Source organism: Quercus lobata, chromosome 4 (genome assembly GCF_001633185.2).
Source record: "Quercus lobata isolate SW786 chromosome 4, ValleyOak3.0 Primary Assembly, whole genome shotgun sequence".
Classification (NCBI taxonomy): Eukaryota; Viridiplantae; Streptophyta; class Magnoliopsida; order Fagales; family Fagaceae; genus Quercus; species Quercus lobata.
The window spans coordinates 64424368-64487888 of record NC_044907.1 but is presented as its reverse complement, the minus strand read 5'-3'; the positions used below and the strand labels follow the sequence as shown (position 1 = coordinate 64487888).

The window sequence follows — 63521 nt, the reverse complement described above, 5'->3', positions numbered from 1 at the left end:
AGTGACCAAAAAATCCCTTACTAAAGATGTCACTACCACCGCATACCCTTAGTATGATGATCACTTTACAAATATAAATACTTGTGAGGTGTGGGGTGTAAGGATCAAAATTTAAGTTTTCAGGAGGAAGTTTTACACATATACACTTAGATTAGACTGGAGTAAAATTTCTATCTTGTATTAAAAAAAAAAATGAAGGACGTTGTCACTAAAGCCAGCCACTTAAACTTTTAGTCTTAGGTTTATTTTTCTTATTTTTCACTTTCAACCACCCCTCACTCTCTCTTCCTTTGCTCTCCCACTCCGCCACTACCACCGCCGCCGCCGCCGTCCCGGCCTCCTCCCCTCTCCCTTTGCCGCGCCTCACCTCCTCTCCCCTTCGCCTAACCTTCTTTTATTTTCTCCTTCACCTCACCATCAAACCTCCTCTCATCTCCTCCTCTGACGTCTCTGCCATGCCTCCATAAAATTGTTCGCTAAAATACCGAAACATTTCATTTGAATAGACAAATCGATGGGCTCCGAAACAGTATTTAAAACATTCCTATGCACATTTCTTTGTCAAATTCAAAATTTAAAATAAAACAACTATTTTTAATATAAAAAAAATAAAACAACTTTTTAAAGATAATTCCAAATCCTCACCTTTTAGTCAAGCTTAATTATCATGAAAAAAAAAAAGTTCTACATTTTATTGTTCATCATTTGGAAATTATGGTAGGTTGGTAGTGCATTCTGGGAATGATTTAAAAAATATATGAATATATTTTAGTAACAGTTCCAAAAATATAATAATAATAGCAACTAAATTTTATGAAGCTTTATTTTTACTAAATAACATCAATAAAAAATTATTACAAACCATATTAAATAGCAAAAAAGTTTCCAGGATGAGTATATGGGTGATATGTGGAAGGATGGTTCAATAGGTATAAGAAGCCACGCATATTGTGGGAGAGAGATTTCATAAGAATTTCTAATAAGATAATTTTTTTTTTTTTTCTAATCACATTATAGATATTAAAATTTTATGATGTATTTACAACCATCCAATTGATCATTATCAAATATTTGTATCAAATCAATTTTTAATTGGTGATATGTCAACAATGGACCATCAACAAATAAAATCAAGTCACATGTTAAGTCTTTAAATTATTATGACTCACATAGAAATGACACATGTCCAAGCTTAATCCATGTGGCAACGTCAGATAAAAATAAAGAAAGTCCTACAATAACATTGGAAGAAAAAATGCACATGGAATATTCTTATAAGATGCACATGGTATATTCTTATTAAAGCCCTAATGCTAAAAAATATTACAAAGATGTATCTTTTTTTTTCTTTTCTTTTCTTTTTCTTTTCTCTATATGTGTACTTGGTTTCCAAAATTAGTTTTTGAATGACCACCCAAATGAAATTTTTAGCTCAAAAACCAGAAATATCACAAAGAGATTTTCAATAAGTTGGTGCCACAACTTTTGTCATAAATCATCCACGTGGAGAGTTGTGAGTGATGGAGAAAAAGTAATGAATCAATGTGGGCAAGTTGTGGAAATTGTTGTAGTAGTAGACTTTTTGTGATGTTTCTCATTTTCTTCTTCTTCTTCTTCTTTTTTTTTTTTTTTTTTTTTTTTTTTTTTTTTTGAGAGTGAGACCCGCGGTAAAAGTTATTCACACAGAATAAAGGAAGCTAAATAATGTTGTAACTTGTAAAGTCTATAACTAGTAGTTAGGGGTGTGCATAGGTTGAGTGAGGTCAAGTTGATGAACTTTTTTAATCCAACCCACTAAGGTGGAGTTGGAAAAATCACAACCCATCATAGGGATCCAACCCAACTCACGTAGATCAAGTTGAATGAGGCTAGACCCACAAATTGGATAGTATTTTCACCAAAAAAAAAAAAAAAAAGCATTATAATAGCAAATTAAATTTATAAGATTATCAACACAAGTAACAACAGATTTATAATATTATTTGTGTTGGTTTAATGCACTAATCAAACCTAAGAAAATTTATAACCTTACAAACCTGAGCATTGTGTCAAATCAATACAAACTATTTGATTAGTGCTTCAAACAAAAACAAAAAAATTTGATATTGAAATGAAATGAGAAAATAGGTTAGATATATTTTTTTTTAATACAAGGAGAGGTTCAAAAGATATATTAATTATAGGTGGGTTGAGTAGGGTTAGAAAAATTAGTCAAATTCTCACGGTTTAATATGACTAATTTACTTTGAGTGATGCTAAAGACATTACAAATTCAACTGCATAGGCTTTACTAATTGACATATCACCAATAAAAAAATTGATTCAAACATCATATCTTGTTTAAGTGTTACCAATCATATTCTTACCACATTAGTTTATAAGTTTTTTAAAAAAATAAAATTTGTTGTAACTTCAGCATTTTTCATTTACTTAATAATGATTTGGTTAAATTACTATTAATATAAATATACATACACATTTGTTTTGTATTTTGGAAGATGCTAAAACTAGCACAAGAAGCTTACAAACTAACGTGGAAAAGAATGTGTTTGGTGGCACTTCAACAACTACAAAATAATAACTAAGTAATTGAATTACTTATCTTAATTGGTGACAACAATTTGTTAGACTAAGAGCAACCACATTAGTCATTGCAAACTTTCCATTATCTATTTTGCACACAAAAAAAAACTACTTTTTCTATTTTACACACTCATTTTAACAAAACACCTACATCAGTCTATCCATTCTACACATCTATTCAATAAAATATTCATTTTTTTTACAATTTTTTTATTATTTCCTCACTCACTACCCCTCTCTCTCATAGACCCAACACTACCAAAAAATTACTAAAATATTAAATGCACGAGTTATAGTAACCGTGCATATATGCACAGTTACTGTAGCAATTGTGCATTTATACACAATTTTACATCCACTGATGTGGGTGTCTTTTTTCTCAAAATGTGTAAAATGGACTATTTTTTGTATTTTGTAAGATTTTGCATGAGCTGATGCAGTTAGTCTTATACTACAAAATTAGAATTTTTAGCATCACTCAATTTTTTAGACGCTCTTTAACAACAAAGGCACCTCTTAACATATAAATATATATATATATATATATATATATATCACTTTTTCAACCCTTTGAGAGCCTTCCTTTATAAGGGGATCCTAGATAATGACCTAGGCCTAGGACTGTCCTTGATTACCGTGCAAGGAAAAACAGACCCTAATCAAAACTTAGTAAGGCTCCTGAATGGCAAAATTTGGTATTTAGACTGTTTTCCGAAATTTTTTTTGTGAATAGCATGCCCGTCAAACTATTTAGTTAGTTGGATTAATTTTGGAACTCGAGTTTGGCAAACTCGAGTTCCAGCTCAAAATTCAAACTATAGTGGCGTTTTTTTTAGTGGCATTTTCTATAAACGCTGCTATAGGCACTAAAAAAATGCCACTATAGTGTTTTCTTTCCAGCCCAAACTCGAGTTTCGCAAACTCGAGTTCCAAAATCAGTCCAACTTACTAAATAGTTTGACGCCCATGCTATTCACAAAAAAAAAATTTCTAAAAACAGTCTAAATACCAAATTTTGCCCTCCCGAATTTTTAAAAAGTATACTTTGCACAGTCTAAAATCTAAATGCACCAATATAAATTGATGATAGAGAGACAATAAGAGAGATGTTTTTTGAGGAGTGTTATCTACAACGCCATTAAAAATGGTATATAAAAAGATAACGATACTTTGCCTTCTTAAATTTATACATTTTCAAACGGTTATTTGTTGGAAATCAAGAAAACGTAGTAATAGACCGGATTGGCTCTAGTAGTCTACTGCTTTAAGTGGACTTGTCCCCCACCTAAACTTCTGATAGCCACCTGAAAACTAAACAAAGAAAAATATGCCTAGAGTTAATGTCTTTGGCTAGAAACTGTGTGACGACTCAAGGTCTGCGTCAAACATATGAAAACTCACTACCGGAGCTGGCATTGCTCTTATAACAAGTTGATGCTTGAACAAGCTCTGGTGACCTTGCTTGTGAGTAGCATGGATATTTTAACTTTTAAGTCTACTCATCTTGTTTTCCTGCAGATGCTATTAGTATTATGCCCCTTCTTTCACTCCTCTCATGCTGCCAGAGATACTATATCGCAAGGACAATCTATTACAATTACGGAAACTATAGTATCAGCTGATGCAAAATTGGAACTAGGATTCTTTCGTCCTGGAAACTCCACATATCAATACGTGGGAATATGGTTCAAAAAGGTATCCCAGCAAACTGTCACACGGGTAGCCAACCGAAGGAGGTATTGCACGGTGTGCAATTGCTTTAATCCTAGCCATTCAATTGATCTAATGCTCAAGAATTGGACAGCTCAATTAGACACGTCAGATCCGTGTGAGCTCTCATTTTCCTCTGCCCTTTCAATTTCTCCTCTCTCTCTCTTCTTCACGCTTGCCCCTATTCAAAAATTTCAGAAACTCTCTCTGACTCTCTCTTCCAACCGAACATGCCTCAGAATCTCTCTCTCTCATGCCTAAAAAAAAAGCCACCAGTGATGCTCCGGTTACCTCTCCACCGAAGAATGAATGTGAACCAACAGTGTTTCAGCTACCCACCCAAATGTGATTAGATTTGGTAATCAAATTTATGATTTTTTTTCTTTGTGTGATTTCTTTGCCAAAGATCATCCCTTTGATTCATTTATATCACTAAAAATTATCTATTTCTTTCATTGCTTTTTTTATTTTTAAATCTGATTCATTTATTGTTGAATGTTTTTGAGATTTTTATAATGGGTATGAAGCCCAGTACCAGTAGAGTGTGCATGTGTGTGACACACAGTGTGTCAATGGCCAAGGACTGGCTGGTGGAGATTTTGTTAGGTTGTATCCTCTGATGCCGATGTTTGGTTACTGGGTTTATCGGTTCCTTGTGTTATGTTTTGGTTTTCATTTCATGAGTTTCAAAGGGGGAAAAATTAGTGTTTACTGTGCTATCTTGTTCATAGCCAGGGATTTAGTTGTTACAGATCAATTCTCAAACATCAGTTGAACCTTGGTGTCTCTGAATTTTATGACACTGTTACTTTTGTCCATAACAAATTGTGAAAATTCAAAAATAAAAAGCATCAGGTTGCTGGATTTACAAAAGAAAAAAGGGTGATGGCATTTACAGACATTTTGTATGCATGCTATTCTTGTAAAACACCCATTGAAGTAGAAAATATTTGAAATATATACATCATCTGAATTCAAATTAATATATTGGGGCCAGCTGACAATAGTGCCAATTGTAGTAGGGATGTCCATATGGTTCTCATTTCTCAGTAGATTGATAATGTTATAAATAAAAAACGATCGTAATGATCTCTATGCTTGGTTATTTTTCAACTACAGGTTTAAACTTTTGCTATAAAATCTTGAATGAACTATATCTAAGTTTGTTGATACCCATTGAGATCTCTATCTGCATGGTTTCTTTGTCTGGAAATTTATGAGCTAAAACATGAAATCCCTCTTGAGCTTCCATTTTATTGAATGTAAACATCAATGTCTATTGTGGCACACACCAATGCTAGCATCTGGATATGCATATAACAAATTTCTATTATGTTAGTGTGTGTGTGTGTGTGTTCTATTCTTACCCTAAAAAAATGATGAGAAAATTTATATTTGTGTATCAGCTTTGATCTTAAGCAAGTATAATATTGTAAATTTCAACTGCTGCAGGGCATGCCAAAGAACATTGTTATTGGCTCTCACGTTTGGGTTGGAGATCCAGAATTAATTTGGATTGATGGACAAATAATAAATGTAAATGGAGAGGAAGCTAAGATTCAAACTGGTAATGGGAAGACGGTAAGTTGAGTTCATAAGATGTTAAATAATCTAATCTTCCAAATCTAACAGGCATTCAATCTTATGATCATCTAGTTCAGTTTTCTATGATTACAATGTTCTTCCAATCTGTTATTCGCCACGTTCAAGAATTTTTGAGATTTGAACTTCCTTTGCATTTTTAATTTTAGAGTGGTCATTTTCTGTTTTCAAATATTTCCTAAAAAAAAAAGGGAACGTAGAGCAAAGGAGGAATTAAAAATAGTAGAAAAGCCTTGTCACATTCCCAGTGAATAGGCTGTTCGGGAAACGTTTTCTTGCAAATATGTTCCTGCAATATGTTTATTTATATGTCAAGAGAGTAGGCTATAGTATATGAGAAGGACCAGGCATGTCCTTATCTTCCTGGAATTGTGTGCTTTAAATTGTTTGCAAATATCATGAACTTATGTGAAGGATCTTTCCTTGAAATGGCTTTTAAGTTTTTATTACCTTTTACAATTCCTTGACGTCACTATTGGTGTTATTACTTTTTAGTTTACTTAAATTGTTGGCCTGGATATCTTAATTTTTTCTTAAATTTTTATTTATTTATTTATTTATTTATTTCTTATTTCATAGATACTGTTCATTGGATCACATTCCATACTTGGGAGGGCAGTTGTTGTGAATGCTAATCCTAATATGATTTGGAAGCATGAAAGGCCATTGTTTTAAAGCTACGTGTATCTCTATTGGATCTAGCTAACTTTTCCTTTTTGCTTGGAGAGGTGTGCGTGCAAAAGAAGACTCAAAAAAAATTTGGAAACCAACTTTGGCATATTAACTACCGTTGAAATGAAGATACAAGTCCAGAGTACAAAACGCAAAAGAAGACTAAGTAAGATTGAAGAAGAAACAAGGTCGTTTTGTGTAAATGAGGACCTGATGACACTTAGTGACACAACTGTGTTTTGCAATCTCTTTAGTAATTGTTTTAGTGAAACACTTAGACAAATTAGTTCTAATTTCTGTTATGAATTAAGTCCACGTGTTAGCTTGTAATTAGTAGTTAGATTAAAATAGTTTTCCTGCCTAATCAAGGAAGTTAGTTTTGCTTATTTCTTTTCCAGATTTTGTATATAAGGGATTAGATTTTTTTCTATCTATTCTCAGTTGCTTGTAATCACTTTTACTCATCAATAAGAAAACTAAGTTCTATTTAGTTTTCTTCATCTTTAAAAGCTTTGAGTTTTTACAACTCCTGAATAAGCAAAGTGTTATAGCAAATTCAATTTGTAAAAGAGGCTCTACCTCTCTCTTTGGGCTGTGGTTAATAAAATTAGAGAGGTGCTGTGGTTTGATTCTTTGATATATGTGAGTTCTAGCATTCATATTTGTGAGATTTCTTCGGTAGTGCTGTAGCTTTTGTAGCCTTTGCATTTGGTTAGAATTTGTGAGAATTTTTGGTAGTGCTGTAGCTTTTGTAGCTTTTGCGTTTGGTTAGAATTTGCCTTGTAAATCTCTTTGATATATGTGGCTGGAACCTGGCATGAGATACCATAGAAGATGTGGTGCTTAATAATGAGAGAAATGCCGCTAATCATGTAAAAAATAGCATTCAAGTGAAGAGTAAAGTCAAGATCATGTGGACATTAATATAATTTGTGTTTTTATGTCATTCTCAATTTTATTATTTGCTACATGCAAATTCATACACAAAGAACAACGCCATTTCGAAGGATAAAATTTTTGAAATACATTTAAGGCCTAAAAAGCTAGTAACAGAACTCCTTCACTACAGGTTATTCGCAAAACAGAGTTGTATACATTACATATATTCATCAAAATAAAGCCATCAACTGATTCTTGCATTCCCTAGAACCAAAATTGCTTTTGGAATTAGCCAATTGAAAATTTGAAATTGAAAAAAAAGTTATTAACTACAATGGTATTCCATTGTGATGGTTTGTGTTAAACTACACAAAGACCTCCTTGACTGTCATTCCAGGGGGTCAAAAATCTAATCCCTCCTTGATGGCATGGTAAACATGAGAGATTTCCTGCACCTTGTTCCTTGCCTCAATTCACATCTCTTTTGTGAGCAGAAAGTTATTGGAATTAACCCATTTGGAGAGTAGCTCAGAACATTTATCAACTTGATGAATCTCCCTGGAAATTGCAAATCTTGCATATAAAATGGCTTTTAGCATTAAGCTTCAACTTATTTTCACAAACAATTTTTGTGCATTTCCAAAAAAAATTAAAATTAAACAAAATAAGGAACAAATACCAATCCCAAACCACAATACAAAAGGGATTATATTAAACCCAAACCAGGTAACGGGTGAATCTTAGAAAACCAAACAAAATTGTTAAATTCATGTCTTCCTAAGCTTCCCTACGTTGTTTTCTATAATCTTAAACTCAAACCAAATTGTTAAATTCCAATGACTTAGATTTTTTGTAAAGAAATCAAGCAAAAAAATTCCAATGAAACTTCTTTGAAGTGGATGACCTTTGGCAGAGAAATCAAGGATAGGGGAAAAAAGATCATAATACCAGTTCTATAATCACCTCTTTTTTTTTTTGGATGAGCAGCTGAAATCCAGATGAATTTATATGCTAGATAGACAATCTCAAGAAACAAGATATTTTTTTCCCCTTGAAACTCATGAAATGAAAAAAAAAAACATAACACAGGGAACCGATAAACCCAACAACCAAAAAATCAGCATCAGATGACACAACCTAACAAAATCTCCACCAGCCAGTCCTTGGCCATGACACACATGCACACTCTACTAGTACTGGGGCTTCATACCCATTATAAAAATCTCAAAAACATTCAACAATAAATGAATCAGATTTAAAAATAAAAAAAAAAAAGCAATGAAAGAAATAGATAATTTTTAGTGCTATAAATGAATCAAAGGGATGATCTTTGGCAAAGAAATCACACAAAGAAAAAAAATTCATATATTTGGTTACCAGATCTAATCACATTTGGGTGGGTAGCTGAAACACTGTTGGTTCACATTCATTCTTCAGTGGAGAGGTAACCGGAGCATCACTGGTGGCTTTTTTTTGAGGCATGAGAGAGAGAGATTCTGAGGCATGTTCGGCTGGAAGAGAGAGTCGGAGAGAGTTTCTGAAATTTTTGAATAGGGGCAAGCGTGAAGAAGAGAGAGAGGAGAAATTGAAAGAGTAGAGAAAAATGAGGGCTCACACGGATCGCTGACGTGTCTAATTGAGCTGTCCAATTCTTGAGCATTAGATCAATTGAATGGCTAGGATTAAAGCAATTGCACACCGTGCAATACCTAGGGTATTGCAACCGAAATTACCCAGTTGTCAGTTCTTCTGCAGTTCTCACTATTAGCAATGATGGGAACCTCGTGATTGTGGACGGTCAGTTGTCTTACTAGGTATCCAACATGTCATCTAATGGCAATGCAAGTGCCACGCTATTCGATTCGGGAAACCTTGTTTTAAGAGATGAAAACTCAAATATCTTGTGGCAGAGCTTCGATCTTCCTTCCCATACCTTTCTAACTGGAATGAAGCTTGGGTATAAAAAAAATAGCAGAAAGACTTGGTCATTGGTACCTTGGAGAAATCTTCATGACCATAGTCCTGGAGTTTTTTCATTGGAGCTCGGTCCTAAGGGAATAACTCAGTTTTTTACCACGCGGAAGCCTGACAGGTTGTATTGGACAAGCGGGCCTTGGGTTGGGAAGTTGTTCAGCTTTATTCCTGAAATGAGAGCTAATTATATATATATATATATATATATATATATAATTTTAGCTATACTTCCAATCAGGAAGAGACTTATTTTACATATATCTATATGATCCTAGTATCACTAGTATATTTGTAATGGACGTATTGGGGCAAATACAGCAACTGTCTTGGCTGGAATCCACCCAGCGGTGGAATTTATTCTGGTCACAACTGCATATCCTATGTGAAGTTTATGCTTTTTGTGGGGCTTTTGGATGCTGTAACCAGCAAGCTTTGCCACTTTGTTCATGTATTTGAGGATTTGACCCCGATCTTCTGGAAATTGGGAACTGAATGATTACTCTGCAGGATGTGCAAGGAAAACCCCTTTGCAATGTGAGAACCATAACCAGACTACAGGTGACCCAGATGAGTTTGTTATGTTGTCTATAATTTAATTATTTTTTTAGGCATGGTTGCTGTGGAAGGAGGGCAGGGCCTTGGAACTATTGTATACATGTTTGGTGGATTCACATTTAAGATCTCAAGTACTAAAATGTATTCATGTTGGTTTACTATGTGTTCAAAAGTTCGCTGAAGACAGGCCGATAATGTCTTGTGTGCTTTCTATGTTAACAAATGAGGAAGCCATTCTGCCTCAGCCTAAACAGCCTGGTTTTTTCATAGAAAGAAGTTTCGGCAATGCAGGTGCATTATCAAGAAATGAAGAATCCAGCACAGAAAATGCAGTAACTATAACTATGCCAGAAGTTAGTTAGGGAATTCATAAATAGCTTGCATGAGAGGTTATATGTGAGAGTTTTGAAGTATTTAGGGGTGCATTTGGGACTAGATTCTTTGGCATCCTTTTGTTTTCAGATTTAAATTCTATCATTTGGGGGTTCATAGTTGCTACTTGCTTGGGTGTGTAAAACTAGTGAACTTTTCTTTATTTTCTTTAATTGAATGGATGGACTATTATCTAAAATCTAAATAATTAAAACGTTTACTTATGGGCTTCTCTGGCGTTTTATTGATATATTAACCATGGATCCTATTTAAAGTGCACAGAGATTTTGAATCACAAAAGCAGTAAGTGCAGAACCAGAAGAAGCAGAAAACAAAGATAAAAATGAATGGAGGATTAACTGCAGAAGAATGATTCTATTCACACAAGCATGTGATCTGCACACTATTGGTATATAAACACATTTTAATAAAACACATGGAAGTAAAAGCCATAACTAATTGTTAGTTCCATGCAACTAATTTAACTGAGCATGTGCTACAATCTTGACTGAGTTTTAAGTGTCAACTGGCTGAGTGGTGCAAGAATCATCAATAATATTAACATCTCCACTCAAACTAATGGGCATATTAACTATTAAGTAAGCATTAGTTTGTTCTTTAATTGAAAAAAACGCGGAGAAAATAAGCCCTTGGGGAAAAATATCAGATATGATCAGTACAAGGATGATATTAACTTTTCATATTTCTTGTATGACAATTTTAAATTGGTTCGAATTTTTATACATGTACCACCCCTGGACATGATTTGTGGCAATGGCAAGTGCTGAAACATTGTCATACCAAATCCAAGGAATATGATGAATGAAAACGCCCAAAGCCCTATAAAATCGTACAAACCCAACATAAGTAAAGTAGCAGTGGAAGCAATGATTGGTATTCAACTTCAGTGGAGGAGTGAAATACAATGGATTTTTTCTTGACAGACCAATAAGTGGGATTAATGCCAAGACAAGACAAACAACTTTGTGAAGAGAATACTACTCTAAAAGAGAATGACATGAAGCATGCTTGAACTTTACATCACAAGGACTCATAAGAATTAAAAGAAAGAAAATAAAAAAGGATGGATTACATTATCCTAATTTTTCTTGTTCAAATAACTTTGTGAAGAAATCGTGTGTCTAATTAACATTTTATAGACAGGAAAAAGGAAAAATACTGAAAAGAAGGACAGAGTGTTTTAAACTGGTTCAGTTCAGCATAAAAAAGAAGTTGAATAGTTTTAAAAGTTGATTTTTATTTTGGGATTAAAAGATAGATAGATAAGATGCATACCTGAAGAAATTGTTTCTTCGTACTGTTTCTGCCAATCCACACATACCCGTGGGACATGGGCAATGAAGGGCCAATCTTCACCTATTTGCCTCTTGCATCTTTGTCGTAACAGGGGCCAATCAGCACCATCCAACCATCCAATGTACGGAGGCGGAGGAGGAGGAGGAGGCTCATCCTAATATCCCCGGGTGGGTCAACCCGGCCCCAACATGATCCCTCCGCCAACCCGCACCTCTTCCCACCACCAGCACCACCACTCCTCCCCTTCTTGTAATTTCACTCTCTCTCTCTTCATTTACCTCCTCTTCTTTTTTAATTTTGTTAATAATTATGTCTAAATTTGTTGCAGCTGGATTGGGCATTAGGGTTGTCATCAAACCCCAGTATCGGATCACTCCTCCGGTAACTTTCTATTCCTAATTTATTTATTTATTTATTTATTTTTTTGGTTGAAAGGCTATTCATATAAAAACCAACACAACAACTACACAGAAACGGCTGCCATACTAGCAGCAACTAGTCTAGCATAATACAAGCCATTAATATCCTTAGCAACTAAAGTTTCCAGTTCAGTAGTAAAAGGAAACTCAAAAACAACAAAATCTTCCTTCATAACACTGCCCCATTTTGCCAACCAATCCGCACACTTGTTGGCTTCTCTAAACACGTGGGACACCCTTACTTGAGGAAGCTTGGCCAGCAACTTTCTATTCCTAATTTAATTTACGCTTCGTTCATTTGCTATTAGACAATATGCTTTGTGCTCACAAAATAAATATGCTGCTGTTGATGATGTTTTGGTTCTAATCCTAACGTTGTTTGATTGTTACTTCAGAAAAGTTAATGGATTACGCCTGATTTTTTTTTCAACTTTTTATATTCTTCTTGAAAGTTGTATAAATTTTTTTTTTTTTTAAAATGGTTCATTAACAAATGAATTAAGAACATCCATTAACAGAACGTTGGTTATTTTATATTATCTATTATTTGGGGATGCGACTTAGGTTCTTGTAATGATTAGTTGTTCGACTCTGGTGTCTATGATTGAGTGAGCTTATATGCTATCCTTTTTTAGGAACTTATATAGAATTTTAGGGGGGGGGGGGGGGGGGGGAGGAATGAGCTCTGAAGACTAGCCATCTAATTAGTGGGTCTACATTAAGATTATAAAAACATGTTAATATCACAGTGGGCCTTCATGGGTCTCAGGATCAGGCTATTAACTATTTTTAACTTTGTACTGGACCGGTCTGATTAATTGAAAATTCTTGAAGTGTTTATGAATTTTGACTATCCTAAATTCTTAATTATAGATAGAAATGCTACTCGCATGAGCAAGTGTTTGAATTGTCTACTTTGCATTAGTTACATTGTTTATAGCTGAGAAAGTGTGGAAAAATGAGAAGGGGAAGAGTTACTTCATATGCTTTCTAATTTTTTTTGCTTATCTTGTAGCCTCAATTGTCAACACAAATAGGAGATATTCCCCGGAGCAATTTCCAGTTTGACTTTGAATTTGAGAGAAAAATTTTAGCTGAAGCAGAGAAGGACAGCCAGAATTGGAGCAGGTTTGGGCCGGAAAACCTTCCATCTAGAAATACAGAGTCTACATCTTCAATGGTAGGCTCATTTTCTATAGAGATTTTTGAATTTTTCTTTCAATGCTATACTAGCTTGTGATATTTGCTTTTTATAATTCAATTGCATAGGTTTTACTAATTGACATATCACCAATTAAAAAAAAAAATTGATTCAAACACCATATATTGTTTAAGTGTCACCAATCATATTCTTGCCACATTAGTTTGTAAGTTTTTTTTAAAAAATTAAAATTTGTTGTAACTTCAGCATTTTTCATTCACTTAATAATGATTTGGTTAAATTACTATTAATATAAATATACATACATATTTATTTTTATTTTGGAAAATGCTAAAACTACTACAAGAAGTTTACAAACTAATGTGGAAAATAATGTGTTTGATGGCGCTTCAACAACCAAAAAATAATAAATAAGTAATTGAATTATTGTGATTGGTGACAACAATTTGTAAAACTTTTGCTACAAAATTATAATTTTTAGCATCACTCAATTTTTTAGACGCTTTTTAACAACAAAGACATCTGTTAACATAACTCATATATATATATATATATATATATATCACCTGTTCAACCCTTTGAGGGCCTTCCTCTGTTAAGGGGTCCTAGATAATGGCCAAAATGGCCTAGGTCGGCTGGCCTTGATTACCGTGCAAGGCAAAACGGACCCTAATCAAAACTTAGAAATGCTCCTGAATTTTTAAAAAGTATACTTTAAGAGTTGCACAATCTAAATGCACTAATATAAATTGATGGTAAAGAGACAATAAGAGAGATGTTTTCTGAGGAGTGTTCTCTACAACACCAATGAAAATGGTCTATGAAAAGATAATGATACTTTCCCAGGGGTTGGCCGAATTGGTTGGATACTCGGATTCAAGGTGCTTGTATTGGGTTTGATTGGGTGTGCTTCCTAGTTCGAGCCCGGCTACCTACACTTAGAAAAAATTTCCTGAACCAGCGATTTACCCCACTATGGGCTCACTTGTCGTGAACAGTAATTAGTCTCTGGTTGAAAGATTTAAGGATACACAGTGCGAATGCAGGAAAAAAAAAAAAAAAAATGATACTTTGCCTCCTTAAATTTATACATTTTCAAACGAATCTGTAGGAAATCAAGAAAACGTAGTAATAGACCGGATTGGCTCTAGTAGTCTGTTGTATTAAATGGACTGGTCCCCCACCGAAACTTCTGATGGCCACGTGAAAACTAATCAAACAAAGAAAAATATGCCTAGAGTTAGTCTTTGGCTAGAAACCGTGTGACGACTCAAGGTCTGAGTCAAACGTTTGAAAAATCACAACCGGAGCTGGAATTGTTCTTATAACAAGTTGAAGCTTGAACAAGCTCTGGTGACCTTACATGGATTGCTTGTGAGTAGCGTGGATATTTTAACTTGCAAGTCTACTCATCTTGTTTTCCTGCTGATGCTATTAATATTATGCTCCTTCTTTCACTCCTCTCATGCTGCCAGAGATACTATATCGCAAGGACAATCTATTACAATTACGGAAACTATAGTATCAGCTGACGCAAAATTTGAACTCGGATTCTTTCGTCCTGGAAACTCCACATATCAATACGTGGGAATATGGTTCAAAAAGGTATCACAGCAAACTGTCACATGGGTAGCCAACCGAAATTACCAAATTGTCAGTTCTTCTGCAGTTCTCACTATTAGTAATAGCGGGAACCTCGTGATTGTGGACGATCAGGTATCTTACTCGGTATCCAACATCTCATCTAATGGCAATGCAAGTGCCACGCTATTGGATTCGGGAAACCTTGTTTTAAGAGATGAAAACTCAAATATCTTGTGGCAGAGCTTCGATTTACCTTCCCATATCTTTTTACCTGGAATGAAGCTTGGGCATAAAAACAATAGCGCAAAGACTTGGTCATTGGTGTCTTGGAGAAATCATCATGACCCTAGTCCTGGAGATTTTTCACTGGAGCTCGATCCTAAGGACATAACTCAGTTTTTAATCACACGGAAGCCTGACAGGTTGTATTGGACAAGCGGGCCTTGGAATGGGAAGATCTTCAGCTTTGTTCCTGAAATGAGAGCTGATTATATATATAATTTTAGCTATACTTCCAATCAGGAAGAGACTTATTTTACATATAATCTATATGATCCTAGTATATCTAGTATGCTTGTAATGGACGAATCGGGGCAGATACAGCAACTGACTTGGCTGGAATCCACCCAGCAGTGGAACTTATTCTGGGCACAACCGAGCATCCAATGTGAAGTTTATGCTTTTTGTGGGGCTTTTGGACTCTGTAACGAGCATGCGTCGACATTATGTTCCTGCATTCAAGGATTTGAACCCCGATCTTCTGGAAACTGGGAAATGAATGATTACTCTGCAGGATGTGCAAGGAAAACCCCTTTGCAATGTGAGAACCATAACCAGACTACAGGTGACCCAGATGAGTTTGTTATGTTGTCTAATGTACAAGTACCAGTGAATCCAGTAAGTTTTTTTGTAAGTGGGAGTGGGAGCATTGAAGAGTGCAAATCAGCTTGCTTGAATAGCTGCTCCTGCTCTGGTTATGCTCTCTATGATTCTAGATGTTCAATATGGAATGGCGATCTCATGAATTTGCGACAGCTTGCTGATTATAACCAAACTGCAAGAGATATCTATGTCAAAGTTGCTGCCTGTGTTAAACCCTAAAAGTGAGCAAATTTAAGTCTCCAGCAATCATTACATCTTTATGATCTTGTTTCCATGTTATTTTATTTCAATCTTTCCTAACTGAATCTTTTTCATTTATTAGTGGTTAAAAAAATACTGGACTCAATATATGTATCTTTTATTTCTCTCATGCTTGCTTCAGGAAGTAAGAGACAGCTGTGGATTATTTTAGTACTGGCTGTTTCTCTGACAGCCATTTCTTCGGCGGCCTTCATCCGGTGGATGTGGGTGAGAAAACTCAAAAGAAAAGGTATGAATTTTCATTAGCAACATAAAACTGACTAGTGGCAGGGCATCTATGTTAGTGACACCAAAAAAAAAAAAAAAAAAAAAACTTCCCCGCACGCAGAGATTAATAAGATGGAAAGAAGAGGGGGAGGGGGGTGATTAAGATATTTTGAACTTTGTTTACAAAAAATAGTTGTGAGTCCATTGTAGGCATAATTGCCACTATTGCATTTGTTTTAGTTAAAGAGATCTTTCTTGCAAATTCACATAAAATTATCGTTTCTTTCTTTATTATTATTAAAATAAAAAAAAATTACCCAACTCTTGTCAGGTGCCAAATTTACAGTCCAATTCCGCATTTTCTAAAATTATTTTCCTGAATTTCAATAGGGTCTAAATTGCTAGTTTTGAACCTAAGCTATATTGATTAAAATATAGAACCGTCTAAACTTTCCATACATTTCCTCGTTTGATTATTTATTTGAGTTAAAATTTCAATTTTAACCAAACATTTAAACTTGATCTGCTCCAACAAAAACCAGTCCTCTTTCCTGAAACAGCATCTTAGATTTTCTCATAGATAAAACTCTTCCAGGATTTCAATTAAACAATCAAAAGCTTTTGAAATTATATGCATAAAAATTCCTCAGATACCATGTGACAGAACTTAGTTATCTGCTGAGCCATGGCTGTTTTTCTGAATCTTTTAGGATTAGATTATAGGAACCGTCTTCTTGATCAAGTAGAGGAGGACTTTTTGTCATTCGATTCAGAAATAGAACTACCCAACATGAACTAATCAAAACTATCTTTTTGATCAAGCAGGGGAGGACTTGATATCGTTTGATTTCAACAACAGGTCTACACAACAAGGATTAGTCCTCAAGAAGGGGGCTGAGAAAGGCAGGAATAAGGAAATGGAGCTTCCTCTCTTTAGTTTTTCTAGTGTATCTGCCGCTACTAATAACTTCACAGCCTCGAATAAACTTGGAGAGGGTGGTTTTGGACCTGTTTACAAAGTAAGTTTCAATAACTAAGCACATTAATCTTAGAATAGAAATTCTGAAGTAATATATGATATTCCACAATCTAACCTTTAACATAAATATTGAAGTCTCAATATTTGTATAAAAGTTCTGCTAGGATACAACTTATAAAAATTATTTGATGTGGATTCTTCTCAAGAATTAATCAGAAACTAAGTTAAAAGAATTATTTTCAGGGATCCTTGCTTAATGGACAGTTAGTAGCAGTAAAAAGACTTTCAAGAAAATCTGGACAGGGATGGGAGGAGCTAAAAAATGAGGCTGTGCTTATAGCCAAACTCCAACACAAGAATCTTGTGAAACTTCTTGGATGCTGCATTGAAAGAGATGAAAAGATTTTGATCTATGAGTATTTACCCAATAAAAGCTTAGATAATTTCCTTTTCGGTATGTAGTTCCACACTATCTCAATAACTTACAAAGTACTCTGCCTATATTATGCTTGTTCATAGCTCAATATCTGGTTGTAACTAAAGGTTTCGCACACATAATTCCCGCCAATTCTTTCCTACCTTCTATCTTATTATCTGTATGTGGTATTGAGACAGATCCAAGTGCACATGGGTTGATAGACTGGACAACTCGCATTCACATCATTGAAGGGATTGTTCAAGGGCTTCTTTACCTCCATCAGTATTCTAGGTTACAAATTATTCACAGAGATTTGAAGGCCAGCAATATCTTGTTGGATAAAGACATGAATCCAAAAATATCAGATTTTGGAATGGCAAGAATTTTTGGTGGGAATGGGTCACAAGCAACCAACCGAATAGTTGGGACTTAGTAAGTGTAATCCATAAGTACTTATGCTCTATAGCAAATATCAGTAATATACAAATTATCAACCATAAAGCTACTGAACAATTTGTTTTACAATGAAATACAGTGGTTATATGTCTCCAGAATATGCTTTGGAAGGCCTCTTCTCGATTAAATCTGACATCTTTAGTTTTGGAGTATTGTTGTTAGAGATATTGAGTGGCAAGAAGAATACTGGTTTCTATCATAGCGACTCTCTCAATCTTATTGGATATGTGAGTAATGGACCATCTTAATTTAATGTTAACAAGAACTTAGAAACTCTGTGTGTGTGTGTGTGTGTGTTTGGATTTGAGCGCTTGTGTGTTTATTCTTATTACACCATGTGATTGACTTTTCAAAGGATTAATCTTCTTTGTCAATTTTGTTGATTTCAAATTATATATTCAGAGTCAAATTGAGTTTTATTCATACTTACATAGCCACCAAGAATTTAGAAAGTGTTACACTAGATCATTTTTAATGGTACTTTAGGTATCTTTGCATTTCTATTAATTTTATTCGTGACTTATACCTCAATAAAATATGAGGGACTTAACCGGAATTTGCGATTGATTTTTATCATAAATTTTCTTCAGGCATGGGATTTGTGGAAAAGCAATAGGGCCTTAGAATTGATGGATTCAATCCTTGGAGATACTCCTCCTGCCAATGTCCTATTGGGATACATAAACATAGCACTCCTCTGTGTCCAAGAAAGTGCAGCTGATAGGCCTACTACGTCCGACGTGGTCTCAATGTTCAACAAGGAAATTGCACTTCTGCCTTCACCAAAACAACCAGCATTTTCATTTGTTAATGGAGAATTTGGATTCATCTAATAGAAGACCAGAAATTTTTTCTGTATATGACATGACAGTCTCGATTTTGGAAGCTCGGTAAAAATTTAGATTTTGGTGATCATTACTCAATCGTTCATCTTATTATCTAAGTATGTTTTAAATGAACAACAATAATATTGAAACTAGTCGCGGCCTTACGCATTGCGCGTGATAATTTTTTTTAGGGTGGTCTTCTAATTATTAATATTTGTAATGTTATTAACTTATTATGACTCAAGTTGTATTATATACATATCACCAATATATAGTAGGATTCATGCTAATAGGAGCTTTTGCTCATGGAACTGTAATTTTTTTTAGAATTTCCATTTGGAACAAAATGAGGATAATTTATAGTAGAATTGAATTTTTTTTTTTTGTAATATTTATTCTAATATACTCGATTGATTAATTTATACATTTTCAAGTCAATTGAACACATTTTGCGTGTTACATGTAATTCCTTGTTTCCCTAAGGGCAAGGACATTCAAAATCCCAACAATCCACTCCAATATTTTTGCATGCTTGGTTTTTTGGAATGCGAAATGTATTTGTTCCAAAAGTTGTATGTCAAAGGAATTTCGATAGTTTTGGAGTAATTGTATTCCATTTGGTTGATTTAGAATCAATAATAGTAGTTGTATTTTCTCGTCATTTAATTTTACATAACAGCGCAATTGCTAGTCCATATCTTGCATTTTTGTCCCCTTCTATGTTGGCTTGAAGAAGGATTTCTTTTTCACTTGTAGTTTGATCTTGTACAAAATATTTGCAATCATGTTGTATGCCCATTTTGTGATTGTGTAGTTGTGTGATGTTTTAAGTTTGTAATTTTCAAGTTGTTTAGGATTGTAATTTATAGTGTTGTGTGTGTTTTATGGATTAGTGGTTACTCTAGTTATTAGCAATAATTTTTCATTGTCGATTAAGAGAACAAAAGTTTTTCATATACCCTCCACTATAAAGCCCAAGCTTTATAGTATTTAATATATATTTCAATTATAGCTAACATTTAATATTTTCCTCAATAAAGCCCAAGTCAAATAGTCTTTTGCGCTATATAATACCTGTTCAATTGCCACTTTCCTTAAAAAATCAAAAGACAATGTATAAGAACTATCAAAAGTCTCTTACGCTCTATTTGTTTTAGCATTAACTTTTTCTGGAAAATGGTTTATTTTCTAGAAAGCATTTTTAGAAAACTATCTCATTTTTTGGTGTTTGGTAACAACCTTAAAAATGGGCTTGAGAACGTTTTTTGGTGTTTGGTATCCACAATTTTTATAACATTTCTTGTATAATTTAAAACATGTATAATATGTGTATTGTGTAAACCCACTTAATGTAATCAATATAAATAAATAATAAATCAAGAATGAATTTGGTTTTCAAACTAAAATTTTGACAATGGATACAATCAAAATTAGCTGTCCATTTTTCATGATCTGAAATACTCATCTTGTTCATGTATATGAACAGTATTTTTGATAAGTAACATAAGAAATTTTATTAGAAAAAAACCAACCAAGTACACTGGAAGTGTACTATAGTGGCACAAATCAAGAGCAATATATATATATATATATATATATATATTAACCATACTTCTCATAATTCAAAATAACCATTTTACCCATAAGTTCCATTTTAAATAGTTCAAAATGCCACATAGGCCAAATAATTTGATAAATACCAAAAATTGTTGTACAATTGTTGACGGATTTATGAGGAGAAAAAAAAAAACATTATAAAAACAGTGTTATAGAGGGGAGAAGAAATAGGGAGAAAAAAGAAGAGAGGTAGATAGAGAGAGAAATCTGTGGGAAGAGAAGAGGCTAGAGGGGGTGATAGTGATGGCGTGAGAAGAGAGAAAAAAAAAAGAGAAGAAATAAGAGATTTTATTGTGAGAAATGCTGAATGAGCGAAAGAAAATATTGTTTCCTGAGTCAAAAGAAGATAATATTTATAGGAATTATGCGCCGCATGAGAGAGAGATTGTTTTCCAATTTTTTTTAATTTTTTTGGAAAACAACCTATAGAAAATAAGCTTTATTTTTATAAGAGTTTTGCGTTGACCAAAGATAGTTTTCCGTTGACCATTTTTTTTTTTTTAATTTTATGTTACCAAACACTGAAAAATGTGGAAAATTATTTTTATAGAAGGTTTTCCAGCGAAACAAACAGAGCGTTATAATTAAATTATTAATAATATTGAAACAACTGAGACAATCAGTAATATCCAGTTCTTCAGCTCTTCCTCTCTCTATTTAAACTGAATTACTTCTTCATACCTATTCAATTGCCACTTTCCTTAAAAGAAATCAAAAGACAATATATCTTAACTATCAAAACTCCTATATAAATTAATTATTAATAATTTTGAAGTAGTTGAAAAGTTATTAATATCCACATCAATTATTTTACCTTTACATAATTAAAGGTGAAATAAAATGTTGGAAAATGGGATTTTTAAATTGGTAACTTTATTTTTTATGCAATTTATGTTATTACCGGAGGACATATCCTTGGTAGCTATTTAATAGATTTGGAGGATATAGTTGAATTTAAATATTGAATAATATGAGCCGAGGTTATATTTTGACTGTTAAATAAAAAAGTTTTTATTTCTGCTTAAATTAGTAAATTTTATGGAATAGCAGTAGCCATAGTTGTCGGTTGGTATTGGTGTGATTCATTATTTTTCTATTTTTTACTGTTTATTTTTATCAGTGTTAGTGTTTAATTGGATACCCTTGATTCATATACCTCATTGGGTCAAAAATTTTGCTGCTTTATTTATTTATTTGTTATTTTAATGATAATCAAAGTAGGTAGAAGTTAAGAACATAGGTAGTATAACTTGGAGGTAATGTGCAAAACAACAATGCAAAAGAATTGTATATAGTTAGTTAGGCAACGTTTGAAATAATATAGGAAAGTAGCATCTCGAGTTTTAGAAACTCGAGATCCATAATAGTAAAAAACGACATAAATCTCGAGTCTTTAAGACTCGAGTTTTATGCGAAAAATATTTCACCTATAGTGGCGTTTTTAAGTCTTTCAGTGACGTTTTAAAACACTATAGCGGCGTTTTCCTGGGAAAATTTTTTTCTTACGTACAGATTTATGGAGTCCTATAGTGGCGTTTTTAAGCCCTATAGTGACGTTTTATAGACCTATAGCGGCGTTTTTATTCAATTTATGGAAATCGAGTCTTTAAAACTCGATTTTCAGCTTAATTTTTTTCCACTTTAAAGTAATCCGCTTACAAATCGAGACTTAAAAACTCGATTTTGATCTTGGAACTCGAGTTTTAGACACTCGAGATGCTAGTTTTCAATATTGTTTTGAAATGTGACAATTAACTAAATTTTTTAATATTTATTGTTATTTAGAAAAAAAATTCGTATAACTTGCATAAGTTTTGATTTTCCAAAAAGGTTTTATTATTAATGGAGCAAAGACTTTTATTTGATTGTTTTGACACAATATGAATTCCTATATCTGAATTCTCTTCCTTCCTTCCAATTATAGCCGTTAAGCTTTAGATGAAACACAAATGTTTTTCCAATGAGCTTTTCTGTTTTCATTCAATAGGTTAAAATTTGCATTCATCTGAAAAGATATTGAATATAATTTAGCATAATCTTGTCAAAGTAAATGAAGGATCATATATGCTAATTGTATGGTCTTACAGTTGCACATTTGTTTGATAGTTCTCTTGTTGTTGTTTGAAGTAATTTTTCAGCTTCCTTATCAGACAAAATAAATACAATGCACTCTATTGCATCATCAACATTGAGTTGAATTCTAAACCTGCATGTATAAATATTCAATTTGATTAAATTTTTTAATTAAAAAATTTACTTTTATGTTTACATATATTGTATGATTGTAAAATTCATAATTTATATTTTACCTTGGAATTGGAAAATCAGAGTTCTTTTGCAACGGTTGCATCAAATTAAAATAATTTTTAGATTTAACTTTTTTGTTGCACTTTGTGCTCCGATATAGTACCATCCAAAGTTTGTTTCAAAATTTTTTGTTGTTGCAAGGCATGTGAATATAGTTTCCTACAATATAAAAGAAAAAGAAAATTACTTTTTTGTTAAGTTTATTGAAAAAAAAAAAAGGAAAGAAGAAGTAGAGTACCTAATTATCTGACTCTCATTCCAAGGATATTATTTGTTTGATTTTCCCTCTATCTTTTGTGATCTTTTTTCAAGTGGTATTTCCTCCTTGAATTGTAGAGGAATTCCTTTAATTTGAGTATTTTCCACATTTCTTTTATGACAGAATATTAGATTTAAAATATAGTTAACAATTATTGAATATGAAGGTTGTTATTGTACTTAATTAACATATTAAGATTATTTTTTTAAATAATCGATTAGAGTAAATCGACAATCAAAGAGAACAAAAAATAAACATCCTAAAATACAAATTTTAATCGCATCAACCAAAAGTAGAGTTCTAAAGTATACAAAAATTTATCAACCTAAAACAAAGATGCAAGAAAAAAAAATCAACCAAAAAATTGAGAGAGAGAGAGAGAGAGAGAGAGAGAGAGAGAGAGAACTATGCAAAGAATGGAAGAAAGAATGACAAATTTATAGTAAATGGTGTGGATAAGAAGATACAAAATAAGGGAAGATAGAGGGAAAGATAAAGAGTGATATTAAAGTAGAGGGTAGTAGGGAGATGAAAAGGTAGTGGAGAGATTGTTGAGGGTCATTCGTGAGAATCCAAGTAGAAAGAAGAAAGCCTAACGACAAGGGCAACAAAGAATTGGCAAATAGATGGAAAAACCATTAGGTCCAAGCGGTAGAAATAATGGATCACGGTCCCATGAAATAAACAAATGGGCCTTGAAGAGGCAAGTGGGCTTAAAGAAACTCGGAAAGAGAAAAATAGCATACCCATGGGCAGTATATGATATAGAAAAGTGAGAAAGGGCCACCCCAGGCCCAAAGTAATGCAAACAAAGAAAGTAAAGGGTTAATGACATGCCCATGAATCCCAATGATGAGAATAAGGTAATTGGGACAGGGAAGCCCAATGAAGTTAGTAAAAACCCATGAGAATGCAAAGTTAGTAAAAGGGTCAAGGAAGCCCAAAGAAAGCGAGTGGGCCAAAAATGTCAAGAGAAAGACAAAAGGGACACAGGAGCCTATAAGTAGGAAAACCAATGGTCATACCAAACCACTGGGGGAAAGAGTAAACGGTTGGCCTAAAGAGGCCTAGTAGGATTGAGTCATTACAGCATGAATAACAAAGTAATATGGCAAGAAATGAGGGCAATCAAGAAGTGGGCCAAAGAAATATAAGGTTCATTATCAAATAAGGCCTAGCTCCAAAGAGGAGCGGGAAATCGAAAAGCAGCCCACATAAAAGGTCAAAGAAAACGGACGGCATGCTATGCAGGCAAACCTCCAGACCACGGCAGACAAATGAGCAGCATGCAGATTTTGGACACATATGGAAAGAAGGCACGCGTAAGGCCCAGGCACCACCAGCCTGTACCTAGCCAATATAGAGCATGGTGAGGTTGTGGGTCAGAGATTCAGAGGGCATGGTTTGGTGGTGGGGAGGGGGGAAAAATCCATTTTTGAGGTTTCGGCTTAAGTTCTTTCGGGGAAGTGTCCTGCTAAGATGACTTACTACTCAAAAGAAGCAAGTTGAGTTGAAACCGCTAGGTGCTTGCCATGAGGGATAGGGAGAGAGAAAGAACTCAAACCGTAGCAGGAAAGGGGTGCCACGGTAGACAAACAAACAAAACACCCTTCTTTGTCTGGTGATGAGGGAGTGGCACACAAACGGACTAGTGGTGGTCAGCAAGTACACCCAGACCAGACAAAGAAGGTTAAGGGCTAAAATAGTAAAATCCAGTCATGGCAGGCACTATAAAAAGAGAACCTTGCCGTGAACAAAAACAGAGGAACAACGGGAACCATAACTAAAAAATAGGAATTCAAAGAGAGAGACCAGAAAATAGAAAAGAAACGAGTAGGAGGAAAAGAAAGAAAACAATCAGAAAGAAAATAAAGTGAGAATTAGAACGGCAGGCATGCACCCGTAGATTGATTCCCTCTCTCCCTCACGAAATCCTGCTTTATGTTAAAACCAAAAGGGGCCTCTGTGCATCAACCATTCAGGTTCGTTTCCCTCAGGGTAGTTAATCTCCATGGTAGGACTTTTCTTGAGAGATTAATTGCGTTGAGAAGGAACGTTCTTTCCTCTTTGGTTTTGCTCTTGTGGACCAGATTTAAGTTGATTTCTTCATCTTCGGATTAACCCATACATATTACTATTTGCTTATTTTTGTTCTATTCTTTTTTTTTTTCCTGTAAAGTGATTATTAATATCGTGATTGTGTTTAGGGATCATTTGGTCATTTCCTACTAAGTAGCTAGAGATATATATATATATATATATATTTTATTATTATGTCTGTCTGCCACAACTTGTCTGAAACAACTCTGCCTGTCGCAAGCACGTTCCTAGCAAACCAGTCATAGTTTGCACACAAGTTGGACCAAATTGAGTTGTAGCTAGACCGGTTCCAACTCCCTTATCTAGAAAACTTGGGCCTACTACAGCAAGAAGCAGCCCATTACTACTAGCACAGCTCACTACTTTACAATTGGCAACTCCACTGGGGAGTTAGGAAACATATAGGGGTGAAAAAATAGAACTCGTCACAAACAATGCCACTAAAGTCCAGAATGACACGAAATATGAGTGCCGTGTCCTTGCAAGTAGAGTCCAGGCCAACAATGCCTCACCAATAGCAGCCTAACCAAACGGAAGGTGCCAATAGAACGGGAGCTGATCTTCAGCCACAGCCAAGAATTCCCACGGACAATGTCAGTACTTTTATTGAAGTATTGCAATCACTGCAGCACTCGCAGTAACAAATGATGGAAGAAATTCGCCAACTAAAAGCAGAGAAGACGAAGGAGAAAGGGAGCCAGCATGACCTAGAGCATGCGACAGATAGAGAAGAGACACTAGCAGGAGGTGTCCCACGGAATGCAGAACAACGTTTCATTACTATGGCTAAAGTAGCGGCTCTCCTGGAACAAGAAAGAGCCAGAACACCTAAGGAGAGGTTTTACGCATGAAGGCCTCCTTACCCACTAAAGGTACTTAGCAAACCATACCCCGAGAGGTACGAGCTGAGGGCCTTTGCACAATACGATTGCAGGAAGGGAAGTGTAGTTGAGCACGTGAGCAAGTTTATTGATACCTTTGGCCCTTACGCCGCAGACGAAGACTTATGTCTTCGAGAATTTTCAAAGTCATTGTGTAACCAAGCATACACCTGGTACATCGGCTTAAAACCAGGATCGATCCCAACTTGGGATGACATGGTGGATGTATTTTGCACTAAGTACTTCCATGGAGGGGAAACAGTAACACTTGCAACTCTGCAAGTGACCAAGCAAAGGAATGGCAAAGATTTGATGGAATGCATCAAGAGGTTCAGGGACATAGCACTTGACTGCTATGACCATTGTGAAGAAAGAACCTTAGTAGAAATGTGTATGACTAACATGATTCAGGAATTCAGAGCAGTTCTGGAAAATCTAAAAATTTCCCAGTTTGCACAGCTGTTGTAGAAAGCCAGGAAGACGGCCCAGTCCATAAAACTAAGCTCAAACAAAAGAAACGCCCCGCAGGCTATGGCAGTGTCCACTAGGGAAAGGAGAAGGAAAACCGAAGGGAGGGAATATGATACGCCCTCACCCATACCGTGTACTCCTAAGGAACTGGATGTGCTGCTAGATAAATGGATAGCAGACGAAATCTTTAAACCCAACCAGGTTTCCAGAGAGCCCATGGAGGAAGAAGAAGAGACCCTTGCTTTTGCTGCCTGTACAACTATATACAACATCCCACCATAGAATGCTGGGCGCTCCGTAGGATTAAAGAAGGGATGCTGGAGTTAACCCAGTAGGAGGTCCAAAGAAACCCACTCCCGAATCACAAGTGAAGGGTGTAGCAGCAGTGGTAATATGCGTAGACCCGGGGGAGGACGAGGAGGAGAACCCAGCCCTGCCTGCCGCAACAATTACCACCCTACAACAAAGCACCAAATTCAAAAATTTGTTTGAGTAGTTGGGACTCACAGCAAAGGAAAGAAAGGTAGCCACAAAGGCTTTGGTAAGTATCGCCTCCGAGGCAGGAGTAGAATGGTCATCAGCAGAAATCCTAGATGACGGAGCCCTCTTACAGGAATTAACAGAGATCACTTTTAACAATGAGGATATGGAGGTGGGGCACCCAGATCACAGGAGGCCTCTCTATTTGGCAGCATCCATAAACCAAATCCCCATCAAGAGGGCCTTGGTAGATACAGGTGCTTCCGTAAATCTCATTCCATTGAGCATCTTGCAAGTGGCAGGAATTTCAGTAAGAAAGATCCAAGGATGCCCAAAGGAAGTAACAGGGTTCGGCGAAAGGGGCGAGTACATCGCAGGCCACATCCAGTTATGGTTGAAAGTAGGCACTATAGCTTCTTTAGCTCGTTTCCATGTGGTCAGAAGAAGTATCCTATCATGTGCTTTTGGGAAGGCCCTGGTTGCACAAACACCGATTGGTCCCGTCCACTTATCACCAGTGTGTGAAAGGGAGGTTGAATGACAGAATGATATGTATAGTTGCAAACCCTTCGCCATTCGAGCAAGCAGAAGCTGACCTAGTGGAAACCATGTTTTACAACCAATAGGCTCCATCTGGGGAAAGCTCAGTTTCAAAGCCACGAGGTACCTTTGTACCTAAGTGGGAAGACGTCCAAAGTGACCCAGAACCTGATCTAAGAGAGTTGCTGGCACGAAAGAAGAAAAGAAAAGAAGCGCCTGCCGTAGAATCAAATAACACACCCCAATGCATCAGGGTTCGAGGCCTTGATGGTAGGATTGTGTATAAGTTATGAAGGCGCGCGGGGCCCACGAGTGAGATGCAAGCGGGCCCCACCCAAGAATAGCAGCACAGGAGTTTGACGTGTTGTGTTACTCAAGAAATTTTGGGAAAAGAAGAAGAAAAGGATGGGGAAGTTGTGGCAGAAAAAGATGTGCAGGTTGTCGCAGAAGAAGAATTGGAAGAAGTTGACCTAGGGTCTGGTTCACAAGAACCAAGGCCTATCTCAATCTGTGCTAGTCTAACAATAAAGGAAAAGTCAGAACTAATACTACTGTTGAAAGAGTTCAAAGATGTTTTCGCATGGGACTACAGTGAAATGCCAGGATTAGACCCTAGGCTAGTTGCACATACATTAAATGTAGACCTAGAGGCCAAGCCAGTGGCCCAGCCTGCCAGGATATTTCACACAGAAATAGAAGGGCAAATAGTCAAAGAAGTACAGAAATTGCTAGCCGTAGGATTCATCAAGCCTATTCAACACCCTCGCTAGCTATCCAACATAGTATCAGTAAAGAAGAAGAACGGCCAGATAAGATGTTGTGTAGATTTCAGAAATCTCAACAAAGCCTGTCCAAAGGACAAGTTCCCACTACCAAACATGGATTTACTAATAGATTCTATGGCAGGAAGCGCCATATTTTCGTTCATGGATGGGTTCAGCGGATACAATTAGATCAGGATGGCACCAAAGGATGCGGAGAAAACTGCTTTCAGAACACCTATGGGCAATTTCTACTACACTGTGATGCCCTTCAGGTTAAAAAATTTATCATTACTAGCACAACCCACCACTTTACAGAGATGAAAAGGTAATGGAAGAAGAAAGGTATAGTACAATGGTGTGAATAAGAAAGGACAAAATAAGGGAAGATGAAGAGTGATATTAAAGTAGTGGGGAGATGAAAATGTAAGGAGGGAGAAAGGTTGGAGAAAGTGTAAATACTAAACAAATGAGTAAATGTTAAAAAAATTATAAAAAATTTGGAAAAAAAAATTAGATAATGATGTGGACACTGATGTGGCTCAACTAGAATGTAGCAACAATAAATACTATATTTTAGCTATTAGATATATATAGATTAGAAGCCAAAATGTACCATTAGTCATTGCCATTTTGATGGCTGTCAAGTCCTGTATAAAAAGCTTCTTCCTTCTTTTTCTAGTTTTGCTTTCAATATTCCTCCTTTTACAACATCATGGATACTCATGTATTGATATGATGGAGGGCCTTAGGGTCACAATTGATAGTTTACACCCAAAAGAGGCCCAAGGCCCAAGGCCCAGGCAAATGCCATTTTTATGGAGTGGAAAAAAAATTAGCATGAAAAGGTGAAATTACTAGATATTGTACTTTAATTAAATTCAAGCATAAACAATCCTTTTATGGAGAATTAAATTTAATGAATTAGTTAGTTGAAAAACCTAAGATATAGTACCTAAGAAACAGTAACTAAAGGGCCTATTTGGTTCGGAAGAAAAGTGGAGAGAAGAGAAAATATGGGAGAAAAGTATTTTTGATTGGGGAGGGGTAGGTGAGTAAAAATGGTGGGCCTAGAAGTTTTCTCTCAGCCCACCATTTAGGGTGAAATGATTTTCTTTTTAATTTGGAGTGAAAATGAGAAGGAGGAAGTGGATTTGCTGGGAAATTATCTATTTGCCCTCCAGCTATTCAACGTTGTTTTTTTTTTTTTTTTTTTTTTTTACTTTTATTCTTTTTCCCTTATATACTATTAAATTTTTATCTTAGTACTATAGGCATAGGAGTAAATTTATACAATCTGCATTTCCTCTACTCTCATTTTTCTTCTCAACTAAACAAAAAAAATTTCTATCCCTTTACTTTTCCACTACCTCCAACTAAACACCATGAGAGAAAAACAAAATCTCTTCTATCTATTAACTCTTATCTTTTTCATTCCTTCTCCATTTTCTATCCCTCACTTGTCTGCCTCAACCAAACGGACCCCAAATTTTTTACAAAAGAATTATTATTATCATACGGTTTAGGAACAACAATACTAGGGAAGCTATTAGGTCTAGTTCACACCTTGGAATAGAAGAACAAAAAAGAAGCTATAACATCCATCCACCCTGACTACTTGAATGATTTCATTATAGAAAATATATCCTAACTTAGTTGAAACAAGTTATCATCCATAAGTAGGGCTTGGAAGCAAGAAATATGACTGTTGAGGCCCATTTGTGAGAAAGAAAGCCCAATAACAAGGGCAACAAAGAATTGACAAAATAGACAGTAAAACCATTAGACCCAAGTGGTAGAAATAATGGATCACAAGCCCAAGAAATAAACAAATGGGTCTTGAAGAGGCAAGTGGGCTCAAAGAAGCCCGAAAAGAAAGAAATAACATCCTATGGGCAGTGTATGAGGTAGAAAAGCGAGAAAGGGTCGCCGCAGGCCCAAGGTAATGCAAACTAAGAAAGTAAGGGGTTTATGGCAGGCCCATAAACCTCAAGGATGAGAATAAGGTTATTGGGCCAGGGAAGCCCAAAGAAGTTAGTAAAAAGTCCATGGGAGTGTGGAATTAGCAAAAGGGCCAAAGAAGCCCAAAGAAAGCAAACGGGTCAAGGATGCCCAAAGGAAAGCCCAAAGGGACATAAAAGCTCATAAGTAAAAGTAAAACAGTGGTCATGCCAAGCCACTAAGAGAAGGAATAAACGGCTAGCCCAAAAGAAGTCCATCAGGATTAAGTTATTACAGCAGGAATAATAGCACGACATTGCAAGAAATAAAGGAAACCAAGGAATGAGCCAAAGAAATGTAAGGCCCATCATTAGACAAAGCCCAGCTTTTGAATGGAGCGGGAAAATAAAGAACAGCCCACATAAGAGGTCAAAAAACACGGACGGCGAGCCAAAGACCACGGCAGACGAATGGGCAGTAGGCAAGTTTTGGACACATATGGAATGAAGGCATGCACAAGGCCCAGGCACCACCAGCCTGTACCCAACCAATACAGAGCATGGTGAGGTCGGGGGGTCAGAGGATCAGAGGGCATGGTTTGGTGGTGGGGAGAGGGGAAAAATCTATTTTTATGATTTCTGCTCAAGCTCTTTCGGGGAGGTGTCCTGCTGGGATGGCTTACTACCCAAAAGAGGCAAGCTGAGTTGGAACCATTAGGTGCATGCCATAAGGGATAGGGCGAGAGAAATAACCCAGACTGTGGCAGGAAAGGGTGCTACGGCAGACTAACAAACAAAATACTCTTCCTTGTCTGCCGATGGGAGGGCGACACACAAACGAAACAGTGATGGTAGACCAATACACCTAGACCAGACAAAGGGAATTTAGGGTTAAAACAGTAAAATCGAGTCACGGCAGGCACTATAAAAAGAGGATATTGCCATGAACAGGGAAAAGGAGGAACAACGAAACTTAAAGAAGGAAATAGAAAACTTAAAAGAAATAGCAAAGAAAACAAAGTGAGAAGAAAGAAAAAGAAACAATAAGAATTAGAAAGGTAGGCATACACCGGTAGATTAATCCCTTATCTCCCTCATGAAATCCGGCCCTTTGTAAGAAAAAACTTGAAAACACCTACGCAGAAAACCACTTAGGCCCGTTTCCCTCAGGGTTGTTAACCTCTACGGCAGGACTCTTTCCTGAGAGATTGACGGCTTTGAGGAGGGATGTTCTCCCCTTTGTGGCTCTGCTCCTGCGGATTGAATTTCTGGTCGATTTCCTCCAGTATTTCGAATAACCCATGATTATAAACATTTGATGTTTCTCTGTTATTCTTTTTCCTTTTCTTCCGTAAAAGGAAAACAAATAGTGTTGTTATTGTAATTGATGTTAAGGACTATTCGGTCAATTCTCCATTTAAGTGGCTAGATATTTTCTGTTTTTTCTATTATTATTATGTCTATCTGCCATAATTTGTCTGAAACAGTTCTGCCTGCCGTGAACACATTCCTGGCAGACTTGGCATAGTTTGCGCACAAGCCGGACCACCTTAAGTTGAAGCTAGATCGGTCCCGACTCTCTTATCCAGAAAACTTGGGCTTAGTGTAGTAGGAGGCAGCCCAATACCACTAGCACAACCCACCCCCTCACAAAGACAAAATAACCTTTATTTGGTTTGGTTGTAATCACTATTACTAACAACTTTTCTACACAGCAAGTAAAATTAGAACGAGGGGCTTTAGTCCTGTTTAGAAATATCAATCTCTTGCTAAGCACTTAAGAGAAGAGAAAACTTGGTAACTTATATATTTTTTGAATGTTACATATTTAAGATTCGTGATAAAAATAAATCTGAATCAGTAAATGGATCCCCTCTATTAGACAAAAAACCGATAACATTTATGTTAATTTCCAGGGGCAAACCAACTTAAAAATGTCTAGTGACTATGCCTAAAAGGCTAAAACTTGGTTACCAATTTTCTTGGTTTGACAACTTTGGGCTCGATAAAATATGTAGAGGTTACCTGAAATTTGCAGTATTGGATCAGTCAGGCTGAGATAGGCTTTGGGCTTGTGGTATTTGTACTAGCCCAATACTTTTGGGCCTACAAATTTTCCCCCTCCAAGATCAAAGATTAACTGCGCCCATACTTCTCAAAAAAAAAAAAAAAAAAACTGCGCCCATAGAACCTGATAAGAAAATCCACATTTTTTTTTTATGGTCCTTTGGATATGTGTGGGATTGTAACTCTGTGCCTATGGAAAGATTAGAGCTAACAAATGAAGATGATTAATACTAGATGATGTGATTTTGGTTTGGTATATGCTATCTTAATTTTTATTTTTATCTTTTAGCTTTTAAATCCTATTCCTACTGGATTAGGAGTTCATACGATGCAACATACAATCCTATGCGCCATTGGTCTTTTTTTCTTAATAAAGATTAATTATCAACAAGCTGACACTATAAATTAATTATTCAATTGCTGATGAGGTTTATTGTTAAGAAGGGTGTACAATGCAATGAAATAAGAAGGTAGTAGCTTTATTTTTTCTCTTGAGAAACAAATGAGGCAGTAGTGAACTTACAAATTTGAATTCGGACTGCAAATGTTAGAAAAAAAATAGAAAGTGCTGTTAGAAATATAAAGTTATTGATGAATATCATCCGCATTACTCTAATATCATCACCATTCACAACTACATTAGACTTGAATTTACAACCCATTTAAGTCCTCCAATAACAAATCTTTGTTTCTAAAATTGTTATGAAAGAGCTAATAGACTATGTAAATTTAAGTCCTTGTTCACGCAATTCTATTACCTTGCAGTTGCCAAGTGCTAATATTTTTGTTCTCAGCTGGAAGCAGCAGTTAAACTACTTTTATAATTCGGACTGAATAAGGTTCTTTCATTCAACCAAATAAGAAGGGGATTGTTAATGGAGATACCTGCTCTTCCTACTCTCTTTTATTGTCTCATTGCTTTCTCAACTTTCTTGAAATTCAGCATTGCAGATACACTTGACACCATAGTCCCAGGCAATCGATTAGAGGTGTCCAAACTTTGCTTCCTCAGGCCAAGTTTTTAAACTAGGCTTCTTCTCTTTAGGAAACAAGAGCAGTTATTTGGGCATATGGTACAAGACGACCCCAGGGACAAGTGTGTGGATAGCCAACCAGAACAACCTACTCACATATCCATCTGAAGTATTCACCATCAGCAACAATCAAACACTTAATTCTTCTCAACAAAAGAAACCTCACTATTTGGTATTTCGATTCACCCAGGGCAGCTCAGACAGCAGTTGCTCAGCTTTTGGGTGTAACATGTAATCAATCCTTACTATCATCTTAAATGTACATATCCTAAAACTAAAAGACAGATTTATAGAATTTTTCCATAGATACCTTTACACCCATTGAATAGATGTAGCTGCTATCTAATCACTGAAAAAGGAGAAATTTAACACACACACAATGAAAGCATGGCAGACAATATAGTGCTTTACCATTTTTGTAAACACGTTGAAACAAAACTTCACATCATCCGGAAAAACTAACATAAGAGTGGTGTAGCCCAAATTAGTTTAACAAAATAAACTCCTCTAAAGTTATAACTACAATCCATTTTGACATAATAACTAATGCCAACACTAATTACACAACACCAAGAAACTTTGTTGACTCTTTTCTTTCACTGAGTTAAAGTTTGTTACTTATGTACAGCTCATCAGCTTCCATGATTCCTCAACGTCCTGCAAGAATTTAAAATCAGTTTAGTAACAATGTAGAAAAATCCTACACCGAGATTTGTGGGTTTTCAGAATGAAATTAAGAAATACTCCAAGCCTTTACCAAATGAACATGTCCACCAAGGTGAATGGGGGACCGAGGTAAATGTTTTAAGCAGGTTACCAAGCCAGAAATTATATAATAAGAAGATACCGTGCTCTCAAAGAAAATCAGAGAATAGATATATCGCACAACCAAAACAAACATTTCAAAGTAAAGCCAAAGCCAACTAGACCACCACAAAACACGTATTTGAGTCCAAGTTTGTATCATCCCTTGACACACATTCATAATTACATCCCTGGTTGTTAGTTAAGGGTTTTTTTCGATTAAAAAAAATACATCTCTAATGTGTCTTATGTTTAGGCTGCTGTCCCTTGCTCAACAATAATTGATCACCCCATATATTCTTTTCATTCATATCACCCTCATTCTTAAATTGTTTAAGAGAAAATTTTAACCGTCCTCTAAAACGTAAATTTGACCTAAAGAACAAACAAAGAACATTAAATTGTTTATAATAGAGAAAAAGAAAAAGAAAAAAAAAGAACATTAACTTGTTTTAAGATGAAAATAAATTTCAGCAATAATATCACAGAGAAAAAGGTGCTAGCTTAGCTTTTTGGTAAAAAAATTTCGGGATTGAATTTTACCATCACCAAGTTAATTGGTATGGATGAGAGGGATGTCTAAATAAAAAAAGGCTTCACAAGACTACAGCCTATTACTGCCTCCAAACCAGGAAAAGTTACAAAGTAGATGCACCACCACCTAAATGGGGAAACAATGAAAAAAACTAGATGCAAATGTTAGCATACTCCATAATAAGAAAAATATATCCAAAAACCACAAACAGTACCACCATCTCTTGCCAAGAAACAATCACAATTATCACAGATCTCATTGCATTCTTTTGATATGAACCAAGGATTGATTTGTCCATCAACATGTTTTCAAAAAGAGGTCTATAAACAAGTCTTTTTTTTTTTTTTTTTTTTTTTTAAGGAACTGTCATTTTCAGTTCTTAACCCCACAAAGCAAGCAAGCAATAGTCATTTTCAATTCTTTTTGAGTCTTTTTAGAAGTAACAAGAAATTTTGCAAAATAACAAAGGGCAATCATAAATAGAAGACGTGTGTTCCAAAAGAAACTAAGAGAGTAGAAATATACAAAATTCTTTGTAAAAGAAACAACACAAATACAAAATATGTCATTAACTATATAAGATGAAATAATTTTCAGTATTAAAAATCATTGAGAATAGTTTCCAACTTAGCTTCTTGACAGATTTTTTTTTTTTTTTGGGAGTTGTGTTTGGATTATGGATTGAGTTTCACCTTCACAAGATTAGTGTGGGGTTAGAGGAAGGACTATAAGGAAAGGTGAAACATCACACAGCCTGTTGCTGCCACCAAATCAGGAAAAGTTACATCGCACAGAAACAACCACCAAAACAGGTGAAACATGAAACATAATGCAGCAGGGAAACGACCACCTAAATTGGCCAAGTGTTGAATGTGTCTTATGTGCAGGCTAGTGCCCCTTACTCAACAATAGTTGATCACCCATATACTCTTTATGTTTATAACACCAATATCTTCATTCTTAAGGGAAATATTTATCCCTCCTCTAAGACATAACTTTGAACTAAATAACAAACTAAGAACATTAACTTGTTTTAGTAATAAAATAAAAAACTAAACATTAACTTGGTATGAGATGAAAATAAATTTCAGCAAAACATATCACAAAGAAAAAGGTGCTAGCTTAGCTTTTTGGTAAATTCTTTTGGTATTGAATTCCACCATCACCAGGTTAGTGTGGATGAGAGGGATGTCTAAATAAAAAAGGCTTCGCATGACTACAGCCTATTGCTGCCTCCGAACCAGGAAAAGTTTCAAAGTAGAGGCACAAGTACCTAAATGGGGGAATGGTGAAATGAGCTAGATGCAAAGCAACAATCATATATCCAAAAACCAATCTCTTGCAAAGCAACAATCATATATTATCACATATCTCATTGCTACAGTCAGAAATCACTCTTATGAACCAAGGATTGATTTGTCGATCAACATGTTTTCAACTACCGAAAAATAAAAGGCTAGAAAGATGCTAACAACCTATCAACTTCCAGAATTATAGAAACCTTAGTAACCAAATGTTTTCAAGTCAAATACAATACACACACACAAAGAGCATTGGCAAGCATCTTTATCCCAATGCAAGCATGAAGCATGGCAGAGACAATTAAGCACTCCATCATTTTTGTAAGCACACTGAAACCAAATTGCAAATCATCCAGAAATGCTAAGAATGGTGTAAACAAAATGGAGTTTAACATTATAAAAACTACAACACAATTTCACAAAATAAAATCAAGCCAATAATAAGAAAATAAACTCCAACAAAAAGTTTTGTTGAATCTTTTCTTTAGCTGAGATAATGTCTATTACTTATCCATAGCTCATTACCAACCATGATTGTTTGAGATCTTATAGCAGAAGTAGATTTATTTTTTAATAAGTAATCGGACATTTATTGATTTATGCTAAAAGAAAAAGGAGATAAAATAACACAAATTAGTGGAGTATCATATGGAAAAAATCTACGCCGATACTTGAAGGTTTTCTAGGTACATATTAAGAAACACTCCAAACCTTTACCACAAAAACAAGTGTACCAAGGGGGATCAGGGACCAGGGTAAATGATCTAAGCAGGTTCCAAAGCCAGCAATTATTTAATAATAAGAAATCTAGCAAAATAGCAAAGGGCGATCATAAAGAGAAGACATGTGTTCCAGAAGAAACTAAGAGAGTAGAAATATACAAAATTCTTACTCTCTCCAACTCTCTTGACCATCTATTTCCTCACTGTCCGGTTGCTATGGATTTATGGTCTATGTTTTTGGGTTTATTTGGAGTAAGCTGGGTTATGCCACAGTCTGTTGTGGGACTTCTAGCTTGCTGACAAGGCAGATTTGGTTGTCATAGAAATGGTCATATATGGTTAATTGTTCCCCATTGTTTAATGTGGTGTCTTTGGAGGGAAATGAATAGTAGGTGTTTTGAAGATAATGAGAGATCCATACCAGACCTCAAGCTTTTTTTCTTTAGGACTTTATTTGATTGGTTGGCTACTTTGTGAAACCAATCATTCTCTTCCTTTCTTGATTCTTGTAATTTTTGTTGACCCCTAGTACACTCCCTACATACTAGGGTGTCCCTTTTTTATATCAATAAAATTTATTACTTATCAAAAATATATATATATATATATATACAAAATTCTTAGTAAAAGCAACAACAAAAATAAAATAAATGTCATCAACTGTATAAGATGAAATTATTTTCAACATTATAAATCATTGAGAAAATGTTTCCAACTTAGCTTCTTGGGAGCCTTTTTTTTTTTTTTTTTTTTTTTTTTTTTTTTTTTTTGGGAGTGGTGTTACGATTATGGATTGAGATTCACCTTCACCAGGTTGGTATGGGGTGAGAGGAATGACTATAGGGAAATGCTTCTAAAGTCTACAGCCTGTTGCTGCATCCAAATCAGCAAAAGTTACATAGCAGAGAAACAACCACCCAAACAGGCAAAACAAGAAGTCTTATGCAATAGGAAAACAACAACCTAAATTTTGGGGGGTTGTAACTTTTGATTTTTGACACCAACCTCACTGCTACATTAATAAATCACTCTTATGAATCAAGGATTGATTTGTCCACCAACACGTGTACAATTACATAAAATTAAAAGGCTAAAAAGATGCTAACTATCAAGGAACTTCTAGGATTTTCCATTCCAAATAAGTGAATATATTCATTAGTAAGCTACAACAGGGGCAAAACCAATTACCAAACATGAGTGCTTAAACACATTTATAGAAACAGTAGTAGCCAACTCTTGTAAGTTTGAGACGATATTCTGACAAAGAAAAAATATCCCATTAAAACTACCATACTTACAAAGACATTGAACTACATCCCATTAAAGCCAATGTGAAACCCCAATTCTTGCATAAGGGTCTATACTAGTTGGTTTTTACTTCTACTTTAAACAATTGTGTAAAAAAATATAGTAACTCATTCACAAAATATTAAAAGAGGGAAAAAGATGAACAATGGAATAAAATGGAGTCAACAAAAAAATACATCTAAGCATAACCACTTTATTGGGATAAAAATATTCAAACGATGCTAAGGAAAAAGTGATAACAAAATAAGTTCAAAAAGAGGTTTGTAAACAAGTTATTTTCAATTCTTAATCACCCAAAGCAAGAAATAATTATTGATGAGTTACTTTGCCCATGAATATGGTGCTCCAGGAATCCTTTCAGTAAGAAGAATAGCATATGAGGCAATTAAAATGTACAAGCAATATCTTTAGCATACTATGATCACAATTGACAGATTAAGAAAAATGTATTAATAATACATTTTTAATAATCCAAGGAGATCATGAAGAACATTTAATGCAATTGTGAAAACATGAAGTTAAAAGAGGTCACCGGAACATTATCAAGAAAGAAAAAGTTGAGTAGATCTATCTATTATATAATATAAATTATAAGTGGCAAGAAACATGAAATTCACAGTCCCATTTATTTTCAACCACTTAGTAAATAAACGTGCTAAAAGTTGATAATCAACACAAACAACTTGGTTTTTTCATAGTTGAGTATACATGCTATTGACAGCAAGCACGACCTTGATAGGCTATCTATCATAAATATAAATCAACTCAATTAAGGTAATCAATGAGCAATATATTCATCTCTAACTCATAATGAATGCCAAGTATATATGAAGAACAAAACGGAAAACTATAAAAATAAGCATGAAAATAAAATGCACCTTGCCTCTTGTTGTTCCTCTTACTTTCCCTTAGTAAGTAACTGCAAGGTCGGGTTTGTCTAGCAAAACTAGACTCTCAACATAAGGATCAACAAAACTAAACTTAGATCCAGTAATCCCAAGGTATTTAACCTCTTGGGTCTCAAGGTTTCGCGAGACAAGCCTTTTTTCATATGTTTCCAATATAACCTCGCCACTCTTCCTAAAAGCTATTGCCCAAGGTTTTGCCCAAGCTTCCGATATGTCCTATGGAGGCGCTTGAGCATCCAAACTTATAATTTTGGTCCATGATGACGCATCTGCATAGTTTTTCAACACCCATATATCGAGAATGTGAAGAAGATACCCAGGTTCAAGCAGCGCAATGGAATTCCCATATGCCAAAATAGATACCCAGTTCCAATAGAACATATTGGAATCGGAATGCTTAGGCAGCGGTATCTCACGGAAGACCTCATCCTCCAAATCAAACACCAAAACAAAGTAGAGAAATCTGATTTCTTGAGTTCTCTTGTAACAGACCAAATGCAAAGCCCCATTGACAAAAGCCTGTAGGCGTTGGCAGACCAACATTGCATCACGAACAGCACATTTGGGACATTGAGCAGTAACCACTCTCCATTTCCCAGTGGCAAGTGAGTAGACCTCAACCTTGGGTAGAAATTCACCCTCTTCGAAGTCGCCATCCTCAGGTGCGACAAACCTGACCACCTTATAGTCATTGGTTTTGGAATCAAACCCAAACCCAACAGCCGTGGTGTAGGGACCGGTAGTCATGAAGGAGAAATTGGGGTGAGGAAGTCGCACGTATTTTTTAACACAAGGGTTCCAGAGAATGAAATTATAAGCATAAGTGTATAATAAATCATCAGCTAGGCAAATCAAGCCATTACAAGTACCAACCACGCGGAATACTTCAGTACCACTTTGGCCATGGAAAGGGAAGTCGTCAAAGGTGGTGTATTGATGGAAATTAGTATTGTCGTCCCAATGTAAAGCGTAGACTTCTTTTTCGTCTCCGATTCGTTTCAATTGTTTGACTGCTTTGGCGAGAGGCTCAGGGCGGAGTCTGAAGAGGAGGAGGTTGTTGGAGGAGTGGAGAAGATGAGTGGAAATGAAAGAGGGGTTTCGGATGAGGGATTTCCATGTTTTGGAGACAGAGGTGCAAGTGATGATGGATTTGATGGGTAGGCGTAGGAAAACGTGGGTTAGGATTTCATGAGGAAGAGAGTCCCACATTGCTTCTTCGGTGATGGATTTCGAAACTTCAGCTAAGTTGTCTGTCATTGCTGCTACCTTCAAAAGAGAGAGATTAGGGGTTTAAAGAAGTAGTAACTGTAAAAGGAAAGAGAGAGTGAGAGTGAGTAGACCACCAGGCGGGTTGGATCGGAGCTAAATCCCTAGCTAACTCATCAGAGGAGCTGTGAAAGTGATGAGACTCAGAGAGAGGGAGAAACCTAGAAAAGAATCAACGCATGGCATAGTAAACTTGTGTACTAAAACGATGTCTTATCCATATTAATATGTATGGATGCCCTTTTTTTTTTAAGAATCAATACGGATGCAATTTTGTTGTTGCGGACTTATGGGCTTGTCACTTGTGGCATTGCGATTTGTGCCGTGATCTATTGAGTCTAAATTTTCTGTTCTACTTTTTATGATTCATTCTATACTTTATCAATAAAAATTTGTTACATATTTATCTAATTAATTAATTACTACTATTAATTAATAATGGTAGTATTAATAAGTCAATAATTGTAGTAGTATTTAATTAGTTAGGTGAACATGCAGCAAGTTTTTATTGATGGAGCATAGAGTGAAGCAAAAACAGTGGGACAAGAAGATTTAGATTCTGATATTTCTGTAATTTTATTTTGTTTCTCATCCGATCATTCCTCACTAGTCACTAGACTCACTCCCACACCGTTCCTGATCACCAATAATCAAGGAGTAATTCATTGTATTCCTTTTTGTTTAAGGTTTAATATGGTAAAGCATTATAATTTTCTAACTTAACTTGCTTTCAATTATTTTCTTGATCCAGTGAAAAGATTAGATTTAACACTATAAAATTTAAGTACAGTTGCCAAAGGACCTTATAACTAAATTGACATCTCCAATACACAAAATGCTTGAGGTCTAGAGGTGTTATTTTCTTGTACAAGATGCATGTACGAAAAGCAATAGAAGATTAAAAAGACTATCAACATACAAAACAAAATTTAGCTAAAACTTGCACTCAATATATTTATATTAGATATGAATTATGACAAATCCCCTGTCTTAATATATTTATATTGGATATGAATTTTGTCAAATCCATCATTAAATTATATTTTCTTAGTATATCTTCATTGCTTGCAAAATTCAAGAAAATCAAATATTAATAGCTAAGTCATCAATCAAATGTTTAAATTTTAAGTTTTTGTATGCATAAAAATTATGTTCTTGGATCAAATAGTAAATAATATTTGATTAACATGAAAATTGACATGTATATTAGAACATCAAAAAAATTCAATTCAACTATTAGATTTTCAAAATATGTAATCATGTTAATCTTTTAGTGGGAGTTCGTTGTCTTTGGCATCATATTGGTTGTCTTTAGGGATCGGAAGTAAATCCCTAGCTAGCTCATCAAAGAAGCTGTGAAAGTAAGACTAAGAGAGAAAAAAAAAATCAAGATATAAGCAAATAAAAAGAAATTATTATTTTTTTTTTTAAATCAACGCATATTAAACTTGAGTTCAAAAATGATGTCGTATCTATATTAATATGTACGGATGCAATTTTGTTGTTGTGGCATTGTGATTTATTTACTCTTGGCACTTCCAATGCACAAAGTGCTTGGAGTCTAGAGGGACTATTTTCTTGTCCAAGATGAATGTACAAAAAGTAATGGTAGATTAAAGTAATTGTTATTTACTGACGGCATTCAAGTAATTGTCTGTGGAGGGTTTTTTTTTTTTAGATTTATCATGATAGCTGCTCAAAGGATAAAATGTTAAACCACCTACATTTCCAAACACTAATGAGTAGCTGGTTCTTATTATTCTTAGTGAATTACAAGTTTCCTGTGATTTTTTTAGTATGACAATTAGCATAATAGTGACTTTGTTCTCATCAGAAATCCGCTTCAAAAAGTCTTAAAGCCATATGCACATTGCTAAGCATTATCATGTTTGTGGTAGTTGTCTATTGTGATGGCTACATTAAATGTACTACATTTGACGATGATTGTTGTAAGTAAGGTTTTCAGATCTGGACCGTTCATTGAACCGTAAAAGGGAGAGGTTCAAGGTTTTTGAGGTCGAACCGTGATGACATCATAATTAATTTAATAATTAATTAAAGCCTAAATATAGATATTAAATTTGTAAAACTAGCAAAATTGACAATATATCTATATGTGTGAGGGAAATTTAATGATTTTTAAGCATATATTTAATAATTAAATAAGAAAGTTAATAAAATAAAATAATAACCATGAAAACATTAAAATTTATGATTAATTTTTGAAGTAAAGTTGAATATCTTTGAAGGATTTTAGTTAAATTTTTTTTATTCCTTGTAAGAGATGCATAATTTAATTAAGTAGAATAAAATTGTGTTAAGTTGTTTAAAAAAAAAATTGCTAAGGGGTTGGACCGCACGGTTCTCACTGGTTCGTACGGTCCAACCCCGGTTTTAGGAGTTCACGGAATTAACAAAAAATCTGGTTCTTTAGGCTTAAAAAATCAGTTTTCATCCGGGTTTTCACGGTCTGACCTCCTGGTCCGGTCCGGTTCTGAAAACCATAGTTATAAGGTGCCCGCTATCGTTTGATATAGAACTCAATGGGCTTTTGTTCTAAATTTTCTATATATATATATATATATATATATATATAGAGTGATGATAGGGAAAGTTGGATTTGAATATTGAATAATAAATAAAAAAAAAGCACCCACGCATACAAATTTAGATTTCAATTGGAAGCTGGTGACAGTTTATAATTTACCTCATTCGTTCATTTTGGTACCTAAGTTTTAAATAAACAATTATATTATTGAACTAGAGAAACCAAAATTTACCATTAGTCATTGCATGTTGATGCCTGTCAAGTCCTGCATTTAAAGCTTTTAGTATACCTCCTCTTTCTTCTTCTATTTTCAGCATCAAGGATATATACCTTGACTGCTTTGAAGGGGGGCCGAAGGGCCTCAACAGACAGTCTACACCCAGAAAAGGCCCAAGGCTTAGGCAGATACCATTTTTATGAGTAAAAAAAAAATAAAGCCAGAGACACTTGGAGATTGTACTTTAGGTTCTCAAATTAAGTTCAAGCATATAGTTATATGATCAATGCAAAATAAATAATGTCATTTTTTTTATTTAAAATTAAGTTCAAGCATATAGTTATATGATCAATGCAAAATAAATAATGTCATTTTTTTTATTTAAAAGGAGAATAAATTCAACCATGTAAGTCATTGGTCAATCAACTATGTGGTTGATTTAATTGAGAAACCTAAAGTGTAGCACCTAGGAAATAGTAGATTTAGGATCGACAGTCACAGTACTAGGGATTTGAATTATTTGGTCTGGTTCACACCTTGGAAGAGAAGAAGAGCTGTAACCATTCTCTTTGAGTGGTTTTATTACAGAAAATATATCCAAGTACTTAATTGAAACAGGCAATCAACCATAAGTAGGACTTGAAATCAAGAAAAAAGTTACAAAATTACCTTTATTTGGTTTGGCTACAATCGTTGTTGCTTACAACTTTTTCACACACAGTATTATTGTGGTAGTATGAAGGGGGCACTGCGGGGGCTTTGGTCTTGTTTAGAAATATCGAGTTCTTACTGAGCATTAAAGAAAAAGCTAGGTCACGTAAACTTTTTAAAAATGTTACATCTTTTAGAAGCAAAGAGATACCATTGATGTTAGTTTGTGAGGGCGAAGAAAACTTTTTTGAATGAAATTCTCAGTCATAGCAATTGGTTTTCCCAACTCCTCCGGAATAGCTTAGAAGACTGTCCATAAATTTTTGGAGAGCACAAGTCAAAGCAATGAGAGTACAAAAAGAGAATCATGGAACAATGCACACACCCTACTGAACTAAATAAGAAAATCCTAGTGTCTTTATGAACATTAAAACATTTCAAATTTTTTAAACCGATCACAGGTGATTGCTTCACGACAGCCTTGCCATGGATGTTAGTATTAAGAACCTGATTGTGTGTGCAAATGAAATAGTGAAGTGACAGATTCGAGCTAGTTGAGTACAAGTCAAGATTTGCCCAAACCACTTCCCTAACTAACAACCAGCTAGCATCTAACAGTATGCTATCACTAATAACCTCTAATTTGGCTAGTTATGAAGATGGACCAATAACTAACTGATGACATGCACTCTTGATATGCATCAGCCAAACAGTTTACATGCAATTACCTATCCTAGTACTCAAATCTCAGGATCTGCTAACACTGCTAAATAGCAAATAAGATAGAATACAACAATACATAGAACCGCAGAGGCAGCAGACTGCACTACAGGCAGTTGACCAACACACAGATGAAGCAAGCATAACAGGCAACAGGCCAATTAACACAACAGCAGCAAGCAAATATAGTAGCACAGGCAACTCACTACATTGGACCCCGCAGCAGCAAAACAAACAATATCAGACACAAACACAGACTATAGTAGGCGTCAGATGGTTTACAACTAACAAGGCAGTACGCATTATTTACTTGATTGTGTATTGACTGCACAACATACAAAACTAGACAAACTCAGTGGCAATATGCATCACTCCTTCCTATCATCATAAATGTACACATCCTAAGATTAAAAGACAGATTTATAGAATTTTTCCATAGATACCTTTACACCCATTGGATAGATGTAAAGCAAGGAGAAATTTAACACACACACATAATGCGCATGGCATACAATATAGTGCTAAATCATTTTTGTAAATGCACAGAAACCAAACTTCAAATCATCCAGAAATACTAACATAAGAGTGGTGTAGCCCAAGTTAGTTTAACAAAATAAACTCCTTTAAAGTTCTAACTACAATCTATTTTGACATAATAAACTAATGCCAACGCTAAATAACCACACACCATCAAAAGACTTTGTTGACTCTTTTCTTTCTCTGAGTTGAAGTCTGTTATGTACAGCTCATCAACATCCATGATTGCACAAAGTCCTGCAAGAATTTAAAAACTGTGAGTGCATTCGTTTTTGTGATTTAACACCATAAGAAGATAAAAATATACTAATCAATTTTGTAACATTATGGAAAAAAACCTACACCAAGATTTGTGGTTTTTCGAAATGTAAAAATAAAGAAATACTCCAACCCTTTACCAAATGAACATGAGGACCAAAGTGAATGGGGGACATAGGTAAATGTTCTAAGCAGATTCCCAGGCCATATATAGTAAGAAGATATTTTGCTACTTAAACATAGGACAATTGTAAAGAGAAGACACTGTGCTACCAAAGAAAATTAGAGAATAGAAATATTGCACTACCAAAAGAAAAATTTCAAAGTAAAGCCAAAGCCGAGTAGACAACCACAAAACACATGTTTGAATTGAGGTTTGTTATCATCCTTCAACACCCTCTCATGAATAAATTCTTGGTTGTTAGTTAAGGGTTTTTTTTTTTTTTTTTAATAATTAAAATACATCCCTAAGTGTTCAATGTGTCTTATATGCAGGCTTTTATCCCTTGCTCAACAAAAATTGATCACCCTTGTACTCTTTTTATCCATACCACCAATATCCTCATTCTTCGATTGTTTAAGAGAAATATTTAACCTTCCTCTTAAACATAACCTTGGCCTAAAGAACAAAGTCAGAACATTAACTTGTCTATAAAAAGAAAAAAGAAAAAACAGAACATTAACATGTTTTAAGATGAAAGTAAATTTCAGCAATACATATCACAAAGAAAAAGGTGATAGCTTAGCCTTTTGGTAAATTTCTTCGGGATTGAATTTCAACATCACCAGGTTGGTGTGGATGAGAGGGATGTCTAAATAAAAAAAGGTTGTTTCGCATCACTACATCCTATTGCTGCTTCCAAACCAGAAAAAGTTACAAAGTAGGGGCACAACCACCTAAATGGAGGAACAGTGAAAGAAACTAGATGCAAAAGTTAGCATGCTCACCATCACCAAGTTGGGGTGGATGAGAGGGATGTCTAAATAAAAAAGGTTTCACATGACTACAGCTTAGCATGCTCCATAAATATCCAAAAACCACAAATTGAACCACCATCTCTTGCCAAGCATCAATCACAAATTATCAAAGATCTCATTGATTTTTTTTGATATGTATCAGATCAGAGATCTCATTACTACAGTAAAAGACCACTCTTATGAACCAAGGATTGATTTGTCCATCAACATGTTTTCAAAATGAGGTTTAAAAACAAGTCCTTTTCAATTCTTAACCACCCAAAGCAAACAATAATCATTGCTGAGCTGCTTTGTTCATGAAAATTGTTATATGGGTATCTTTTTCAGAAAGAAGATAGGCATATGAGGCGATAGAAGATTTAAAATGTACAAGCAATATCTTGTCTTTTTTTTTTTTGATAATTCAATAGTTACAACAAGGGAGGAGAGATTTGAACATACCAGGAGGTGCCAACCAGTTGAGTCACAAGACTCTCGGCATGACAATATCTTTAGCATAATTAGATCACAATTGACATATTAAGAAATTCTTTTAATAATCCAAGGAGATCATGAAGAACATTTAGTGCCAGTTTGAAAACATGAAATTAAAAGAGGTCACCATAACATTATCGAGAAAGAAAAAGTTGAGTAAATCTATCTATATAATGTAAATTAGTAGTGGCAGGAAGCATGAAATTCAGTGTCCATTTATTTTCAACCACTTGATAAATAAACATGCTAAAAGTTGCCACTTTGTTTTTTGATAGTTGAGTATACACGCTATTGACAGCAAGCAAAACCTTGATAAGCTATCTATCCTAAACATAAATCCACTCAATTAAGGTAATCAATCAACAATAAGAATTTATAGTATTTAAAATCATATCTAACTTATAATGAATGCCAAGTATATATGAAGAACAAAACGGAAAACCATGAAAATAAAATGCACCTTGCCTCTTGTTGGTCCTCTTTCTTTCCCTTAGTAAGTAACTGCAAGGTCGGGTTTGTCTAGCAAAACTAGACTCTCAATGTAAGGATCAACAAAACTATACTTAGATCCAGTAATCCCAAGATCTTTAACCTCTTGGGTCTCAAGGTTCCGCGAGACGAGCCGTTTTTTATATGTTTCCAATATAGCCTCACCGCTCTTTCTAAAAGCTTTTAGGCTAGGTATTTTCACTCTGTAAAAACCTGAAGGTGGCCTTGGTATGTCCTGTGGGGGCGCTTGAGCATCCAAACTTATAATTTTGGTCCATGATGACGCATCCGCATAGTTTTTCAACACCCATATATCGAGAGTGTCAACAGAATACCCAGGTTCGATCACGGCAATGGAATTCCCATATGCCAAAATAGATACCCACTTCCAATAGAACATATCGGAATGCTTAGGCAGTGGTATCTCACGGAAGACCTCATCCTCCAAATCAAACGCCAAAACAAAGTGAAGAAATCTGATTTCTGGAGTTGTCTTGTAACAAACCAAATGCAAAGCCCCATTGACAAAAGCCTGTAGGCGTAGGTAGACCAACATTGTATCACGAACAGCACATTTGGGACATTGAGCAGTAACCACTCTCCATTTCCCAGTGGCAAGTGAGTAGACCTCAACCTTGGGAGTAGATTTACCCTCATCGAAGTCATCATCCTCAGGAGTGACAAACCTCACGACCTTATAGTCATTGGTTTTGGAATCAAACCCAAACCCAACAGCCGCGGTGTAGGGACCGGTAGTCCTGAAGGAGAAATTGGGGGTAGGAAGTTGCACATATTTTTTAACACAAGGGTTCCAGAGAATGAAATTATAAGCATAAGTGTTTAAATCATCAGCTAGGCAAATCAAGCCATTACAAGTACCAACCACGCGGAATACTCCAGTAGCACTTTGGCCATGGAAAGGGAAGTCGTCAAAGGTGGTGTATTGATGGAAATTGGTGTTGTCGTCCCAATGTAAAGCATAGACTTCTTTTTCGTCTCCGATTCGGTTCCGTTTTTTGACTGCTTTGGCGAGAGGCTTAGGGCAGAGCCTGAAGAGAAGAAGGTTGTTGGAGAAGTGGTGGAGATGGTTGGAAATGAAGGTGGGGTTTTGGATGAGGGATTTCCATGTTTTGCAAACGGAGGTGAACTTGATGATGGATTTGACAGGTAGGCGTATGAGAATATGGGGTAGGAGTTCAGGAGGAAGAGAAGCCCACATTGCTTCTTCGATTAAGGATTTCGAAACTTCAGGTGAGTTGTCTGACATTGCTGCTACCTTCAAAAGTGAGAGATTAGGGGTTTAAAGAAGTAGTAACTGTAAAAGGAAAGAGAGAGTAGACCAGCAGGCAGGTTGGATTGGAGCTAAATCCCTAGCTAACTCATCAGAGGAACTGTGAAAGTGAGACTCAGAGAGAGGGAGAAACCTAGAAAAGAATCAACGCATAGTAAACTTGTGTACTAAAACGATGTCGTATCCATATTTATATGTATGGATGCTTTTTTTTTTTTTAAAGAATCAATACGGTTGCAATTTTGTTGTTGCGGACTTGTGGGCTTGTCACTTGTGGGCTAAGGACCTTATAATTAAATTGATATCTCCAATACACAAAATGCTTGAGGTCTAACGGTGTTATTTTCTTGTCCAAGATGCATGTACGAAAAGCAATGGAAGATTAAAAAGACTATCAACATACAAAACAAAATTTAGCTAAAACTTGCACTCACTATATTTATATTAAATATTAATTGTGACAAATCTCTTGTCTTAATATATTTTTATTGGATATAAATTTTATCAAATCCATAATTAGATTATATTTTTTTATTATATCTTCATTACTTTCAAAATTCAAGAAAATCAAATATTAATAGCTAAATCATCAATCAAATGTTTAAATTTTAAGTTTTTGTATGCATAAAAATTATGTTCTTGGATCAAATAATAAATAATATTTGATTAACATGAAAATTGACATGTATATTAGAACATCAAAAAAAATTCAATTCAACCATTAATGGGAGTTCGTTGTCTTTGGCATCATATTGGTTGTCTTTAGGGATCGGAAGTAAATCCCTAGCTAGCTCATCAAAGAAGCTGAGAGAGAGAGAGAGAGAGAGAGAGAGAGAGAGATAAGCAAATAGAAAGAAATTATAATTTTTAATTTTTATTTTAAAATCATCGCATATTAAACTTCAGTCCAAAAATGATGTCGTATCTATATTAATATGTACGGATGCAATTTTGTTGTTGTGGCATTGTGATTTATTTACTATTAGTACTTCCAATGCACAAAGTGTTTGGAGTCTAGAGGGACTATTTTCTTGTCCAAGATGAATGCACAAAAAGCAATGGTAGATTAAAGTAATTGTTATTTACTGATGGCATTCAAGTAATTGTTTGTGGGGTTTTTTTTTTTTTTTAGATTTATCATGATAGGTGCTCAAAGGATAAAATGTTAAATCACCTACATTTCCAAACGCTAATGAGTAGCTGGTTCTTATTATTCTTAGTGAATTACAAGTTTCTTGTGACTTTTTTAGTATGACAATTAGCATAATAGTGACTTTGTTCTCATAAGAAATCCGCTTCAAAAAATCTTAGTCATACGCACATTGCTAAGCATTATCATGTTTGTGGTAGTTGTCTATTGTGATGGCTACATTAAATGTACGACATTTGACGATGGTTGTTGTAAGGTGCCTGCTATCGTTTGATATAGAACTCAATGGGCTTTTGTTCTAAATTTTGTGTGTGTATATATATATATAGTGATGATAGGAAAAGTTGGATTTGAATATTGAATAATAATAATAATAAAAAGTACCCACGCATACAAATTTAGATTTCAATTGGAAGCTGGTGACAGTTTATAATTTACCTCTATCGTTCATCTTGCATCTTGGTACCTAAGTTTTAAATAAACAATTATATTATTGAACTAGAGAAACCAAAATTTACCATTAGTCATTGCATGTTGATGTCTGTCAAGTCCTGCATTTAAAGCTTTTAGTATACCTCCTCTTTCTTCTTCTATTTTCAGCATCAAGGATATATACCTTGACTGCTTTGAAGGGGGGCCAAGGGCCACAATAGACAATCTACACCCAGAAAAGGCCCAAGGCTTAGACAGATGCCATTTTTATGAGTAAAAAAAAAAAATAAAGCCAGAGACACTTGGAGATTGTACTTTAGGTTTTCAAATTAAGTTCAAGCATATAGTTATATGATCAATGCAAAATAAATAATGTCATTTTTTATTTATTTAAAAGGAGAATAAATTCAACCATGTAAGTCATTGGTCAATCAACTATGTGGTTGATTTAATTGAGAAACCTAAAGTGTAGCACCTAGGAAATAGTAAATTTAGGATTGACAGTCACAGTACTAGGGATTTGAATTATTTGGTCTGGTTCACACCATGGAAGAGAAGAAGAAGAGCTGTAACCATCCTCTTTTATTACAGAAAATACATCCAAGTACTTAATTGAAACAGGCAATCAACCATAAGTAGGACTTGAAATCAAGAAAAGAGTTACAAAATTACCTTTATTTGGTTTGGCTACAATCGTTGTTGCTTACAACTTTTTCTCACACAGTATTATTGTGGTAGTATGAAGGGGGCACTGCGGGGGCTTTGGTCTTGTTTAGAAATATCAAGTTCTTACTGAGCATTAAAGAAAAAGCCAGGTCACGTGAACTTTTTAAAATGTTACATCTTTTAGAAGCAAAGAGATACCATTGACGTTAGTTTGTGAGGGCGAAGAAAATTTTTTGAATGAAATTCTCAGTCATAGCAATTGGTTTTCCCAACTCCTCCGGAATAGCTTAGAAGACTGTCCATAAATTTTTGGAGAGCACAAGTCAAAAGCAAGGAGAGTACAAAAAGAGAATCATGGAACAATGCACACACCCTGCTGAACTAAATAAGAAAATCCTAGTGTCTTTATGAACATTAAAACATTTCAAATTTTTTAAACTGATCACAGTTGATTGCTTCACGACAGCCTTGCCATGGATATTAGTATTAAGAACCTGATTGTGTGTGCAAATGAAATAGTGAAGTGACAGATTCGAGCTTTTTTTTTTTTTTGCTAGTTGAGTACAAGTCAAGATTTGCCCAAACCACTTCCCTAACTAACAACCAGCTAGCATCTGCTATCACTAATAACATCTAATTTGGCTAGTTATGAAGATGGACCAATAACTAACTGATGACATGCACTCTTGATATGCATCAGCCAAACAGATTACATGCAATTACCTATCCTAGTACTCAAATCTCAGGATCTGCTAACACTGCTAAATAGCAAATAAGATAGAATACAACAATACATAGAACCGCAGAGGCAGCAGACTGCACTACAGGCAGTTGACCAACACACAGATGAAGCAAGCATAACAGGCAACAGGCCAATTAACACAACAGCAGCAAGCAAATATAGTAGCACAGGCAACTCACTACATTGGACCCCGCAGCAGCAAAACAAACAATATCAGACACAAACACAGCCTGTAGTAGGCATCAGATGGTTTACAACTAACAAGGCAGTACGCATTATTTACTTGATTGTGTATTGACTGCACAACATACAAAACTAGACAAACTCAGTGGCAATATGCATCACTCCTTCCTATCATCATAAATGTACACATCCTAAGATTAAAAGACAGATTTATAGAATTTTTCCATAGATACCTTTACACCCATTGGATAGATGTAAAGCAAGGAGAAATTTAACACACACACATAATGCGCATGGCATACAATATAGTGCTTAATCATTTTTGTAAATGCACAGAAACCAAACTTCAAATCATCCAGAAATACTAACATAAGAGTGGTGTAGCCCAAGTTAGTTTAAAAAAATAAACTCCTTTAAAGTTCTAACTACAATCTATTTTGACATAATAAACTAATGCCAACGCTATATAACCACACACCATCAAAAGACTTTGTTGACTCTTTTCTTTCTCTGAGTTGAAGTCTGTTATGTACATCTCATCAACATCCATGATTGCACAAAGTCCTGCAAGAATTTAAAAACTGTGAGTGCATTCGTTTTTGTGATTTAATACCATAAGAAGATAAAAATATACTAATCAATTTTGTAACATTATGGAAAAAAACCTACACCAAGATTTGTGGTTTTTCGAAATGTAAAAATAAAGAAATACTCCAACCCTTTACCAAATGAACATGAGGACCAAAGTGAATGGGGGACATAGGTAAATGTTCTAAGCAGATTCCCAGGCCATATATAGTAAGAAGATATTTTGCTACTTAAACATAGGACAATTGTAAAGAGAAGACACTGTGCTACCAAAGAAAATTAGAGAATAGAAATATTGCACTACCAAAAGAAAAATTTCAAAGTAAAGCCAAAGCCGAGTAGACAACCACAAAACACATGTTTGAATTGAGGTTTGTTATCATCCTTCAACACCCTCTCATGAATAAATTCTTGGTTGTTAGTTAAGGGTTTTTTTTTTTTTTTTTAATAATTAAAATACATCCCTAAGTGTTCAATGTGTCTTATATGCAGGCTTTTATCCCTTGCTCAACAAAAATTGATCACCCTTGTACTCTTTTTATCCATACCACCAATATCCTCATTCTTCGATTGTTTAAGAGAAATATTTAACCTTCCTCTTAAACATAACCTTGGCCTAAAGAACAAAGTCAGAACATTAACTTGTCTATAAAAAGAAAAAAGAAAAAAGAAAAAACAGAACATTAACATGTTTTAAGATGAAAGTAAATTTCAGCAATACATATCACAAAGAAAAAGGTAATAGCTTAGCCTTTTGGTAAATTTCTTCGGGATTGAATTTCAACATCACCAGGTTGGTGTGGATGAGAGGGATGTCTAAATAAAAAAAGGTTGTTTCGCATCACTACATCCTATTGCTGCTTCCAAACCAGAAAAAGTTACAAAGTAGGGGCACAACCACCTAAATGGAGGAACAGTGAAAGAAACTAGATGCAAAAGTTAGCATGCTCACCATCACCAAGTTGGGGTGGATGAGAGGGATGTCTAAATAAAAAAGGTTTCACATGACTATAGCTTAGCATGCTCCATAAATATCCAAAAACCACAAATTGAACCACCATCTCTTGCCAAGCATCAATCACAAATTATCAAAGATCTCATTGATTTTTTTTGATATGTATCAGACCAGAGATCTCATTACTACAGTAAAAGACCACTCTTATGAACCAAGGATTGATTTGTCCATCAACATGTTTTCAAAATGAGGTTTAAAAACAAGTCCTTTTCAATTCTTAACCACCCAAAGCAAACAATAATCATTACTGAGCTGCTTTGTTCATGAAAATTGTTATATGGGTATCTTTTTCAGAAAGAAGATAGGCATATGAGGCGATAGAAGATTTAAAATGTACAAGCAATATCTTGTCTTTCTTTTTTTTTGATAATTCAATAGTTACAACTTACAACAAGGGAGGAGAGATTTGAACATACCAGGAGGTGCCAACCAGTTGAGTCACAAGACTCTTGGCATGACAATATCTTTAGCATAATAAGATCACAATTGACATATTAAGAAATTCTTTTAATAATCCAAGGAGATCATGAAGAACATTTAGTGCCAATTTGAAAACATGAAATTAAAAGAGGTCACCATAACATTATCGAGAAAGAAAAAGTTGAGTAAATCTATCTATATAATGTAAATTATTAGTAGCAGGAAGCATGAAATTCAGTGTCCATTTATTTTCAACCACTTGATAAATAAACATGCTAAAAGTTGCCACCTTGTTTTTTGATAGTTGAGTATACACGCTATTGACAGCAAGCAAAACCTTGATAAGCTATCTATCCTAAACATAAATCCACTCAATTAAGGTAATCGATCAACAATAAGAATTTATAGTATTTAAAATCATATCTAACTTATAATGAATGCCAAGTATATATGAAGAACAAAACGGAAAACCATGAAAATAAAATGCACCTTGCCTCTTGTTGGTCCTCTTTCTTTCCCTTAGTAAGTAACTGCAAGGTCGGGTTTGTCTAGCAAAACTAGACTCTCAATGTAAGGATCAACAAAACTATACTTAGATCCAGTAATCCCAAGATCTTTAACCTCTTGGGTCTCAAGGTTCCGCGAGACAAGCCGTTTTTTATATGTTTCCAATATAGCCTCACCACTCTTTCTAAAAGCTTTTAGGCTAGGTATTTTCACTCTGTAAAAACCTGAAGGTGGCCTTGGTATGTCCTGTGGGGCCGCTTGAGCATCCAAACTTATAATTTTGGTCCATGATGATGCATCCGCATAGTTTTTCAACACCCATATATCGAGAGTGTCAACAGAATACCCAGGTTCGATCACGGCAATGGAATTCCCATATGCCAAAATGGATACCCACTTCCAATAGAACATATCGGAATGCTTAGGCAGTGGTATCTCGCGGAAGACCTCATCCTCCAAATCAAACACCAAAACAAAGTGGAGAAATCTGATTTCTGGAGTTGTCTTGTAACAAACCAAATGCAAAGCCCCATTGACAAAAGCCTGTAGGCGTAGGTAGACCAACATTGTATCACGAACAGCACATTTGGGACATTGAGCAGTAACCACTCTCCATTTCCCAGTGGCAAGTGAGTAGACCTCAACCTTGGGAGTAGATTTACCCTCATCGAAGTCATCATCCTCAGGAGTGACAAACCTCACGACCTTATAGTCATTGGTTTTGGAATCAAACCCAAACCCAACAGCCGCGGTGTAGGGACCGGTAGTCCTGAAGGAGAAATTGGGGATAGGAAGTTGCACATATTTTTTAACACAAGGGTTCCAGAGAATGAAATTATAAGCATAAGTGTTTAAATCATCAGCTAGGCAAATCAAGCCATTACAAGTACCAACCACGCGGAATACTCCAGTAGCACTTTGGCCATGGAAAGGGAAGTCGTCAAAGGTGGTGTATTGATGGAAATTGGTGTTGTCGTCCCAATGTAAAGCGTAGACTTCTTTTTCGTCTCCGATTCGTTCCCGTTGTTTGACTGCTTTGGCGAGAGGCTTAGGGCAGAGTCTGAAGAGGAGGAGGTCGTTGTTGGAGGAGTGGAGAAGATGAGTGGAAATGAGAGAGGGGTTTTGGATGAGGGGTTTCCATGTTTTGGAGACAGAGGTGCAAGTGATGATGGATTTGATGGGTAGGCGTAGGAAAACTTGGGTTAGGATTTCATGAGGAAGAGAGTCCCACATTGCTTCTTCGGTGATGGATTTCGAAACTTCAGGTAAGTTGTCAGACATTGCTACTACCTTCAAAGAGAAAGAAAGAAAAGGGGTTTAGGGTTTAAAGAAAAAGTAGAGAGAAAGTGACACTACAGGCACTGCAAGGAGAGAATAGAAAGAAATAAAAAGTTTATTATGTTGTGTGGGAGTTTTAACGTAGAAAATGGAAAATTTATTGTCTTATTTGTGAGTTTAGGTAGAAGGAAATAGAATTGTTATAAGAAAACACTCATTCCCTCCTTTTCTATTAAAATCTCAAATTTTTGTTCTCCTAAATTTGGAAGAATAGGAGGGAATGAATTTAGATTTAATGAAAATTTTATTGAAACTCCTAAATTACTCCTTAAATTTTAGCCATTTTTATTCTCAATTAGCCATGCCAATATTTTTGCTCTCTCTTTGCTACTCCTTTCTCATGCTACTACTAATCTCAATCAACCATATCCAATTGTGAGTTTTTCAATTGTTTTGACTTCATTGATTTGATTACTATTAAAAAAAATTTCAATTGTTTTGCTTTCATTGATTTTTTCTCAACCAGCCATACTTAACTATACGTATTCTACTAGTGTACGTGCTCTTAATTCCTATCATTGATGCATAAGTAGCGTCGGGTCAGAATAGTGCAGTTTGTTTCCTTTAAGTGATACATATAGTGTTTTTGTTTTTTTTTTTTTTCCTCTCATTCCCCTGTTTTCGGTATGCTGGAACAGGTTCATACTTTTGTGTAATATGTGTGCTTTAATTTAATTTTGGTATGCTAGAACGGGCTTATATCAATAAAAGTTTTTATATCTCTTACCTAGATTGATGGAAATTGGTGTTGTCGTCCCAATGTAAAGCATAGACTTCTTTTTCATCTCCAATTCGTTTCGGTTGTTTGACTGCTTTGGCGAGAGGCTTGAGGTAGAGCCTAAAGAGAAGGAGGTTGTTGGAGAAGTGATGGAGATGATTGGAAATGAAGGTGGGGTTTTGGATGAGGGATTTCCATGTTTTACAAACGGAGGTGAACTTGATGATGGATTTGACAGGTAGGCGTATGAGAATATGGGGTAGGAGTTCAGGAGGAAGAGAAGCCCACATTGCTTCTTCGATTAAGGATTTCGAAACTTCAGGTGAGTTGTCTGACATTGCTACTTCCTTCAAACAGAGAGAGACTCACAACAGGAGAGGAGAGCGAGTCAACTAGGTGGGTTGGATTTGATGTTAAACCTGAGGCCAGCACAACTAGCGAAAGCGAGAGACAGTGAGAAAGAAAACTGATAAAGAGTCAAGTGATAGATAGTCTTTTAAAAAAAAAAAAAATCATCGCATATTAAGTTTTGAGTTCTAAGTCTATCTAATATCCAGAGAATATAGAATATATAATTTTTTTTTTTTTTTAGAAGATAGAGAATATAGAAATTGGTTATCAAAAAAGTAGAATATAGAAATTAAATATGTGCTATTGAATCATTGCCTTATTATGGGTTCCAGTTAGCTTAATTGGTAGTCATTGATGGTAGAATAAGAGATTTAGGGGCTGTTTGGTTTTTAAAAAACAATCACTCCTCACTCAATTTTCGTCACTCATCACTCTTCACTCATCACTTAAAATACCCTAATTTTCTAAACCCCACATATTTGGCACATATTTTTAGCTTCTCATCACTCAAATTTTTCTACTTTTTGTGGGACCCATACCTGACTCACTGCCTGAGCACCATACCCGCGTATACATCCCCTTTTTTTTTTTTTCTTTTTTTCATCACTCTCCCCCAATACCCAGACATTGGTTCTCTCTTCCTCTCAGAGTACAAACAACGCCAATCTCCACCTCATCGAGTACAAACAAGGCCGATCTCCAACAAAGGAAATCTACCCAGCGTCGATCTCCACCTTCGACAAGCAGTAGCGGCGCCAATCTGTGGGTATATCGGTTTGTTGCTTGTAATCTTTGAATGTGTTTGGTGCTTGTAATTTGTGGGTATATGGGTTTCCTTTGAATGAGTTTGGTGCTTGTAATCTATGGGTATATGGGTTTCCTTTGTATAGGTTTGGTGCTTGTAATTTCCTCTTTGATTCATTGATTTTCCAATCCGGTGAAAAGAAAAAAGAAAAAAAATGCAACCAAACCTAGAAACCCAATGTGAAACCCAATGTGAAAAAAAAAAAAAAAAAAAGAAAGAAGAAGAAGAAGAAGAAGAAGAAGAAAAGAGAAAGGTGATCCAGACCAGCGTGAAAGAAAAAAAGGAAAAAGAAAAAAAAAAAAAAAAAGACAACTATGTTGGAAAGAGCAAAAGGTCTGACCATGGGTCCCTCAATATGTGTGTATTTACAAAAATTATATTATAACTTTGTTTCCATAACTTGAAAACACCTAAAATGTGTTTTCAGTTTTCATAACTTATCATTTAAAAATTAGAGAATTGAGTGATAGAAACAAAACTTGAAAACAAATCCAAACAAGCTTCTCTCCGTGGGTCCCACCATTTTTGAGTGATAAGTGATGGAAACACCAAAAACCAAACAGCCCCTTAAGATTCAATCTCCGCCTACACTAAAAACTTATTAGTGTTCTTAGTTTGATATAGAATGGTATTTAAAAATAATAATAATAATAAAAAAAAAAAAGAAACAAAAAAGGAAAAAAGAAAATATGGAACGGTAAAAAGAGAGAATATGCAATGGTAAAGCGTTATGATTTTCTAGCTTAACTTGATTTCATTTATTGAGGAACTTGACTTTAGAGAATGGCAACTTCTTATTAAGATTGGCAGTAAAAAGGGATAGGATTCAAGAAGACTAGAAGGAATGGATATGCTTTTGAAGCCATTAACAAGGAAGGAAACAAGATTTTCAAGGGATAACACCAATTTCCATGTGTGTCTTGATTAAATTCAAAGTTTAATTGAACATTTTACTTGTTTTTCTATTTTGGTGAAGTCAGAGTTTTCTATTGTTTTTCTATAGTTTTCTAAAACCTCACTTGACACTTTGAAAGGGTGTGATAAGTGTTTGGGTTATCAACCTTTTAAGGATATAGAAATTGAGAGATAGGAGTTAAGGAAAAACCACAATAGACTGTGTAGAGAAATGTGGGTATAATAATCTCTAACTCTCAAGGATAGTGACTAGGGTTTTCTCCCAAAAGCACTCTTCAATATCTGTGGGTAATGTGGGTATATATAGTGTGGGTACAGATAGTGTGTATTAGATATGACAGTTCAACAAAACAGAATGTTTTGCAAGTATTTTGCAGGAAGGCCTTACCCGCGAGACACTCGTGAAAACTAGATGTCTTCATCCTGTCTTGACTCTTCGCATTCCAGTCATGCGTAGGGCACATGCTTCACTTCGGGGGAAGCCTACTCGCGAGCTACCTGCGAAAACTGCTTTAGCCTTCAATTGCCTTGAGTCTTTACACTCTCTCACTCACACACAACCCTTACAAATAAATCTCACATAAAATACAGGGTATATAAGATTGAACAATATTACAATCAAATTTGGTACGGAATTAAAGCCAACATAAACTAGTTGTAAATTACAACTTTCCACATCATACCACAATTAATAATATCTTAATAAACTCTCAATTTGGTTGAATTTTCATATGAGTATTATAATTGATTGAGTGTGGTTATGCTTATTCTTTAATATGTGATAAGATGATATGGCATGTTGAGATTGGAGGGTGTAAAACTTGGGTTTTAAACCACATCCTTATTGAATTTAATCTTTCATAAAAATATGTAAAAAACATGTTTAATTATTGTTTTAGTCTTTAACACTTGTACTGTGTGTCAAAATGGATTTTAACATCTTAAATGAGTCAATTTTGTTTCTAAACTTTTCGTATTGTGTCAAAATAATTCTTATTATTAAGCAGTACATGAAAAAGAATTGATGCATCTAACATTAATATCAAAATAATATTTTTATGCCATTTAAGCTATCATTTGAATTATCACGTGTCCTTAATTAGAAAATAAAATAAAATATTTGAAAATATATTATTTGCATCTCCATAAGTAAATGAGAAGTCATTTTATTAGCAGAAATTGAAAAAAAAATTTCTTTTATTTTCCTATGCTTTCTCGGCAACCAAATGGTGTTTAAGTCTTGACTTTTTTGTTAAAGTGCTCATGAACATCATCTAAAAAACATACTATTTACCTAATTTTAAAATAAAAATTTTAAGAAAACGAAAAGCCAAATGTCAATTTTTTACATTATCATTTTTTTAAGAAGTTAAAGTTATTACCAATTATATTATAAAAATCTTGTAAATTAACATGGTAATGAATCTAATTAGTGTCATGTCAACAAGGTAATAAATTAATTTCCTAATTATTTCTCTATTTTGTGTTTAAAAATTGATACATCCATTTAATAAAAATAGTGTGTAACCCCTTGCATATGCACACATGCATTTAAAAATAATCACTGTGGGGCCCGGCCCAAAAATAATGGGCCACTCCAAATCCAGGCCCATCCGAGGAGCGTCCTTTCCGAGGAGAGGCCACACATGAAGCGTTACTCAATCCCAGCAACGCCCAGGAAGCCTGTCCGAGGAGCAACTCCTCCTCGGACATCACGAAGCCCAGACCAAGAGCCATCCCCAGCCAATTCAGTTCACCCTCCAGACATATAAAATGAATAAAATCCAAAATATCCCTCGAAAAGCTACCCCCACATTAATTGCGCCCCAACCAACCTCTTGGCCGCATTAATGAGGAAAAGACCCCTGAACAGTACCGCCTTGGCCTCTGCAACTCACAAAGGGAGTGGTGAGGGCGGCTGATGGGACAGGCGCTCAAGTGGATGCTTAGATGATCAACAGGTGTAAGGTTTAGATGAAAGAAGGAGAGCTATATAATGTAATGCAGTCCCCCAAAGAAGGGGACGAAAAAAAACTGTATGAAGACCTAAAGAGAAAAGGAATATAAGGAGACTTGAGAAATCTTTCCCGTGTCTTTTATCTTCTGCAACCACCTTATCCATGCATTCGACCGAACAGGCTCACTGAAGCCAAGTTCTTTCACCCATTCTCTACGAACATTCATTGTGGGTTGCGTCTTGGGTCAAAGCCTGATCATTAGAATTTGGGCCAAGAAAATCGTGCAACCACAATCACAATTATATATATATGTGTATGTGTGTGTGTGTGTGTGTGTGTGTGTGTGTGTGTGATTTAGAATCTAATTGGATTTAAACTTTTCAGTTTTTGTACCCAATAATTCATTTGCTATAAAAATTAAAAAATTAGATGGGACACATAATGTAAAATTGAACTCCAGTGTATATTGTGTCAAATTCCATTGTCTCCTATTATATCAAAATAGCTTGTAACCCTATGCATATGTATGAATACACTTAAAGATATACAATAAAATGCATAATATAATTCATATATATATATATATAATTTAAATATTATTGATAATCATTTTTAAATTTTGTTAACTCTTTAAAAACTTTTGTAAGGATATTATTAGCTATAAAATGTAAATTGTCCATTTTTTTTAATTATTGTGAAGCACTTTTATTTATTTATTTATTTTTATGATTCATTTATTCTAGATTTTTTGGTTTTCGTACTTAATAACACACTTGGTTGAATATTTATAATGTGGTCCCACATTTTATTTTAAAATTAAGAAATAAAACTTTTTAAGAATAAATAATTTAGCACACATGGCGCAAAAGTGTAACTTTAATTTGGAATTCTAATTTGAGTTTCTCTCAACTTCACTTATTAGTGTATATATATATATATATATATATATATATAGATGAGTGTTTAATTTTTCTCGCAAAGAATTGAATAGTATAGCTTTTGGGCCATGGTCTCAACTACAACACTCAATTTTGTTGGATTTGGATGACACCTTTCCACAACGTATCATTAAGAGATGTAGAAAAAATTTGGAGTGTACACAATGTTTAGCGTGGATGGGGAGAAATTTCATCCTATTCTAATTGGTTAGGTTAGTAAGAGATCTATTCCAATTTAATGATCCTGGAATTTTGTATACAAGTAATAATCAAGGAAACTTCCGCCTAAAATAAGTCAAACTTTTAGCACGAGAGAATATTGATGTCTAGACAAATCAAGCAAAGGCCGACCAAAATGGACCATATTCTTAATTTCTTATCTTGATTTGTTCCATGTACAAGACTTACAGTCAATGCTTGGCGTATAAAAGTTGAACATTTTATCTGAAGTCCATCCTTTGAAAGCTTGAGAAAAAAATTCATTTAAACCAACACAATATAGAAATTATAAAGGAATCAAAGAAGAATTGTCAAAAATACTGAAAATTTAATATGTGCTTAAATTCTTATAAGGATGAACACAATAGCAATAGTCTTTTTTTTTAAAAAAAATAAAGATTAAAAAAAAAAAATCTATGCTTATTTTGTACGTATGATAAACCTATCACAAAGTTTTTTGAGACTCATGCTGATTACCTTTTTCATTATTATTATTATTTTTTAAATTGTTATCCAAAAGTTTACATTAACTTATTTTACTGTTATCTCATTAGTCTCTCATTAATTGCCTAAGCTTACACCACACTTTTCTCTCTTCTTTATGTCTTTTAGCATACTCACCATTTTAATATTTTAAAAAAGCAAAAAAATAATAATTAAGGACTAATAGTAATAACTAACCAAATAAGATCCTGAAGAGAGATAGAAAGACACAAAAATGATGTGGATTGTTAAATAAAAGGCGAAACTACATTGTTAGTCCCTAAAGTTTACCTACTGAACACTATTGGTCCCTGAAATTTGAAATGAGCAATATTAGCCCCTAAAGTTTTAAAAATAAGTTATGTTGGTCCATTCATTAACTTCCGTTATTTCTATGCCTATGTATCTAATGGAAAAATGAGGTGGCATATTTTAAATGATTGACACATTATTTTTTTTTTATCAAAAACTTATACAATAGTAAACTTTTACCTGAACCCGTTTTAAGTGATGGGTTAGCCTAACACATCCAAATCAAAACACACCAAACCTGATACTGGAGAGATAGAACACGATCTGAGCCTTAATCTTCATATTCTTCACTTCTCCAGGCTCCACCTCCATCTGGTACTGCAACATAGCTCAGCCTGAAAAAGAGAACTTTGACAAAACACTATACAGGTCCCACGTATGTCAAGAAATGCTAAAATCACAAGGAGAAATGCATGTAAATTACTAAGAGCATTCCCATCAAGTGTGTCAAATGCCAAATATTTGGCATTTAACACACCAAACTCTAAAAAACCACATTCATCAAGTGTTTTAAATGCCATAATATTTGGCATTGATGAACAGTGCAATCTCAAATTTGAGACCGCACTATTCACAAATTGTAAAATTTATATTATTTTTTTATTCAGGTGGGGCCCACTTTCTTTTCTTCTTATTATTTTTGTCTTTCTCATTTCCGTTTCTTCCTTGTCTCTCATTCTTGCTCTGAGCCAACCATTTCTCTGCTCTCTCTCTCTCTCCCTCTACTCAACGTCTCTGCCTCCCTCTCTGATGAAACCCAGGCCGGAGCATCAAGCCAAGCTGATCTCTATTGCAGTGGTTTCTTTTTACTTTTTTTTTTTTTGGTTGAGTGGGTTATGGATTTGGTGTTTTGGGTTATCTCACGCCTTGGGTTTCGATTTGGGCATATTTTGGTGGGTTTGTGATTTGGTTTTAGGTAGTGGGTTTGTGATTTGGTTTTGGATGGGTATGGTTTGTGGTGGGTATTTGTTTGATGGTTTTTTGCGGTGGACTGGTGGTGGTTGATGGTGGGTGGGTATGAGTTTTATGGTTTGGTTTTGGGTTTGTGATTTGATTTTGGGTTTGTTTTTTGTTTGTGATTTTGGTGGTTGGGGGTTGAGGTTATGGGCGGTGGTGTTTGGTCGTAGGTGTGGTTTTGGTGATGGGTTTTTGGCCGTGGATGGTGATGGGTCATAGGTTTGGTTGGGTTAAGTTGGGTATGGGTGGTGGTGGGTGGTGGTGGATTTTGTGGTGTGTGGTGAGTTTTGTGGTGGCTGTTGGTATTGGGGTGAGGCTGGGCTGCGGTGGTGGCTGGCAGTGGCCAGCCATGGGTGTGGGTTGTACTATGGGTTGAGAAAGATGGAGAGACAGTGGGAGAGAGAGATAGAGGGAAAGTGAGAAAAAAAATGAATAAAAATATTAAAAAAAGAATATTTAAATGAAGTTGTAAAAAAAAAAAAAAAAGAATGTTTGATGTTT

The 63521-nt window shown here is 35.0% G+C and overlaps 4 protein-coding genes, 2 long non-coding RNA genes and 1 pseudogene across 8 annotated transcripts; 3 read left to right on the top strand and 4 right to left on the bottom strand.

The window, feature by feature from the left end:
• The first annotated feature begins 4214 nt into the window (after positions 1–4214).
• LOC115987491 lies at positions 4215–7085 on the top strand. The gene is made up of 3 exons (XR_004091100.1): positions 4215–4651; positions 5746–5874; positions 6475–7085. It is a non-coding gene; the product is annotated as an uncharacterized LOC115987491 (long non-coding RNA).
• A 481-nt stretch (positions 7086–7566) lies between these two features.
• LOC115987871 lies at positions 7567–9137 on the bottom strand. Its single transcript, XR_004091242.1, has 2 exons — positions 8824–9137; positions 7567–8019 (listed from the first exon to the last, which is right to left on the bottom strand). It is a non-coding gene; the product is annotated as an uncharacterized LOC115987871 (long non-coding RNA).
• A 2607-nt stretch (positions 9138–11744) lies between these two features.
• Positions 11745–13328, top strand: LOC115987827. The gene is made up of 3 exons (XM_031111431.1): positions 11745–11913; positions 11993–12045; positions 13099–13328. The coding sequence occupies exons 1-3, from the start codon at positions 11853–11855 to the stop codon at positions 13321–13323; spliced, it is 339 nt and encodes a 112-aa protein (XP_030967291.1). The 5' UTR covers positions 11745–11852; the 3' UTR covers positions 13324–13328.
• Positions 13329–14673: 1345 nt separating this feature from the next.
• On the top strand, positions 14674–18999 carry LOC115985591 (annotated as a pseudogene). The gene is made up of 7 exons (XR_004090594.1): positions 14674–15916; positions 16034–16201; positions 17005–17198; positions 17402–17612; positions 17774–18008; positions 18112–18259; positions 18623–18999. The product of XR_004090594.1 is annotated as a receptor-like serine/threonine-protein kinase SD1-8 (transcript).
• Positions 19000–33751: 14752 nt separating this feature from the next.
• Positions 33752–40380, bottom strand: LOC115983352 (F-box protein At3g07870-like). The gene is made up of 2 exons (XM_031105994.1): positions 38865–40380; positions 33752–33973 (listed from the first exon to the last, which is right to left on the bottom strand). Exon 1 carries the CDS (start codon positions 40149–40151, stop codon positions 39111–39113), a length of 1041 nt encoding a protein of 346 aa, XP_030961854.1. The 5' UTR covers positions 40152–40380; the 3' UTR covers positions 33752–33973; positions 38865–39110.
• Positions 40381–44812: 4432 nt separating this feature from the next.
• Positions 44813–48502, bottom strand: LOC115983351 (F-box protein At3g07870-like). 2 transcript variants are annotated; one of them, XM_031105992.1, is made up of 2 exons: positions 47009–48502; positions 44813–45070 (listed from the first exon to the last, which is right to left on the bottom strand). In XM_031105992.1, the coding sequence occupies exon 1, from the start codon at positions 48297–48299 to the stop codon at positions 47034–47036; it is 1266 nt and encodes a 421-aa protein (XP_030961852.1). In that variant the 5' UTR covers positions 48300–48502; the 3' UTR covers positions 44813–45070; positions 47009–47033. The 2 variants fall into 2 exon arrangements, with proteins under 2 accessions (XP_030961852.1, XP_030961851.1); XM_031105991.1 differs by having other exon boundaries at positions 47004–48501.
• Positions 48503–49064: 562 nt separating this feature from the next.
• LOC115983350 (F-box protein At3g07870-like) lies at positions 49065–55377 on the bottom strand. The gene is made up of 4 exons (XM_031105990.1): positions 54009–55377; positions 51975–52060; positions 49992–50131; positions 49065–49127 (listed from the first exon to the last, which is right to left on the bottom strand). The coding sequence occupies exon 1, from the start codon at positions 55305–55307 to the stop codon at positions 54039–54041; it is 1269 nt and encodes a 422-aa protein (XP_030961850.1). The 5' UTR covers positions 55308–55377; the 3' UTR covers positions 49065–49127; positions 49992–50131; positions 51975–52060; positions 54009–54038.
• Between the last annotated feature and the right edge of the window lie 8144 nt (positions 55378–63521).

What these genes read in the sequence shown, in the direction of transcription:
- LOC115987827 (XM_031111431.1), top strand. Translation starts at nt 11,853, where the DNA reads ATGATCCCTCCGCCAACCCGCACCTCTTCCCACCACCAGCACCACCAC. An exon ending in CCACCACTCCTCCCCTTCTT is followed by an intron (nt 11,914 to 11,992) that starts GTAATTTCACTC and finishes AATTTGTTGCAG; the next exon opens with CTGGATTGGGCATTAGGGTT. An exon ending in AGTATCGGATCACTCCTCCG is followed by an intron (nt 12,046 to 13,098) that starts GTAACTTTCTAT and finishes CTTATCTTGTAG; the next exon opens with CCTCAATTGTCAACACAAAT.
- LOC115983350 (XM_031105990.1), bottom strand. Translation starts at nt 55,307, where the DNA reads ATGTCTGACAACTTACCTGAAGTTTCGAAATCCATCACCGAAGAAGCA.
- LOC115983352 (XM_031105994.1), bottom strand. Translation starts at nt 40,151, where the DNA reads ATGACAGACAACTTAGCTGAAGTTTCGAAATCCATCACCGAAGAAGCA.
- LOC115983351 (XM_031105992.1), bottom strand. Translation starts at nt 48,299, where the DNA reads ATGTCAGACAACTCACCTGAAGTTTCGAAATCCTTAATCGAAGAAGCA.